Genomic DNA, 63,999 nt, shown 5'->3' with positions numbered 1-63,999 from the left:
TCACCCATTAAAATGCTAGAAATTCAAAGTAAGATTGAAGGGGAGGGTAGTGTTTCCCATAGATATGAGGTTTCTTTTATAAATACTGTCTCAGGAAATGCTGGAAATCTTGCTTTTGAGACTGCTGCTTTCTTCTTGGAGCTACATTCGAGTTGCTGGTGCTTACACTAGTGAGATTAACAACAGACCAAATGCCTGAAGGAACACAGATCCAACTGGAAGCACCGAGGGATTCCATCAGCAGCAATATATATACCTCACCATTACAATAAAGCCTATCTACCTACACTCCCCACAGTTCTTTCCAATAAATGTAGCTTCAAAAATGTATTTTATGGGGCAGTTGGGTAGCTCAGTGGATTGAGAGTCAGGCCTAGAGACAGGAGGTCCTAGGTTCAAACCTGGCCTCAGCCACTTCCCAGCTGTGTGACCCTGGGCAAGTCACTTGACCCCCATTGCCCACCCTTACCAATCTTCCACCTATGAGACAATACAAGTACAAGGGTTAAAAAAAAAATGTATTTTATATGGACCGTCTTTTCAGTATATAGTGGTCACTAATTTATCACACACTTCAAACCCATGAAATAGTGGAGAAAATAGACTAGAAAACTTTATCACCTGTCCTCCTGCCTCTAATAAGCTCTCTGAATAATTCATCTTCAAGAAAGGTAGGCAGAATGGTTACTAAAATAGTATAGATGAAATAAATTATCAAAAAAGATCACCATGTATACATAACTAACTAAACATTTAAAAAGTCATAAATAGTTCATTTTAAAAAGTTGAGAGAACTTGGCTTTGAAAATAGCAGGAGACATATTTGGTACCTTATTGAACTTACACACTTGGCTCTTAAACTATAGGTTGCCAATCCCTCTTCTAGACAGTGAGTCAGGGTTCCACTATTTAATCTAGAGAGAGAGTATATGCTCCTTAAAGAATGTTCAGGTTAAAAAATAATTTCATACTACTAAAATTCACTCATTTTACCTGAAATATCTCAAAATCCGAAGATAATCCTCTTGAATTCTCTCTTTAGGGTCTCCAACAAATCTAACTTTCTTATTTTTCAAATCTTCATAGCCATTAAAGTAGTCAAAAAGTGTACCATCAAAACCTATGTGATAAGAGAGTTTTCTTAGGACATTTAATAATAGGACACCATAATATTTAAGTGATTTACATCATTCAATTATATAAATTCAAAGTAGTAGATGATCGATAACTTGTTAATTACAAAGAAAGCACTAGTTAGTATAACACCATTCACTACTTGCCTTGGAAGGAATAGTGACTAGCATGTCAATTTTTTGTGTGATGATACAGTACCAGGAAAAGTCACTGGTACTACTGCAATAAATCCACTGTTTTAAAATCTGGTTAAGCTGTTAAATGTATTCAATGTATTACAAGATAATATTCTGCTAGTCTTGAGTTCAGCTCTAAGCCTTCAAAATTTAGTTTCCTACCTAACTCTGTGCATGACAGTTATTATGGAATCATTCAATATAAATTATGATAAGCTCTAACTTCAAAGGGCAAAGAAATGAAGTTAAGTGGGGGTTGAGGGAGGAGGAGGAGGGGAATATTCCCTTTCTTCAATGGATAAATATGCCCAAACAAAAAGTTAATTTTTAAAAAGTTTTGAACTGACATTAAGAAATTCAAATTTATTCATTTTCCTCAAACCTAGTCAAAAAGGTACAATTACAGTTAATTAGTAAGAAATGTACATAATTATAGCAAAGTACAGTTCTTTAAATCTTGCTGTGCATTAACTCTACTACTTATGATTATTATCATTATCAATCTTAATATGGAACTTGATTTCTTAAAATAGTATATTACAGAAAAATCACACTAATTTTTAAAGTTAATTATACTTAATGAGAACTCCAAGTTATTAGGTAATGAGTCCTTAGTAAGCATTCCAACTGCCCATATGATGGCAGCTTACTCAAAATGCAGATAGTTAGGAAAAATAAAATTATCCCTATCTATGTCTAAATCAATAAAAAGAGACCTATGAAAGTCCAGTATAAGCTTTGTCACTTATTAAATGAAATTGAGTATATCATTTAACTTGACTGAGTCTCAGCTTCTTCATCTATAAAAAGGGCTATTACACTATTTTTTTCTTCATTTTTTCAGAGGTGGTAGTAAGATAAATGTCTTGAGTGCCAGGAAAAAAGTAGACCTCTTTGGAGTAACTTTTTTTTTTTTCTCACTGATAGAATGGGAGCCCTTTCCTAGTTGGTTTCTCCTCTCTTACTGTTCATATCCAGACCTAGATAGCCCTCTTCTATGGGACTTCTGTCTTTATTAGATAGCATTCCCTATTGCAATTTAAAAGTATAAATTGTCAGCATTAAAAAAAAAAAAAAAAAAAAAGACAAATTTCTACTCTGTAATCCCTGATAATTACTTTCTTTCTCACAGGATTGTAAGTGAAGAAAGTGCTTTTTATCAAGGTGGCATAGTTTGGCTGGAGACTGTGGACTAATATCAAAGTATTTATGGACTTGTTTCCACAACTTCAAAACAGTCTGAATGAAATCTAAGCTTTTTTTTTCTTGCTCCAAATGCTCTATTAACAGGATAACTCAAAAACAGCAGCACCACTAGCCACTGTGTCTGCTGTCCACTTTACACCTTACTTCATGAAATTTATTTTATTTAAGTGATACTTAGGCACAAGACTAGGAGGTCCTTAGGGTCACCTAAACTGCAAAATAAAGAAAGAAATACACTCCAAAGTATTCACTATGCTAGATAATTGCACAAAAACTAACTAGCTTTACTGCTTGTATGTAATAAGCTCAAGTTTCTTAGTGATCTAATACACACAAAGGGAAGAAAGTCTTTTATTCTGTTGTAACTTTTTAAGTGAGTGTACATATATATATATATATATATATATATATATGCTCAAGTTTCTTAGTAATCTATTTTTAGATATAAAAATATATGGTATTATATACAATCTAATTTATATATTTTATGTGTATGACATTTATGTCTATATCATATATTTTTATATATAAAAAACAGATCACTAAAAAAACCTCTCTGAGAGAGAGATTCTCTCTCCCATACACACTAAGAGAAAGAGAGAAAATATACACTTAGAAAGTCACAACAGAATAAAACATTTAGTCCCCTTAGAGCACAGCAAACAAGAGAACCATCCAAATCATTAAAACCTGGTTTCAAGCCCTACCTCTGTGACACATTTCAGTTGCGTCACACTCTTCATAACCCCATTTGGAGTTTTCTTAGCAAACGTAGGTTTGCCAATTCTTTCTCCAACTAATTTTATAGATGAGAAAACTTAGGCAAACAGGGTTAAGTGACTTTCCCAGGAGTAAGATTTAAATTAATAACCAATGCTCCAAGAATTATATTTTATAGTTTATTAATAATCACTTGAAGTAAAAGGAATAAAAAGGAAATAGAAGTAAAAAACTAATTATCTAACAAAATTAAAACCACATGAGCAAGTTCTCCTGCCTCCCGCCTCACCTCACATCCACAGTGCACTATCACCGAAAGAGAGAGAGGCAGGGCTACACCAAATTTATATCCTCCCTACATAATGAGAAGGAACATGGGATGCTGGGAATTGGAGTTCTAGGCTACAGAAATTAATTACCCACAGGGTCACAAAGCTAGTAAGTATCTGAGGTCAGATTTGACTTTGGAGAGAGTAATCTTTCCATTTCCAGGCTTGGTGCTCTATCCACTGTACTATCTAGCTGCCCTCAAAAGACACACCTGGCCTAATAAAAACTGTCGACAACCCATTTAGAAATGCAGTGATAAATGAAGCTTTCCACATCAAAAGAAAGGAGAAACCTAGTTAGGTCCCTATAGCAAGCAGTTACCACTGAGATAATGATTAATGCTCAGCCAAAAGTCCAGAAAACAGGCTTTCTTATTGTGATCCCTAGGTATTTTGTCTCTACTTATCTATGTACATGCTATCTTACCTGATAGATTGGGAGCTCCTTGAGAGCAGAGACCTGTTTGAACTTTTGTCTTTAGGGCCTGGCACAGAGTAGGGACCTCAGAAATGCTGCTGCCTGATTGAAGGTTGTGATACAATCTTTTACTCTCATTCATTACCTAAAAACATTGAGTTGATGGTGAGATCTCTCCGCTCAGCATCTTTCTGCCAGTCAGTTGTGAATTCTACTTCTGCGTGTCTTCCATCTGTAATGACATCAATCCTTAATGTAGTGATCTCAAAATTTTCTTCATGAAGCTGCAACAAATATGAATAGAAATAGAAAGCTGTTTGTGACAATACAAAACAAACATAGCTTTTAAATGAAGACAATAACTTATACTGAGATGGCCTATTACACCCTACCAGCTCTTTATTCACTCTCTAGTCCAACTGGCCTTCCTGCTGTTCCTCAACCAAGACCCTCCATTGGCTGTCTCCATGTCTTTGCACAGGCTGTCCCCAATGTCTGGAAGGCGCTCTCTCCTCATCTTCACCTTTTAAAGTCTCCCTAGTTTCCTTCAAAGCTTAATTCAAATGCTACCTTCCAATAGGTTTTCCTCATTCTCTCAACTGTTATTGCTCCCCTCCTCAAATAACTTATTGTTGATTAATGTTGTATCTGACTCTTTATGACCCACTGACCATAGCATTCCAACATGGAATTTTCTTGGCAAAGATACCGGAACATGTTATCATTTCTTGCTCCAGTAAATTAAGACAAACAGGTTAAGTGACTTACCCAGAGTTGGAGACTAGATTTGATTCAGGTCTTCCTGACTCCAGGCCTAGTACTCTATTCACTGGCCATCAAGCTGCCTCCATAATTACTTTATATACATGTACATACGTACGTACACACACACACACGCGCGCGCGCGTGCGTGCGTGCGTAATATCTCATCTATGTACATGTTGTCTCCTTGAGAGGAGGAACTATTTATATTTTTGCCAATGTGTCCCTGGTACTTACTCAGTATGGCATCTGGTACGGAGAAGGCTCTTAATAAAAATGTTGGCTGACAGTTGTGTGAGCCCTGAAAATGTGATGCCCACCTAGTTTCTATAGAAATGAACTGTCTTAGATTACAAGTTGTAAAATACAACCCACACCCAAATCAAATAATCTATTACCTATTTTGATGTAAACAGTGAACCTAACACAGAATGGGTTTGTAAAAACTGCAACTCACATGTTTCTTTACACACAAAGCTTTCTCTAATCCCCCATCTAGTTATTACCTATCTCCCCAGCCTTGGGACCCACTAAGCATGTTGCCTTCCAACTCCTCAGCCCCATCACTATAATGCAAAGGCAATCCATGACATGTGTCCATTTGTTTTGTCCCACTCACAAGTATTTCCCTAGTCTTATAGGATTGAATTTCTGTAGAAATGCATCACCAGGTACCCAACCTACTTACTAGTAAAGAGTTTGGGTTAGTTCTCTGATGATAAATATTGCTAGGGTTGTCCTTAAAGTCTTTCCAGCTGGGTAAGAGCCTTTCACTCCAAAATGAGACACTAGAGTGGGACTTAAGTAGAGGAGGTTGTACAAAATAGAACATAAAATCCCAATTCTAGATGGTGAAAAAAATAAAAGCTCATCCTAGCTCTAAAGTGCTTTCATTATAGCCCTAAATTCTTCAATGATGACTGAAAGCCTATTAGGATTTACCTTCCTCTAATTTTCATACAAACATATCCAAATATCATTAACTAGTTCCCTAAAAACACTATAAATGAAAAAATGATGCAAATTAGTTCTCATAGTAATGCTGCAAATGAGCAATACATTCCTAGGTTGGGGAGGTGGAGACTATGAGGTCATTGGGCTCAATAAATATCTGTCCAATTGAACTGAAGCTGGGAAGGACTAAAATCCAATTTAGGAGGGGCTGAGCTGGTCTACATTTACTACATTTACTAAAACTAAAAAAACTACTAAAAACAAAGAATGGACAACATCAAACTGGGGTTCTGAGACTTAAAAAACAGTTAGGTAATCCCATTAAAGATATTGTTAGACATTATCGGTCAAGGCAACTTAATGGGGAGATGGTGTTTCCCGAACAAGATTTTTCCTATTTTGAAAAAGACAAAAGAAATATTAATACAGCTCTTCACCATAAAGAAGTCAAATCTTCACTCACTCTGGCAGTAATAGTTCCATGTTTTTCTCCTTTATTATTGATCAGACGAATCCCAGCAGCCTGGAACATCTCCTTCATTTGAGCTGGAGTAGCAGTGGTAGCAAAGTCCACATCTTGTGGTTTTGTTCCATTTAATAAATCTCGCACAGCTCCTCCTGCTATTCTTAATTCATATTTTTCTTTACTGAACAACTCTGAGAGAAAAAAATACAAAAACAAAACAAAACCTTTTCTTTTTCTTATCACTAATAGTTTCATAATAGCCCTTAATTACAGTAAAAAACCTACAATAAAATTATAGAAGAAATTAATTTAAAAATAAAATTTAAGTTCCCAAATACACATTAATAAGAAGGGAATATATTAGGGAAAAAGTAATTAGGAAGCAGCACTGATTAAATTTTCATCTAAAGAGATGAATTTTCATTTATTTTATTGCCAGGGTAAAAAAAATTAATACTGTTTTATAATATTGGAGGACAAATTTTTCATAAATAGGTTGCAATGGACCATTAAGTATAAAAAAAGGGTGATCTCCCCCTCCCCTTTTTCCTTTTTTGTTATTGATCACAATTTATTTTGAAATCATGAAATGTCAGCAACAGAACAGACTAAGTCAGCAGGCCAAGCCGGAAAAATCCTTGCTTATACCATATTTCCAAGGGCTATGGACAGCAGCACCAAGTTACACAACAAGTACTGTTCTTTCCACTTTCTAGCAAAACTTTCTAAGGCAAAAGGATGGGTAGGTATTGCTGGTTTGAATTATGCAAGAATAATAACAAATGATGTAATAATAGGTATGCGATAAATATTTGATTGCTGAATTTCAGGCTCAAAGATATAAAAAGAGATTGAACACCAGGACAGAAGGTAGTGGTTGAAAGGCATTTCTATTTAGAATTTTTTATAAAAATACACAAGAAATAAACCTTAAAAAAGTCTTCTTGCTTGCTACTTTTATACAGGAGCTGCAAAGTCCAAAGACAAACTCTCTTCTCTGTGTATCCTGTTTTTAGTTTTGTTTGCTAATACATGGAACGATTTTCAAATCTGATTTCACTCTCTTGGCTCCACATGAGGGTAAACTATGTAGGACCACCTAAAATTTCTTCTAAAGCTCTGAAGTTTAGAAATGATCAAGGAACAAACTGTTCCACACCTAGTCAGAGGTAGCTAAGATGAAGATACTGTGAAGTTTCTTCAATTACTTCAAATCTACTCGAACCTAAGCTATGTGCCAGTCTCCAACTACCAGATAACTGCAAAATATCTTTTGGTGTAACAATGCTAGCCTCATCATCATCAAATTTAATCCATTCACCTTGTTTTCTTTTCACTCATTATACATAATGAACTAGACTTTCCTTGCACTTTTCCTTTGCACTGCTGGCAAGTTATTAAGTAGAATAAAAATTATATCGAAGTTCTTGTTTTATAATACTAACACACTGATTTTTAAGCATCCCTCCATAAATATTACTTTTAATTTCAGAAGTAAAGGACAGCCATTCAAAAACATGTTCATTGATGATATTTTAAAGTCTAAGGGAAGTCTTTTAAACATCCATATTTACTTATTCATTAGCTACTGAAATAACTTTTTTTTTAAAGCTATAGCTTTCTCTACAGGTATTTTAAAAATCTCTTTCCTTTTGGATTAATTCATTATAAATTGTGAAACTTACTTTATGCTTTAGAATAAAAAAAACAGTTATGCTAACCTTACTTTTTCAGTCTAAACAGGATGAGTAAGATAAAGAATTAGTAAGTTTTAAAACCAATTTCTCATGTTGAACTGGTAAAATCACTAGGGAGGTAATCTTAAAGGTCACATATTGAGTCATTATAGAAGAGTAAAGTAGATTTAGATCTTCAGATATACACTTAAGAGATATAATTTGGTAATGCATGATTTATTTCAAATAAAAATAACAATCTGAATACAAAGAGACTCTAATTATTAGTGTGGAAGTCCTTTAGGGCAGGTACTATTTTCATATTGTCTTCAAGAATGTCCAGAATGCAGTACTGAGCCTTGAACATAGTAAATGCTTAACAGATGTCTGTTGAAATGGGATGGAAAATTGATTCTTAATCTGGAGTTCATCAACTTAAAAAAAAAAAACCCAACTCAAGTCTTTTCCAATGTATTTGGTTTCCTTTCTAATCATGAGTTTTATTTTATAATACACTATTCTGGGAAAGGATCCAAGGGCTTCACAAGACTACTAAAGGATAAAGAAGTCCTGTCATATGGGTTTTTTAAATAATTTTAAAATTATTATTTTAAAACTAAAATAATATACTAATTACAATATTCTAATAATAATCCTCCAATATACACCAAAATATTCATAGTAGCATTTCCTGTGGCAGCAAAAAAATCTGATAACAAAGTGACTGTCCTTTAATGGGAAAATGGTTGAAAAATAGTAGTTAAGCAGAACAACAAACAACAACAACAAAAAAACAACCACGAAATGACTACAAACTGCATAAATAGAATTCCTTGTGATTATGACAAGCTTGGCTCTGGAGAAGAATTTGTAAAATGCACCCCTACCCATTTCAGCAAAAAGAGGGAATTATTACAGGTGCAGGAATATTGTAACTAACTACATTCACATATGGTTGATATGCTGATTGGTTTTGTCAAGACTACCTTGAACAACCCCCTAAGAAGTTGAGGTGATTTGCCTAAGCAATGACTTGAAAATAAAGGTGATATTATAAAGAACAAAAAAATAATTAACATCAAAAAAGATTACCTAGTTTTAAATTTCTAGTCAACCCTTTAACAATATTTTCCCCTTACCCTTTCACATTTTAAATGTATTTTGTAGAGGAAAAAAATTAAATAACAATTCTTAATCTTAATGAAAACAATTATCCCATTCTTGTGAATGGGAGTAGTTAGTTCATCTAGGCTTGAGTTTTCTCTTGGTAAATGAAAGGGTTGAAGCAAATGGTTTCTAAGAGCCCTTCTGGATCCAAATCCAGGATACTAGACTATTCACAAGGCCCCAAGTATCACAGAATCCTAAATGGCAAGTAGAAGGCATTAATGCTCCAAAATGATAGTTAAAGTAACATGTTCCTTCTTATTATACCAGATAAAAGATTCAAAGACATCTAATCCTCTAATCCACTCAAAGCATTTGGAAAGTTGTTCCTAACTCTTAGAGCTTGGTGACAGAAGGCAGAACTAACAGAAATAAACTGAAGTGACAGAGTAAATAGATTGCTGGGTTTGGAACCAGATTTTTTATTTGAATCATGACTCTACCCCTAACTATATACAATTTTGGATAAGGCCCTTTCTCTCTATGGACCAGTTTCCTCATCTTTAAAATTAAAGGGCTCAATTCCATAACCTCCCATGCCACATCCACCTATAAATCTATGTATGATCCCATGGAGGTGTCCTGTGGCATATCTGGTCCAGAAAGAAAAAATTCATAATGTATTAAGTTATCCCAAAGTGGAACTTCTCCAGGAGACAGTGAATTCCCCATAGAAGCCTTTGAGCATCTATCTGAAATGCAAGAGAAAGTATAAATCGCTTTTGAAATTCCATCCAAGGCTTCTTCCAAACTGATTGATGCAGTCAAGGGCATAGCTGAGAAACTTCATCTGCCTAAAAGAATCCAAATTATTTTTTACAATGTTCCTGCCCAGAAAGACACAAATTGTGCCAACACACATACCACCTCCATTAGGTTTTCTTACAACCAATTTCTGCTCACACCACTGAATCATTTATAGCTTTGAATTATCCATGTTAAAGTTTTCCTTGATCATATCTAATTATTAAAAGTTGTCTGGGACACTAGAAATCTGCATTTAACTACATGTTCCTTAATTCGAAGGAACCAAACCTACAAGGAAAATATTGGTCTCTTTACCTGTCAGGTTCTTCAGTCCTTCTGTGAAAAGAGACTGAAATTCTGGTGACTCCACTTTCATTGTGAACAGATACTTTTTCAAAAGGGAGACTCTACTCCAACTGCAAGAGAGTAGTGTTCTATGCCGCAAGAACAGATTCCTCAGCATCTAGAGAAAAAAAGAATAACACGGACACTCAGCGAGGACTAATACTGAAATACTAAACACACAAGTTATGATTCATGGGGTTTTTACCCAGAGGTACAATTGCTGAATAACTTAACTATGAAGGAAATGGAAGAAAATCTCATTCTACTTTTCACCCCCACATATTAACATATTACAAACTCACCTTTTCTAAAGACTTTCTCCCCCCATTTTGGGACTCCAATTAAACAGAAAGAGCCATTATTTTGGGACCACAAAAGAACCAGGTGGATTCCTCAGAAAGTCATGTTTCTTAATACTTAATTCACTAAGTAGGAGTAGGAGGAGAAATGGGACTTGCCTGTTTCTTTATTACTTTCTTGTGGAGGCAGCAAATGAGGTGGATGCATCTGGCTCTGCCACTTAGACCTGTGGCAACTTGGTCAAATCACAACCTCATATACCTCAACTTCTGTAAAATGAGAGATGAATGAGATGACCACTAAGGTCTTTTCTAGCTGTACATATATAATGCTAAGTTCATTTCCTTATACCTAGAAAGGCAGGTGGCGTTAATGGATCCTGGGGCAGGCCCAATTTTTAAACTCTAGGCTCTGATATACACTCTGTGATCCTGTACAAGTCACCTAAACTCCTAATGCCTTCTATAGAAAATAAATTCCAAAGCAGGTGACAATGAATGTTAATAAGTTTCCTATAGGATTCCCAGTTATCCCTAAAATCAACACTGATAACAAAGGGAATTGGTGAAAGGAAATTCCCCAAAACGGGCTCTCTCTAATAGCAGCTAGCACTCGAACAGCTGTTGAAGGTTTGCAAAGCAAATAGCTTTACAAATATTACTTCACGGGGTCCTCCCAACTACCCTGGAAGGTAGGTTATTATTGTGCCCACTTTGCAGATTAGTAAACTGAGACAAGTAGAGGTTAGGCGAGTTGGCCGGGGTCACATAAACACAGCTCAGAGACCAGCACTCTCTTGAGAGAGAAGTCTCCACCTCCGTACTGCCCAGGAACCGCCTTAGCAGGAAGGAAGAGATGACAGACGACGGCAACACGCTCAGGTCAAACCTCAGCGTTCCCGGGATGGGGGCGCATGTGCAACGCCAGTCAGCAGAGCCACCGCTCTAGCTCGCGGACCCCTAGTGTTCAGATTCGGGGATCCCCCAAGGCCCCTTCGGAAATCACCTCCCTGCTTCCTTCTCGGTAACCGGATCCCTGGCTTGTCTAACTGCTGCTCTCCCCCGCTGTGGGAACGTCGCTAAAACCTGGCCTTTTGAGCCGGCGGCCTTCCTTGGCCTCCTGAGCTCCTACCGGGCAGCCCGCTTTCCGGAGCCGTCTTCGCACAGGATCCTGGGGCCCTAGGCATCCGGAGTGCGCCAAGGGACAGATCCACAGGGCTGGCTGGGGAACAAGAACAAGGCACGTGCAGCCACGCCACTTACCTGAACAGGAGTAACTTCCGCCGCCGCTAGCAAGCAGGCTCACTTCCGGGAGCGCTGACGTTACGTCCCGCACCTAACGGCGGCGTCGTCGTCCTTGGCAACAGCCTTGGCTGCCCCACGTGGATAGGCGGCCGCCAATCTAACGCGCCGCCTTTGCCAGTCCTCTACAACGACTTTTGGACGTTTTGCCTGCTTTCGGATACTTGACCCTGGGCTACGGCGAGGAGCGGTTGCACCGGGGCTGGAGAAGGAATTAGGAAAAGCTGAATTCAAGTCCAGTCTCACACCCTCACTAGCGGTGTGACTGGGCAGATCGCTTTTAAGCTCTCTTTGCCTCCTTTACGCCAATTGTAAAATGGGGAAAATAATCTCCCAGGGTTGTGAGGAGTAAATGAGAGTCCCTTTATAGACACCAGCTAGGTAGTACAGAGGGTAGAAGGCCAGTCCTGGAATATACAGGACCTGAGTTCAAATTTGCCCTCAGACACGACCAAACTGTGTGACCCTGAGGTAGTCACTTAACCCCAGTCGCCATTATAGTTTTTTCTTTCTTTTTTTTTTTTTTTTTCATTACAGTTCTTTTGCCTTAGAATTGCTACCAAGACAGAAGGGAAAGGGTTATATTTTAAAACAAGAACCTATTTATAAAGCATTTGTTTTGCCCTCTCTCAAAAGTCTCACCTCATAGACTCTATCTCCCCTCTATTAAACATTAGTATTATTACAGCTATAAAAATGCTATTATTAATGCTAAATGCAACATATTATTATGAGAATATAATTAATATGAATAACAACAATGTTAGCTCACTGTCAGAAGGTAACTGAAAAGGAAAGATTTGGACTTGTTTAGACACCCAGTTAATCAGGAAATCTTAAGCCCTGCCTGTATGCCTCAACCCCAGCATAGCTTCTCCTCCTTTTCCAGCTTCTTTTTTTGTATGGTTTTTTGCCCATTAGATTGTAAGCTCTTTGAGGGCAGGCACTGTCTGCTGGTGCTTGGCACAGTGCTAGGCACTTAGTGCTTAAATGCCTGTTGACTAAGGATATCTCCAAAGATTAAAAAACAACAAATTAATGGATAGATAAGGATAGGATATACAAATATATAGATAGATATAGATAGATATAATAAAACTTTAAAACAGTTGCTTAGTTTCTGTTTTTCATCATTCAAGAAAATTAGTTTTAAGTTGGTGTAAGTTTGTTTCACTAATCATCCCTTTTGCCCGCCTTCCCCTCACTCTCCAATAAAATAAATTAATAGAAAAATGACATTAATGGAAAGGTGTCCTAGCAAACAAAATTTAAACGCCTACTTAAATAATAGCCTACCTTAGACAGTTTGGATCTTAATTTTGGAATTATTTTGTTGAAATTTTAACACCATTACACATGACATTTTGTGACTTCCCACTACTTTGTGTCATATAAACAAAGCCAAACCCCGAACAAGTTCAAGAAATCAATGAATTTAGGACTGGGTTGGACCTTGGGGGGTCATCTAATTCAGTGGTGTAAAACTCAGATAGCAAGGGGGCCCATTAACTCTTCTGTAAAGGATCTCTGCAGTAGCATATTAAGTTAGAAAACCACATATTAACATCCCCTGTGCTCTATTGTATTTTTATTCATTTTGTTCAACATTTCTCAATTACATTTAACTTGATTTAGGCCAGTCTCGAGGCCACCAGCTGGGTGCTTTACAACTCTGAATTCTGGTGTGAAAATTCTTTAGTGAAAAATGGAGGCAGTAATAGCGGCTACCTCCTAGCATTATCATGAGGATAAAATGAGATAATCATTGTAAAATATTTCTCATGGCATCTGGCACATAGTAAACCCTGTAGATTCGTAATTTATGATGGAGAGCCAGGACTAGAGGAGGAAAGTTCTGGATTCAAATGTAACCTTAGATACTTCATAGCTATGTGACCCTGGGCAAGTCCTTAACCCCCATTGCCCAGCCCTTCCTGCTCTTCTGCCTGGGAACCGAAACACAGTCTAGAGGAGAAAGTAAGAGTTTGGGGGAAAAAATGCTGCTGCTGCTGCTGCTACTACCACTACCACTACTATACTAATCCTAGAGAGGAAGAAATAGGGCCAGAGAGCTTAAAGAATTTAACCAAAATCACAGCTGGTAAAAAGTAATACAAATGGCATTAGAACCTGGGTCCAGTTCTTTCTTCCGATGAGTTAATGAATGTGAAGTGCTTACTTAGCAAACCAAACCCTACGTGGTTCTATCAGCTGAGAGAACTTCAGTTCTCCCTCATTTTTTTTTTTTTTTTTTTTTTTTTTTTTGCCCTTCTCAATCCTGGTCCTTCTGGATACTTATTGTTGATGGCATCCTCGACTGAGTGAAGTCAGTCATGGATAATTGAGAGTTGAATGTGGTCTATAATTCCAAGCAACTTTAATTCTTCCCCTGGCTGGGCACATGATTATTCTTTAATAAAAATAACTGACCGACCAAATCTGGTTAATTCAAAGGCTGTCACGTTGCTTTGTCCTTTGCATCTCACATTAATGAAGCTTTACTGTAACTATATTTGCCAGTCTAAAGAATTATGTGTTTCTGTTGTTGCTCTTTTCTGACGCTTTCTGGCAGCCATTGCTAGGGTTATTAAAGTCCTATAAGAGGGTATCTCAAGAGTGAAATGAGCATTGAGAAGCCCAAGTGTGGGGTCTTTGAACTTACAGCACAACCTTCATATTAATAACTTGCTGTTAAAATTCTAATGGAGCATTTGATTATAAAATACAATGCACTCAGTATTTAGTGGTAGAGACTCCTTTTGACTAGGTTTTATCCTTAGTGATTTGTCTTTATTTTTAGCAAATATAAAGTTCCTTTTCATCCTGTGCCATTCTTGTCAGCCTGTCTATATATTTATTTGAGTATAAAGGCACATGGACAAGAAAAGCACAGATTGAAAAGACTTGGATAAGTTAGGATCTTCATCAACAGGGGCATGGTAGGATGTAATATTTTTAAATCCCTTCTCTCCATGCAAATTAGGCTAGTTACTTTTTTTTCTCCCATTAAAAAAGTATTGAGATATTCCTTGAGATTTGACTTAGGGGCCAAGAGGTTCTGACTACTGATTTTCCTTCTTCATCATCTGATAGTGGCCACCAGGAGGTGCTTCGATGCTTGCTCCATTGAGATGGTCCGCATAAGTGAGAGAGCATGAATTCATTCACAGAATCCTCAATGTCTATCCTTACTGAAAAGTCTTCTCTTGCCACATCTAAGCAAATCCCTTTTTGTTGTAAATGTAAATTGTAAAATTATTTTCCTTTTTTTTTTTTTTTTTTTTTTTTTTTTGTTCTTTGGTGCAAGCTTTTGAAGGAAACACTTGAATGGACAATTCTTCCCAAGAGCCAAAAGACATTTCTGGACTTGGGGATATGGACAGATGATATTGATATCTTGTATGTGACTCATTTTGTTCCAGTGACAAAACCTAAACTACCAAGGGACCAAGGAACTGGTGTGAGTTAGGACCAGCCTGGAAAAATTGCCATAATCTCTCAGAATTAGGACATAATGAGCTCATTGGAGTGAGGGATGGAGAGTGCTGCAGTAGGTGAGTGTATGTGGATGGCAGGGGGAGTGTTGACCTCTCATGCTGCTTCTGGTGATACCTAAAGAAGTGGTTAGGGTTTTTATTGCCATTGTGGGTAGCAGCAGGAACCCCAACAGGAACATAATATCAAGGTAGGCATATCTTTGGAATTTTATGAGAACTTAGCCACTGCAATGAAGAAATGTGAACTTCATTTTGTTTTCTTTTCTTTTGTTTGAATTTGGAATTTGAGAGACAAACTGCAATTTTACCATATGCAAATTTTAAAATTATTTTCTTTTTTTTTTTTTTGGTTCTTTGGTGCAAGCTTTTGAAGGAAACACTTGAATGGACAATTCTTCCCAAGAGCCAAAAGACATTTCTGGACTTGGGGATATGGACAGATGATACTGATATCACTGCCATTTAATTAGCGGAGAACACTCAGGGTGCAGCATCAATCACTCTGATCCGTGGATTGTGAATCTAATTCCCACGCTGAAGTTTCTAGAAGAGCAAAGAACTGGGGGCTCAGGGTATGTCCCCAACTCCAGCAGAAAAGTCTGCTACTTGAGCATGAGGATGGCTCCTAGGCTGGACGAAAGGAGTCTGTGTCCCTGCTGATTCTTGCTTTGCATCCCATCTTGGCCCCAAGAACAAGAGGTCAGAGGCGGATGCCAGCAGGAGTAGCATCTGAGGTATTTCTGCCAAGTACAGGAGGGTAGAGGCTGCCTAGGCTCCAGCCACTTTCAGCCAACTCAGAAAGTGTCAGACCTGTCAGAGCTGGCCTGGAGCAAGTCTCTGCAGTCCCAGAACAATAGTGTTGAGATTTACAGCAACAGTACTAAAGAAGAGGTCCAGCTGTATTAGAAGCAGTTGACCCTGGCTGAGGGGTAACCGGCACAAACTCAGGCTCTTGGGGACTGGTCAGGGGCAGCAGACCCAGATGCTGGCCCCCACAGCAGCAGCAACAGTCATCAGAGATGGAGTAGTGGCATGAGTGAGGACTGCCATGTGCAATGGCAAAAAGTGTGCCTACCACTTACTGGAATATAAAACTAATTGGTCACTTTGCATTGCTGCCAGTACAACTCCCAGGGACTACTGTCCATTTCCTCCCCAGAAAGAACTGGAAGGACCAAAGTGTTGTTAAAGGAGGGCTTCTCTTATGGCAACAAGGAAAAGAAGTTATGGAGAAGAATAGAATCTTAGAAACATTAGATATAGATAATCTCCTGGACTGAATGACAATAGAAAGTTTTTTTCTCAGCTCCACAATTGACTATGTATTAAGGCATAGTCTTTACAATCAAACGTAAAAAAGCAGAAATGTTAAATGCACCTTTTTCAGACTACAATACAATAAAAATTACATTTAAATGCACTTTTTTCAGCCCACAATGTAATAAAAATACATTTAATAAAGGACGACAAAAGCATAGTTTAAAAGCTAATTAGAAACTAAATGATCTTACAGAATGAGTGGGTCAAAGAAAAAATCATAAGACTAATCATTTCATTAAAGAGAATGACAACAATGAGATAACATTACAAAATTTCTGGGGTGCAGACAAAGCAGTAGTTAGGGGAAATGTTACATCTCTGTTTACAGCTTGCATCCATAAAATAAAGAGTAGAATTATGAATTGGGTGTACAACTAAAAAAACTAGAAAAATAACAAATTAATTCAATTCAACACATAGTTATTGAGTAGTCTCTTTGTCCATTGTCGAGCACCATCATGATTACCAGCCCACTGGTTTGCTTTTGTTAAGCTCTCCCAGATTTCCTAGGCTCCAGACAGGAGGCCACGTTTTTTATCCATGGCTTTACTTTCCTTCTTAGAAAAACTTGAATAGCCTAGTCACAACATGGTGCAGTTTAAACTCACCACATCCTTATTTTCTAGAAGAAGATCCCCATAGCACTGTTGAAAAAGGGAAGTAAACTTGGTGTAATCACAGAAAAGAAAGAAAAAAACATTAAAGATGTGGGTTTAACCTAAGGGCACAGGTAAAAAATATATATCAGAACATCTTTTCAGCTCTGTCATCTCTAAGATGGAAATCTATAAAAAGTATATGCATCAATAGTATTAGTTCTGACTTTTTTTTGCCTGGAACTAGGATTCCCCAACTCCTTAACCAAGACACATACCCCAGCTTTCTTTAAACTCTCAGTCTTATCTTCCCTCTTTTGAATTTAAGCTCTTTGATGTTTAGAATGATATATTTTATTTATTTGTTTGTTTATTTATTTATATCCTCATTGTTTAGTGTAGGAGCTGGAACATGATTAAGTGCTTAATAAATGCTCTATGATCATGACATATTGCCTCATGTCATGCCATGCCATATGATATTGTATCTTATGATGTGATATCTTGTATATTTATAATATTCTGTGCTTTGAACTATGTTACATTATAATATGTATCACATTATATCATATCACATCATAATGGAAAGAGTACTCCCTTTGACTTTGTAGTCATAGGATGTGGGTTCAAATCACACCTTTTTGGGCAAATCCTTTAACTTTAATAGACCTCAGTTTTTCCATCTGTAAAATGAAGGGGTTAGACTAGATGATGTCTGATGTCCCTGGGAGCTCCGTGTCTTCTGAAATACCTTTGAGTTCTAAATCTAGACTCCTAAGTGATGTTTATCATTTTTGGGGGGAGGGAGTTATCTTCCCTTGAACCTCTTCCCTATAAAAAATTATTTTTAAAATCCTTTCTTTTAAGAAAATGCACAGTTAAGCAAAACACATCCACATATTAGCCATGTCCAAAAATTATGCCTCTTTTTGTACCTCTAATTCATCACCTTTCTGTCAGTAGGAAAGAAGCATGCTTCATCATTGGACTACTCAAGTCCTATTAATCATTGCATTGATCAGAGTTCCTAAGTCTTTCAGTTGTTTTTCTTTTTTTTTAAGCGAAGCTATTTAATCGAAGCCAGTATTGAAGCCATTGTTTACATTGTTCTCCTGATTTTGCTCACTTCGATTCATTTGAATCTTCATAGGTTTCTCTGAATTGATTCTTTTCATTATAAATTGCAGCACAATAATATCCCATAACATTCATTTACTTTAATTTGTTCAGTCCAATTAATGAGGTTCTCCTCCAGTTTTTTCCTTTAACAAAAAAGTGACATTATAAAAATTTTTCAGTATGAGGACTTTTTCTTTTTGTTAGATATCTTTTGGCTATCTGCATAGGAACATTATTAGTGGATACAAGGGCATGTACAATTTATCAATTTTTGGTATATAATTTTAAATTGATGTTCTGAATTAGTCCAGCCATTCTAGACACTAGTGCATTGCATCAGGGCCCCACATACGCATATTAGTCATTTCCCCCCCTTTTTGTCTTAATCTTTCTCAATCTGTTGAGTATGAGATAGAACTTTAGTTATTTTAATTTGCATTTCCCTTTTTATTTATGATCTGGAGCATTTTTCATATGATTGTCAGTATTTTGCATTTCTTCCTTATCTATTAGGGTCTTTACTTGCTTTCTCTTAAAATCAGTGCCCCATCTCCTAACTGTTAGCATGAGCTATTGTAAAAAAGATGGGGCATCCGGGATGTAAATGTGTCCTAATGGTTTGTGGGTATACACACTGGGTTGAAGGAGAGACAGAACCAGCTAGGATAGGGAGACCAAGAATCAAGAATGGCAGTGAGCCCCAACTGTCACTCTGCTCACCCTAGGCCAGGGTCTTTGGAACCAGCAGGCAAGGTAAAGGGTTTTAACAGTTTTAATTATGTTTTACTAATAAAGGTGGGATAAGGGATTCTACACTTAAAAACCTAAGGGGCAAAATCACAGGGGCAAGGGGAGGACTTGTCTACTCTAATTCTAGTTGACCTAGGCCAGGCAGGGCTCAAAGGGGCAGTACTGGAGTCTCTGGGAAGGCTGCTTCGAACCTGGTTCCAGCCAGGTTTGACCAGCACAGCTGAAGGGCCTGAGGATGGCTTTGGGGCTCAAGGTTATCCAAGGATGATCACAGGATGCCAAGAGTCAAGGTGGTCCAAGGTACCCAAGGAGAGAAAGTATGCTTGAGATGCTGTCCACCAGATCCCAAACTCCACTTGGTGCAGCTCTGTAGGTCTTGTCCACTTGCTAGAAGCCACCACCACTCAGGATCCCAGGGAATCAGGATGCAGAGTATCCTTAACTCTGAGATCTCCCAGGGCTAGCAACAGTTTGTGCCAACCACTAATGGAGTCTCTCTTAGAGCACAAGCAACTTCCTGCTCCTTCATTCCATCTTGGAATCCTCCAGCCCTTCCTGCTAGGTCCAACCTTAATACTTAATTAATGACTAACTAATCTTCCTCACAACATTATCCCTCATGCATTGAATTAGATTCTCTTCTTACCTTCTTTCAAGACTCAGTTCAGATACTACCTCTTACAGAGAATTTTTCCTAGTCCTGCAAAAGTTGTTAGTGATTCTCTCCCTCTTAGTAGCCTTCCAGTAGAATATAGACTTTTTAAGGCCAGGGACTATTTCCTTTTCATCTTTATGTCCTACCACCCAGCTTTGCTCTAGGGCTTTGCACATGTTGGGTACTTTTTAAATACTTGTTAAATTGAACTGACTTCATCATAATGCTGTAAAATTTACCTTTAAGGGAATGTATTCCCAACTAGCATAATATAGAGAATCCACCTCATCATCTATTAGGGCTGTGATAATTTGAGGAAAATTCTAGAAATGTGTTAATATTCAAGAGAAAACCTTTACCCACCAACTTTATAGTTCTCAGGAATTTCGTCTTACAGGTTTTTTGCTCTGTGTCAGCACCTTACCATCAAGCCAAGACACAGACACCAACTTTGCTAGTGAATTTATGGAAATGACAAACTCTAGACCATACTTCCTTTTTAAAACCAAATTTGAATCATCCGTGATTAGTTCTTGATTGCAAGTTGGTTGTGAACTAACTGATCTACATTTATTTAAAAGGAGGATTGCTTTAGAACAAAACGGCTGGATTACAAACCTACCTTGTTTTTCATGAGCCACATAATTAGAGTCACTGAAGAGAAGAGGACCTCTATGCAGGAGGAAATTTCAAGTCAGCTTTCAGTGTTGAATAGGCAGAAAGGTAAGGGGTCAGAGGAATTGGTCCTGTGTTCTTTCTAACTTGAGTATTAAAGATGGTTTCATAGGAACCTTGAGATATGTAAAAATAGCTACAAAGGGGTCGACATAAGGAAGATGAATAAATTCAGTCAGCCTTCCTTCTGATTGGGGACGGTTCTTTAGACTTTTGAAGGTGATCATTCTCACAATCTTTACCCTTGGGTTTCTGCTCTTGTAACTGTTATCCAAGTTCCCATCTTTTAAAATTAATGATCCAATAGGAAGTTTCAGGAGAACTAAAATTGATTTGTCTATTTACTTACCTCTTTTAAATGTAAAATAAAATTGCATTTGTGTGTAAAATCCCTCAGCACCAATGAAAACTGCAACTCTACATTTGCTGAGATAGATCTTTATTTGTCCTCTGAGAGATCTTAAACTTTAGTCGGCTTTTATTAAATCTTTATGAGAACAGGACTGGTGAATGACTTTTCTCCAAACAAATACTTTTTCCTGTAGTTGTTTCAATGAAGGAACATTTTCTAAGATTCTAGGACTCGTTCTTTTGAATAAAGTATTTGATATTGTTTTTGAAAATGCAAACAAAATTAAATCAGAACATAGTCATGTTTTTAAACAGTTACCCTTATAAGTAAATGGAATAGACATACCTTAAAGGGCCCTTATCCTCTGAGAGCCCTTTGTTGTCCCAAATTCGACCATTAATTATAGAAAGTTTGTTTGAAAGAACAGGCCTATAGAGATTATGTGTGATTTGCCATTTCTATTGATACCTATCAGATGAAATTATAAGCCACGTATTATTCACCAAAGAATTAATTTTATCTGTTTTGAGTTTTTCCATTGCTACCAGCATCCTTCATGATGTTTACTTTTATTAAGTATATACTATGTAGAAAGATAATAGTTTGTATAAGAATAATCAGTGGCCCAAGTACTGAATTGATATTTATATTTCCCTGGCAGCTAAACTGGAAATCCCACAGAATATATTTCAGTTAAAAGGCAATAAGAAAACTTGCTGTTACATAATAGAAGCTTTGTAGAAAAGAAAACATGTAGATCTGTGATTTATTGACATGAGGTACTCCTACATTAAGAAATTCCCTCTCCCAATGTAGGGTGGCACTTTCTCTGCAATTTATAGTCTCAGTGAGTTACCTAGGGCACTAAACGAGTAAATGAGAGAGGAACCTTAAACTAGGGTCTTTTTGGCTAGGAGACCATTACTCCAACCATTATTTTTGGATGTCTCTCTATTATACCAGCTACTCTCAGCAAAGAATTTTTTTTTCTTAAATACCTTCTGTTCTCCTTACAAAGAGATAGACTGGTATAGATCTGAGTTCAAGTTCTGACTTTCACTGCCTACCTTTGGAACATTGGACAAAACCACTTGTTCTCTCTTGTAAGTTTTCTAACCCATGATATTATAGGATTTGATTAGAAATTTAAGAGCTTTTTCTAATTTGGAAATAATGATGATGATGATAAAAATCATGCTCAGCACAATAATAAATATGACTTTCTTTTTTTGAAATTTAATTGTCATAAAATTTGATTGACACTATGCTTTCATGTTTTAGGACTTTAGGCTATTTCTTCATTCTGTCATAATTCTGCTACAAATAAAGACTCCAGTCTTGGAGTAATAGATGCAGTCTCAGAGTTAATCAAGAAAACATAAAGAACTCCTAAAAATGGGAATCTTTGGTTGGATTTACTACAGGGATAGAAGAAGTGAGTGAGAAAAATTATATTAAATTCAGAACTTTAAAAAATGGCTAATACAGAAATCATTTTATTTGATAGTATATATCACATATAATTATCAACATAATTGTCGTATCAGCCTATCAGTTCTCATAAATTTTCCCTACTTGCTTTAGTAAGGGTAATTGTCATTCTGTAATTAGAAAACATAACCTTTCAGTTTTTATCATCAAGGCTATGATGATGCAACATATGAAAACTGCCTCAGAGAAAAAAAAATTCACACAGAGATAAAGTGCATCCACTGACACCACTACCTCTTTCTAGCAGTGTCTTAAACTGAACTTCTCTGTAAGTTGGGGAGAAAATGCTGAATTCATCTCTGAAGGTTTATCAGTGTGTAGCTCTTGGGACCATTGTTCTAAATACTTTATGGTCTTCACCTTAGTAATTTCTTTATTGTGAAAGGAAGGAAGGAAGGAAGGAAGGAAGGAAGAAGGGAGGGAAGGGAGGAGGGCGGGAGGAATGGAGGGAAGGAAAAAGAGAGAGAGGAAGGGAGAGAGAAAAGGAGGAAGAGAGGGAAGGAGGGAGGAAAGGAAAAAGTGTGTGTGTGGGGAAAGCAAAGATGACCAGGATAACTTAAAATAATGTAGCTGACTTTTAGAATACTGTTTATAATGTTTCTACAGCTCAACATTAAGCTTTCCCTTTGTGATTTGGCTGTTTATATCTGCTAAGATATGGTTCTGTTAAGATGGGTTTCTTTAGTGTGTAAAATTATTTTAAAATGTTTTATAGCCCTTGATATTTATAGCTTTCAAATATATCTTTTTCATCATATATGCACATATACACATGTTTGGGAAATGCGGATGCAATATTACTTGGGCTGAAAAAAAGACAGAGTCTACAATGCCATTTCCTGGACTAGAGAGTTCTTGCTGTGAAAGTTTAACTATCCTCCTTCTTCTTATTAGGTATAATACTAGGAGAAGAAAAGTGAATAAATAGAACCAGTGTACCACTGAAGACTCATTATGCCTTTTGTTTCTGCTGGGGTTTAAAGGCATTTCCAGGTTTGTTTGGTTCTTATAGTCATTTTTAAAAAATAATTAAACTTCTTCACTTTTTAATATTCATTAATTTACTTTAATCCATTTACCAAAAGCAAAAAAGAAAATAATATACCTAAATGCAAATACAAGAAATGGGATGGAACCAAGAAATTAAAAACACAGCATATTTCAAACTGTCCCCAATGAACTTAAAATTCATGAAGGAATGAAAAATGACTGCTCGTGGAGTCATGCTGAATAATATACATGTATTAAGGAATTACTGTCCTAAAAGTTCTACTAGTTCATCCTGGACAAGCTGTTTTCTAATAGTACTGGAAATTATTTTCAAATTTAGAATCAGGTTTTTTCTCCCGATAGGTTAATCTGTGTGATCTTCAAATTAGTGATATTTGGGAGGCAAAATGGGTTATTTTTTTAACGTGCTTCTGAGAAGAATTCTAGTGTGTGTATTTGTGTGTGTACATAGATATATATCTACATATATATTTACATTTATGTGTATAGATACAGAAATAGATATAGATAGAAGAGTAGTTTACAGGCTCTCTTCCTATCTTGCTCAAGCCTTTGACTTCCCGTGATGCAGTGTTTGTTTTTCTACAGTCTATTGATCCTTTCAGTATTGAGGGACAACAGTGCAGTCCCCAGGGAGAGAGAGGAGGAAGGGAGGGAAGAAACGGGATGGTTCTTGAAGTTGCTAGTCTTTCTTCCCGCTCAGACCTGACCTGTACAATTATCTGGGTAACCTCAACTGACAAAGAACATCCTTAAAAATCAGAAGTCACAGGGGCAGCTGGGTAGCTCAATGGACTGAGAGTCAGGCCTAGAGACTGGAGGTCCTAGGTTCAAATCCGACCTCAGACACTTCCCAGCTGTGTGATCCTGGGCAAGTCACTTGACTCCCATTGCGCCCACCCTTACCACTCTTCCACCAGGAAGCCAAAACAGAGAAGGTAAAGGTTTAAAAAAAAAAAAAAGAAAGAAAGAAAAATCCGCAGCCTTTAGTGGTCTGGGTGCAGTGGAAGCAAAGGAAGGCAGACCCATTTGATTTTCCTGACTAGTAGGGATGGGAGACGCTCAGATCCCGCGCTCTCCAGGGCAGGTTTCTCTGGGTAGTACTGAGCTGTCAAGGCCCCCCAACATGGCTTGACATTGGAATCGCTACACCCCGAAGATGAGGCATTGAGCGGTGGTGTTTTTTTTTTTTTTTTTTTTTTTACCTCAATGCCGTTTTAGGATTGTGGGGAGCTCCCCAAAAGATGGAATCATTTCTACTATTTCTAAGTTACAACCGTGTGTGTGTGTGTGTGTGTGTGTGTGTGTGTGTGTGTGTGTGTGTGTGTNAAGTTACAACTGTGTGTGTGTGTGTGTGTGTGTGTGTGTGTGTGTGTGTGTGTGTGTTTATTTGGGGGTTGGAGGGGGGCGGCGGCACTGGGGTATTAGACTGAGCCGCCTTCCTTTCTTCCCCATCTCTAAAGACACAAAGCCTCTGGGAGGAGAAGGACTGCAGAGGAGAAGGTAGTTTCCTGCCCCGCTCGCCCTCCACCTCCCCACAACCTCAGTCAGACAGACGCAGCATCTTCCCCGTCCTGGGCACTGTTCAACTCTTGATTAGTGAAGTGCTTTCCGTTTTTCTTTCTGTAGCAGCCTTTTGAATCCTCGAGGTACATCCAAGAAAGATTTGAGGCCATTAATCAGAAGCGCCTACGTGCAGGGGAATCCAGTGGAGCATAAATCCTGCAGGCGAACGTTCAATTTCAGAGAGAGGTAAAAGCTCTTTGAGGTTGATCTGGAATTGGGTGTGACCACAAACGACTCAGAAAGATACTGAAAACAGGGCTCAGCTTAAAAAAAAAAAAAAAAAAAATCCTGCCAGCAGCAGCATTAGTTTGGGGGCAGAAAATGTCCTTACTATTATTATTTTTTAAACCAATTTTCGAAGGTTGAATTTCATCAATTCTGAAGAATGCCAGGGGAAATTCCATTGCAGATTGCTCAGCTGTGCAACGGTGCCCATGATCCCCCCAGCCGAAATCATGCCTTATCTCTTTCTTTATGCTGGGTCACTAGTTTAGTCCTATTTGTGATAATGTCACTTCATCAGTTTCAAAATAGGAGCCAAATGCAATGCCAGGTAAACAGGGCGCACTGGGGGGACATTAATCTGAATCACTGAACCCTGTCGAGTCTTCCGAGAGGCAGAGTTTGGAGCAATTATGTCAGATTTGTAGGTTAAGGACTTGGTGTCCCATGAGCCTCTGCCCTAGATATAATTTATAGGGAACGGAGATAAGATTTATTGACATCCTCATTAGGAGAATTGTTTGATACTGCCCATTTATATTAAGTCCTCCCAGTGAGAAATGGTAAGCTTTCACATATCCCTACACTATTATTCCTGTCTTAGTTTAAGTATCCTTGCATTTCTTTATTATTATACATTGAAACAAAGGTAAAACTTAAGAAGTAATTCAGCTTTTTTTTTTTTTTTTTTTTTTTTTTTTTTTTTTTTTTTTGCACAGAGATGATATTATATACAGTGCAGATCTCTGCTCTATTTGGAGCCAAAATCCAATCCTGGCTTTGCTTACTATTTTAGTCACCTAAATCAAGTCTCTTCATTTTTCTATGCCTCAGTTTCCTCATCTGTAATAAGAGGAGGATGAACTAAGTGACCTCTGAGGACCTTTCCAGTTCTAAATTTATGATCCTGCTACACTATTGAGTTGTCATAGGTGGATGATGGATTTCAACAGATCCATTCTTACACTTTCATCATGGAGGAGGACAAAGAATGCTGGCCATTATATCACTGTGCTTAGCCCTTCACTGATACATATGACAGTCTCTCAATCCCCTCTCCTCCTCTACACTTCTGATCCCTTGTCTTCCTAGGAAATCCTCTTTAAAGAATACAATAACTCACCAAATTATTATGAGAATTCAGTGAAATATTGCATATAAAATGAATTTAATTACTTTTTAAATGCAACTATTAAATTCTTACATTAATTTGGTCTTCATTATTACATCTGAATTCCTTTTTATTGTATTTTTCTTTGATCAGGGGACACTTGTTTACTTTCAAAGTTATTTCCTCATTAGTAGGGAAAAGAACGTTAAGAAAAAAGAAGAGGAAATAAAAATGTGTTACGTGTAAAGTGAGATGGGATTTCAGGAGTTACAATTTTAATAAGATTACCTTATACAACTATTATATTGCAGAACACAATAAATCATGAGAAAAAATAGGATTCTAACAGCTCTATTTCAGTCGCTTGTAATTGTTTTGGGGGCATCATATATTTCCACAAAAGAAATCGATTGGTCAGTGATGTTAAAAGTAAATGATTTTATTAGGCAAATTTTAACTCACTTAAAGGAAGGCATAAGCCTAACTTGATGTACCCATAGACATGAATTAGTAAGGAGGAAGAGGGCAAGGAGTTATCCCTGTGATAGTGAATGAAGCGACAAAGATGAATGAATGAATGGTCAAAAAAAATTCAAGTATTTACTATGAGCCAAGAACTATGTTAAGCATTTGAGATACAAAAGCAAAACATTTGTTGCTTTCAAGAAGCCCACATTTTTATTGTAAGATAGAACACTTACAAAAAAAAAAAAAAGATTTGAAGGGGGAGGGGGATGAAAAAGCTGAAGAGTCTTGGAGGGTGTAGTGACAGAGTAAATAGTAAGGCCTGGAGAGCTGGATAGTGTATAGGCAGGGCTGATCAGGTTGAAGTAGGGCAAAAACTCTGGGTTCTCATCACATGAAGGTGATGAAGGAATGGAAGGTCTGGGAGGTGGGGAAGAGATCCTCAGCATATTGTCAGGAGAGCCTGGAAAGGAGAAAGAGAAGAGAACAGTGGTAGGAATGTTACAAGGATGGGCTCTCTTCAGCACTTGCTCAACTGAGTGGGTTTTGGGCTTTTAGGTCAGGTGGAAAGGAGAGGGCATCCTGTGCCTGTTGGTACCTGGATACAACTGGATCTCCAGAGGCACTCTCAGAAAGCCAAGTGAATGAGTTCACTGGTGAGGAGGTAGAGTCTAGGTGTTTTCAAAGGACTGGAGTAGAGGAATCTCACTCAGGCATATCTGATTCTTTTTCCAACCCTGTTGTCATAGGTAGGAAGGTATCAAAGACTGACCATGGAACTGGAAGTTTCAGCATGAGAAGCTCCGGATATGGGAGGTGGGGGGTGGGGGTGGGGGGGAATCTAGAAAAAGAAGCAGGATGAGGTTAGCAGGCAGTGGTAAGGGTATCACAGGGGCAAAATTAGATCAAGAAAACCTACAGGTTTTTCAGAATACTATAAATTTCTACTGGAGATATCTAACAGTTCTGTTCCATTGCTTTGGTATCATTTTCAAAAATTAACTATCATTAAAAAAAAGAGGTATATCTTTGCTTTGAATATATAGCAGAAAACAGTGACTTCTTTGAAATACTTTCAGGAATATAATTAGAAATAACTTTACCAAAGTAGACAAATAAAATTCCCCTATGGGCAGTATAATGTCATCATTTTATGTTTTTTTTTCATTTTCAAGGTTCTTAACAATGAAAATTATTTAAGTTAATATATATCCAAGCTAATTCTCTAGGAAAATATAGTCTTCTCAGACAACATCATTATAAGAATAGAAAAGGCCATCCTTCCTTCCTTTTCCCTCACCCCAATAATTTCTTATTGCACATTTCATTGTACAGTGGTTTGGTGATCCTGCTACTAAAAATAGGAGATAAAAATAGTCTCTGGGTTTGTGATTTCATTGGTAAGGAAGACACTATTGACTGTTTCCCATGTCTAGGACACTTTCCTCCTTGTCTCTGCCTCCTGGCTTCCCTGGCTTCCTTCAAGTCCCTTTTAAAATCTCACCTTCTACAGAAAGTCTTTCCTAATCCTCCTTAATGCTACTACCCTCTCTCTTTGAGTTATTTCTTATTTATCCCATCTATACTTTGCTTCTTTGAACATATTGTTTGCATCTTGACTCCTTCATTAGATTGGGAGATCCTTGAGAGCAGGGACTGCCTTGTCCCTTTTTTTCATATTCCCAATATTTAATACAATGCCTGGTCCATAAAAATCCCAGTTAACAAAATGACCATAGCAATTTATAGTCTCAGAAAGTTGTCTGGAGCACTAAGAGGGTAAGTGACTTGTCTAGGGTCACAAAGACATCACCCGATCCAGGCCTTCAGCACTTGTTACCTGGACCATTGAAATACCTTTTAATACTTGACAAAATGCTCCCTACTCTAACCCATTCTCCTAACAATTCCCAAAGCCATTTTCCTGAAGTATAGGACTATATGTTTGTGTCCCTCTCACCCTAAACTCCACCGTCTTCCTTTTAGCTCCAAGATCACATATATTCACATACATGTGAATATATGTGATTTTATATATATTTTATATTTTATTTTACAGGAATATATATATACATACATACATATATATATATATATATAATCCTGTCATTAGAAGCTCTTCAGTTTGGCTTCCTGTCTTTCCAGTCTCCTTACACTCTCATCCCTTCCAGGAATTCTATGATATATTTATATATTTATCTTTCTATCTATCCATCCATCCACCTGTCTATCTATCTATCTATCTATCTATCTATCTATCTACCTACCTACCTATCTATCCATCCCAAAAGATAGTTGGGTAATAGATTTTGTACACCTAATTATTTACACGTTGTCTTCCTCAATAGAATGTGAGCTCCTTAAGCCAAAAAATGTTTTTATCTACTTACTGTTCTTTCCCATGACAATCTCTGATCTTCTTCCCTTTGCACTGGCTGCCTTTATGCTTGGACTGCTTTTCCAGCTTACCTCTACTTAGAATCTTTGGCTTCTTTTAAGACTTAGCTTAAACTCTATCCTCTGCTGGAAGTCTTTCCTGGGACCACCACTTACCTGCAAGAGAATTCCCCTTCTGAGACATCTTCTATGTACTCATATATGTACTTCTCTCTCTCTCTCTCTCTCTCTCTCTCTCTCTCTCTCTCTCTCTCTCTCTCTCTCTCTCTCTCCCCTTCTCTCTATGTCTCTGTCACTGTCTCTCTCTTCTCTTTGATATATAGATGAATATATTTTGCCCAGTTCTTTACCAGTTGTACAGCTGAGCACATAGCCTGGCACATAGAAAGATCCTAATAAATTCTTGCTGATTGGCCCTGGAGTCAGACAATCTGGGCTCAGATCCCATCTCTGCTGTTTACTGCCTTTGTAACCTTGGTCAAGGTTCTTAACTTTCCTATGCCTTAGTTTCATTATTTGTAAAATGATGGATTGGATGGTATGAGCTAAAGTCCCTAATAACTTGATATTTATGCTCTGGTAATGAAAAGGGAATTTTTTAAAAAAGCTATGCAGTTTCAATTTAAGGACAGCAAAAGATATGAACCACTTCAGAGTATGCTTTTTCTCCTATCTATATCCAAGGCACATGGCTTTAGTGGACAGAGAGCTATTCTTGATTTCAGTAGGACCCAGGTTTAAGTCCTGTCTCTGACATATTAACTTTGTAGTCTTGGGCAAGTAACTAACTTCTCAGTGTTCTAGGCAAATCTCTGTAAATTTAAGTTGCAGAGAAGGGGTCACTGTTTTGTAGAAAGCATAGAAGAGAGAAGACTGTATAAGAAGACTGGAAAGGTAGAAAATGATCAGCTTGCAAAGGGTTTTCTATTGGTCAAGGAGAAGGGATGTGGTGTGCTCAGACTTTAAGAAAATCTTTGGTGGTTGTATTAAGAAGAGACTGGAGTGGGAAGAGATGAGGTTGGAAGACCCAGTTAATAGCAATGATCATAACTAACATTTGCATAGCACCTTTAAAGTTTGCAAAGCATTTTATATATGTTATCCCATTTGATTTTCACAACAAACCTGTGAGGGAAGTGCTATTATTATTCCCATTTTACAGATGAGGGAAATAAGAGTTGATATATGAGTTGCTCAAACTTGTACAGATGCTAAGTGTTTGAGGAAGGATTTGAACTCAGGCCTTCCTGATTCTGAGTTCAGTTTTTTATTTACCAAGGCCTTTTCTGCCTATTTCAATAATTCAGATGAGAGCTGATGAAAACCTGAACTAAGGATGTGGTTACGTGACTGGAGACAGGGAGACCTCTATAAAAGATTATTAAAGTTATAAATTTTATGATTTGACAACTGCTTAGATATGTGAAGTGAGTAAGAGTGAGAAGTCAAAGATGTCACCAAAGTGAGGAACCTAAGTGGCCCAAAGGATAGTGATAACCTCCACAATATGGGGCACCTTGGAAAGAGGGAAAGGTTGAGGACAGAAGATGATGATTTCTGTTGTGGACACGTTGATGCATATAGGATATCCACTTTGAAATGTTCAATGGGCAGTTCATGGTGTAGAATTAGAGCAGAAAGAATGCCCTTTCTGCTCTATTTGCCTAATGAGATTAGCTATGTTCAGAATGTTTTGGCCATGGAATACATAAGATTTTGAAATACCTTTACTTGGTGCAGAATTTTCAGTTGAGGAAGGAAAAAACTCTACAAAAATAAATGTTTTTTTTTTCTGAAAAACTCTGAACCATATATATGTATATACACACACACACACACATATATGTATACACACACATATATATATATACACACACACTTATTTAGATGGTAACTAATTTGAGAAGATCATGCTATTTATTTCAATGCTATTCTCTACCACAAAAGGGATGACAATGGAATGTCCATCTGATGTTTGAGAACCAGCCTAGCTAAGTGCAAAGAGGTTCATCACTAGGGATGGCTGAAGGGTATCTGTGCACAATGACTCTTGGTAATTATCTAGTAAGTGCTATAAGAGTGGCCTTTGGTACCAACGGAGTGAGTGTCTACATGGTCTAAGCCACACACAGGTTCTTGAAGTACTGAGAAGTAAGTTCTTATATGTTTGTTTGTATGTATGTATGTATATATATATGTATATAGAATTACATACATATTTTTGCCATAGTCATTCAGCAGTAATTAGGAAAGTTGATTCCAGTCATTTCATGAATAAGTGCCATTTTGATTTTAGCCAACTCATCTCTAAAAGCTGAATAATATATACTATATACTATTTTAATTAGTCTAATTTTAATAAGTAACTAAAAATACTGTATGTGTTACTATAGGTCCAGTCAGTGAAGAAAATGATCAGTGAGATTTTGCATTTATAGGTTAAACTGTCTTCAAATTAGATTTCAAAGCTGGTGAAAAGGGAACCATAAGTTTCTACTGTGTTGCCCCTAAGAGATCTCTAGCCATTTCTTACAAATGGAACAGTAAGATTATTTTTTTGATAGTCTCATCACAATTATGTTTTTTTAAACATTTTTCCTGACTATTCCCTGCTATAATTGTCTTTCTCGTCTCTGAATATTAAGTGTTTATCACCACTGCTATATGTACATAATGCATAGTAACAATAGCTACTATTTATTATAGCACTTTATGGTTTGCAAAAGACTTTATAGATGTCTCGTTTTCTTATTATATTTTCCTTTATAGTTTTATGTTTGCTTATGCTATTTATGGAACCCAGAGATAGGTTGGCTTATGTCATTCTCCATCTATTTCTTCTTTTTTTTTTTTTTTAAATCCTTACCTTCCGTCTTGGAGTCAATACTGTGTATTGGCTCCTAGGTGGAAGAGTGGTAAGGGTAGGCAATGGGGGTCAAGTGACTTGCCCAGGGTCACACAGCTGGGAAGTGTCTGAGGCCAGATTTGAACCTAGGACCTCCCATCTCTAGGCCTGGCTCTCAATCCACTGAGCTACCCAGCTGCCCCCTCCATCTATTTCATCTTTAAAGTCTCCTATTCATTTATAAGTTCTTCAAGATCAGTGCATGGGCTTTTAACTGTTTTTAGATCTGCTTTTCAAATCTTTCATAGTACAATATGTTTACATGTATATGCATGTGAAGGGAGAGTTTGGAAAGTCAGAGACAAGAAATGGGGCACCATGCAAGACTCTTTACACTCCAATTATGCTTTCAAAACTTGTTCATGTGACAGACATTTATTATTTATGTGCATCCTGTGGTCTCATTATAATATTTTCCTCTTTCCCACATATCTCTGTCTTTTTATTTATGGAAGAAGAGTTTGTTTCTGCTAGCATGTAGGCTGCATTAGAATCTGTTGTGGACCAGCTTCCTGTCCTGTTCTTTCATACCCAATTCTAGGTACACTTTCTGTGGAGGAGTTGTCTGCACTCCTCTTTGGGCCATTCATTTCTGGATATCAGCCTCTGCTAGGTTATTAATTCCCCTCTATTACCCTTTGCTAACTTGTGCTACATACCACAGCTTCATTACGGCTAAGTAGAAGGTATTTGTGCATTGCTGTGGCCAAACAGTTCATCATGATATAACCAAGTTGGTGATGAGCCTTTTCCAAAGTTAACTGGGCAGATCCTTGGGCAACAGACATCCAGGCCATTTCCACACCTGTGCTTGAAGTCCTTGTAACATATTTGCTCTGTCACATCTTCTATTTTCCTGAAATAGCCTTCAAGCACCAAAAGCCCCTAGAAGGACCCATACCAAAGGCGGGTATCAGAGGATGCCTTTAGTGGAGGACATCATGATCTATACTAAGCAATAGGTAATGAGAACAACAACAATAATAATATGGCATTTTAAGATTTGTCTGTGTTATGCATTGCATTGAATGGAACTGTATACCTGTATTTAGTTGTCAGGTTTTTAAAAGGAACTACTGGGTGATTTTCTCTGTGACTCTTATTTTCCATAGAGTATGATCATCATGATCACAATTCTCCTGTTTCTCATTGGGTCAGCTGTGGTATTGCAAGCAAATTTATGTCTGGAAGAAGAAAGTAAGTAATAGCTGCGAAGATTCAAATATACTTCTCTTTTTAGTTATAGTAAATTAAGTATGTCAAATTCAATTAAGTAGAACTTTAATTGGAGAATTGTGTGCATGTATATGAATAGATATATACATGTATGATATATATTAGTATAGGTATAAAAGGAAGGAGACTGTTCCTGCCAGGATATACAGTATGTACTTTAAATATACTATTGTAACAGATGATCAGTTACTACTGTAATTCTGTGTCCCACTGCTGGCAGGCCAGCTAGGTTACTTTTTAACTTTCGACAAGGATTCTGTGATTTCTTTAGGGTCTGGGGGTTTCTCACCTCCAATATTGGCTTGAGTCTCCACCTATTGTGTGACTGTGATACTTCATCTCATAGACACTTAATCTAGGAGCAGGAGTGGCCTCCTCAGATGGTTTTTAAATACAAAGAATTACAAAATCAAATCAGTTATATTATTTTATTTATTAAAATTATAAACATTTCATGGACCCCAAATAAAGAACCTGTCATTTAGAATAATGGGTTTTAGTCATTGTAATTTAATTTCCACTATTGAAATTGCCTTATATTTTTTCCCTCTCCTTTAATTCAACAGTTTTACTTCTCCCACCTGTAAACTTCACTCTTATAGTCACTGGTTTATCTCAAGTTCTTTTACGATGGAAACCAAATCCTAATCAGGATCCAAAGATCAATAGCTTAAAATATAAAGTGAGAATTAATACTCCAAATGAGGATGATGTAAGTATTAAGGATAATGACCATATATATTTCTCACACCCAATCTATATGATTCAGTTTTCTATGTGACAATTTAAAACTCAAACACACCGAGGAAGACAGGCAGGAGATTAATTAGCCTGACTCAAGTCTACCTAACAAAGAGATCCTAGTATGTGTCCCAGTACCATAGATTAGATTTTGGGAAAAATGACTAGAACATTGTATTTTGCCTCCCGAGTAGCACTAATAAAAGTAAAGGAAATTTAACTGCATTCTGAGTTCTTATTATTGAGAGAGAACATGTGTTAGTTACAATTCCTGTCTTAAGAAGAATCACAGCTTGGTGTTTTGGAAATTTTTGTTTTATCTAAACTAGAAAACAGAAGAGCCTATCACACAGACAATGTGGAACTCCACAGGAAATTCAAATGTTGATTTTTATCCAGCTGCAAATTTCACCTTGCAAAGCTGTTTTGTTGCATTGTGGTTAGGCATTGCTTTCAGAAACAGGAGACAATGTTTATTTAATTGAAGTAGTCTACTTATTATGGCTGTTTCCTTACCATGTTTTATATTTTCTGGGATTTATTTCCAGTATGAAACTAAAAAGACCCAAAGCACAAGTGTAAATGTACTTCACAGAGGATTTTCGGCAAGTGTGCAGACAATTCTTTATTGTGGTTCCAGTTTTTTCCAAAGTAGTTGGGTTTCAGCTGAGCTTCAAGCCCCTCCAGGTAAGATGTAATATGGAATAAGCTTTGATTGTTAATTGTGTGTTGCATGAATAGAGAACTAGAAAAAGAAACCTTGCCAAATGTAATGAATAACAAGAAGATATCGTGAAGTCAAATTGTGATTTTAATCAGCATTAAAATTGAATGGTAATTTTAATAACTTTGTTTAAAAAAATGGGACTTTAACAGATATGACAGGATAGGGAAGAAAAGACTCCAGAAAGTATTTAAGATCCTAAATAAAAATAGTAAAACAGGGTCATCCCATTAACCATATAGTGGTATGGAGGAAAGAATATTAGATTAGAAATTGGAAGAGTTGGGTTTCAGCCATTAACATTTTTTTTTCAATTAGTTTCTTAGGTCACTCTTCCACTGGACAAGGAACTAAAAAAGGGAAAGGACAAAGGGAAGAAAAGTTTTGTTTGGGAGATTGTAGGGAAAGAGAAATTTATAAAGCATTAAGGCGTCACTGAAGAAGGGCTGCTCCGGGTAGAGTTCCATGAGTGGTCAACAGCATGATGTACTTCATGCCTATGGAAGGAGTCAAAGAGGAGGAGAAAGGGCTGCCAAAAGGAAAGAAATCTCCAACCAACCTCTTCTTACTTCATAGGGCTAGTACTGGTTACTCATCTCTACATTAATGATTCCTAACCCCTGTGTGTGGTCTGTGGACCCATATGCAAATGATTTCAAGCAAGATGAAAGAGAGGATGAAGTAAATTTGAACTAATAGATATCATTAACACTTAGTGGGATGAAACTCACAACTGGAATTTGGCTACAAATCTTTGAAATTGTCATTGAAAACAGGGTAATTGTTAAGGACACCACTCTATTTGATAGTTATTCAAAATACCAATAATGCTAGAGCTAGCAGATATATATTTATATATGTATATGTGTACATGTATATTTTAAGGTTTGCTAAGTGCTGTACGAATATGATTTAATTTTGTCCTCACAACAACCCTGAGAAGAAGGTGCTATTATTATCCCATTACAGATGAGGAATCTGAGATAGACAGAAATTAAGTGACTTGCCCAGGGTCACACAGACATTAAGTAAATGAGGTAGGTTTTGAATTCCTGGCTACAGGTCCAGTGTGGTATTCACTGTGCCACCTAGCTGCCTCAAAAGAAATAGTATGGATAAAAAGAGGAGTGGACTAGTGTGACCTAGCAACTACCTGGATGGGAGAAGCATAGTAGAGAACATCTGGTTGATAATCAAAGAATGAGAAATGACTTGGGTAATATAGTATATTGCAGACCACCTAAACAGATGGAAGAAATAGATGAAGAGATTGAGAAACAGATGGAAAGCATGACATAGAGTCATGATATAGTAGTGAAAGGGGACTTCTCTCTGATCAGAATTATTTTCTTTTATCTTCTCCCCTCCCTCCCTCTCTCTTGCATTTTTCTTCTGCTTCTTTCCTCCCTCTTCTTTCTCTTTTTCTTTCTTCCCTTTATGGACTTCCTTTCTCCCTCTCCACTCTCTCTCCCTCACACTCTCCTTCTGTCATTGTCTCTCCTTTCCCTCTCTTCTTCTTCTCTCTTTCTCTATATTCTTGCCACTCCTCTCTCTCCCTCTTTTCTTTTCTCTCCTTTTCTCCCTCCCCTTTCTCTCATTCTCTCTTTCCCTCCATCCCTCCCTCCCCACCTCACCCCTTCCCCAAAGATCATTGCACTGGGAAGAGAGGCACATAAAGGGCTGAAAAATGGCCCTTGGCATTTAAGATTACAATTGTAATTGCAAACTTGGCTGAAGGCATAGTGGCATGGTTATCAGATATGCAGATGATGCAAAACTTGGTAGGATACCTAACATAGCCAGTGACCAAGTTAGGATCTAAAAAGATCCTAACAGACTAAAACAGGGAGTTGAATCTAATAGAATGAAATTTTAGTCTTCGAAGTCAAAAGAATTGACTTTATAAGTACAATGTGGGAGAGATCCTGGGTAAGTCACTTAACCTCTGTTTCATATTCCTTATCAGAAAAAATGGGAATAATAATAGTTTTAATTCAAAGGGTTAATTTAAAGATTGATTTTGTTCATTCCTTTTGGTTGTGTCATACTCTTCATAATCCCCTTTGGAGTTTTCTTGGCAAAGATTCTGGAATGGTTGGCTGTGTACTTCTCAAACTTATTTTGAGGTTTAACAAGGTTAAATGACTTGTCCAGGATCACACAGCTAGTAAGTGTCTATAAGGCTAGATTTAAACTCAGGAATACAATTCTTCCTGACTCCACATTAGGCACTGAACTGCCCTATAACTTCCTGACAATTAGATTTGGAACAAGCTAATGAGCTCCTTGTCATGAGTGGTCTTAAAGCAGCAGCTTATTGGATATGTTGTAGTGAAGTTTCTTTTTAAGGTTCTTTTTGTTGGACTAGATGGTACTTCATGTTGCTTCCAAATCTAAAATTCTCTGCTATCTGGATATATGGGAATGAATTAAGGGGACCAAAATTTTTAGAAGAGGTCTGTCAAGGGGGCAACTGGGTAGCTCAGTGGATTGAGAGCCAAGCCTAGAGATGAGAGGTCCTAGGTTCAAGTCTGGCCTCAGACACGTCCCATCTGTGGGACCCTGGGTAAGTCACTTAACCCCCATTGCCTAGCCCTTACCACTCTTCTGCCTTGGAGCCAATACACAGTATTGGCTCCAAGACAGAAGGTAAGGGTTTAAAAAAAAAAAAAAGAACAAGAAGAGGTCTTTCATCCATATGTACCTCAAATGTACCTCCTGTAGAAGGAATAATTATGTCTCCCATATAATACACATTTTCAAATGTGTGTTGAAGCTGATGTGACTGCTAGTGTACACGTATATTTAAATGCATGGTAACTTTTTGTTATATATTTTCTTAATGAATGGGCAGTATTAGTACACTGTCATTATCATATGAAGATCTACATTTTTCTCAGTTGTTATAGTTTTATTTTTTAAAATCAATTTTGTTTTCAGTCCTGAATTCTCTCCCTCTTACCTCCCTTTCCTTACATGCTGAAAATGCAAGAAATACAAAGCCGATTACAAATTTCCACATTAGCTAAGTCTAAAAAAATATCCGAAACTTTTTTTTTAACTGTGAAAAGGAACTCCCTTATATGAAAAGGTTAGGGATCACTATTCTAGGTGATTAGAGCCAATTGGGCACTGACCTAATAGTAGTGATTTATACACACACGCACACACACACACACACACACACACGCATGCACACACACATCTAACTTAGAAGGTTTAAGCAAATGGAAAAGTTCCTGACATTGAGTTTTATCGAATATTACAAGTATACATAATATTGGATAAATTTATATATTATATATGTAATTTCTAATACTATAAAAGGGTCCTAAGACCACAGTTAACCTAATACGTAAGACTAAAAAGTTTGCCTCATATCATCTCCAAGTGGTCCTTCTCTCTCCTCTTATTCCCTCTTTGGTTGCTAAATGAAGACTTTACTATGGGTTCCTCACTAAACCTTCAGTTCTCCTTTCTCTATATTTTCCCTCATGAAGGCATTGTGGTTATAGACAGAGTTGGTCTTGAAGCCATGAAGCCATGGGATTGAGTCCTGCCTCTGGTACATCCTCTTCTTCTCTCTTCTTGTCACTTGTAGAGGCTATTAAAGAAGGGATTTTTGCTCAATTGTTGATTAGACTAGATGGCTTCTAAGGTCCCTTTCAATTCTGTGATTCTTTGGGATAATAATATTTTAAAACTTACTTCTTAGGGTTGTTGTAAAACAAGTTTAGTCAGCCTTAAAGGGCTCCAAAAACATGTTATCTACTTTTATATTTGCTTTGCCTTTCCATCGATATTACAAGTTCTCCATGGATGAGGACTATAATCTATCACCCCTGTATGTCCTTAATGTCTAGCTGGCACTCAATAGATAGTTGTTCCTTGATTGTTGTTAGTGGTTTTGGGTTTCTAAAAATTGATAAAGAGGATTTAGCTGGTGGAGTTGCAATTGACAGTAAGTGAATTGAGACTAAAGGTATAAGAACTACTGTTTCATTTGTTAGTTCACAGAGAAAATTTAGGGTATATAAGCCTCTAATTAGCGCTACTTTCAGTTCAACATTTGGAAAAGGAAAAAAATAGAGAAAAATTAAAAGTAAAGAAATAAACTTCTAGTTTCTGGGACACGGAAATACACCTGGAAAGAGTTGGCCTGGTTTTTTAAACAAAAAAGAGAAATGATGATGAAAAGTGTGAAAATGCCTTGAAAAACACAGATAGCATCATCATCATCATCATCATTATCATCATCTCATTTCCTCCACTGTGATTCAGATATTTTCTGAGTTTTGGTTTATTAATATGTTTCTAAACTTAGCTATTTTGACTGTGTAATGGACCTCCAAGGAACCATGAGTAAACATGTTAGAATTACATCAGTGACCTAAAACTAAATACAAAAAGTCTTCTCATTCTTTGAGAAACATCATTGTCATATTTCTTGTGGCTAACAGACCAGCTTTTCCACTTGTTCAACCAATATTCATGGTCCCCCTTCAAAAAGCTTAGACTTGTCCTGGTCAGTTTGGCATTGGGGAGGAACAGATTGTATAGAGAAGCTGTTCTAGTCGCAGGTTCAGAGACCCTCTCAGTTCCTTCCCAACCATGTTTAAGCCCACTTTGAAAGAAAACCATTAATAGTGAAAAAGATGCTACTTCTAACTTGAAATAGACAGAATAAACTTCCAAAGCAAACCATTAAAAGCAATTTCTAAGACTTTTAGGTTTTGAGAACTTTCCTTTGGTAAGTTCAAAATGGACTTGAGCAAAGCCTGTGCAGTCTTGCGGTGAATGGAGAGATTTCCTCATGTAGACAATACAATTATGCACAACTGGATTGGTTTTAGGATGATTGGTGTGGTTGGTTAAGTCATCATAAATCAGTCATCGAGTCTAACTTCTCCCTGACTGTATTACCTTATATCCCTAAAAAATACCTTTACATTCACTCAACCAGCTTGTTTCTGTCCCAGCCTTTCGGATTGTCTGCCAAACAAGCTGTTAGCCTGGCCCATCTGATGAATTTTTCAATTGCCCATATTTTTCTTCAGCACAGGGACTCTGCAGCTGCATTCTCAGGGATTCCTGTTGACAGTCACATACCTTCTTCCTCACTTATGACAACTTCATTGCTGGCCTGAAGGCTTGCTGGCATTTCTGACACTGGGACATAAAAAATCTCAGCAGAACAGCTTCCAGAGTGCGGAGCTCTCCAGGGTGTTACTTTTTAACTGGGTTTCATCGAGCTCTTTCCCTTTTAAGCCCATTGTTCTGGGAGCCAAATGTGTTCCTGGAGCTCCCAGAGCTATAGAACCATCGCAGCTGTGGGTTTGATGAGGACTTCTTTCCCATTCCCAGCGATCTCTAACAATTCAGCTCATTGCTGCCTTAGAGAGATTTTTTAGCTCTGCTTCAGGCTCTTGCTATTTCCCAATACAAATTCCTTATCCTATCCAAATTGGCTTCACTGTCTCCCCCCCAAAGGCCTCATGTTCTCCACTTTTGTTCAGATATTTCCCCCTGCCTAGAATGGCTACATCATTCCTTTTGTTCATCTAAATCCTATCTATTCTTTAAGAGTCTCTCCCTCTTTCCCCTATCTCCTTCTACCCCAGTTGAAGACTTTGTATTTTGTCCTCGATTTCTGATAACCCTGGAGGCCACAGGGAGCCACTAGAGATTCTTCAGCAGTGGGAATGATTTCATCAGTGCTTTAGGAAGATTATTTTGTCAGCGGTTCAAAGGATGGATTGGAGATGAGGGAGGACGGGAAGTAAGATGACCTACTTGGAGGCTTTCCTGATTGTCTAGGAGAGAGGGGGGCAGGGGTCTTCTTGCCTTCAAGACCAACTTTTCTCAGTCTTAGGAATAATCATTATTAATGTTGTGTTGACTTCACAGGAGCTCCTGGAACATCAGCTGTGAATCTGACTTGTATCACCAACATCTTGCAAGATAATGTGTCACTCTTTTGTACGTGGTTTGTTGGCAAGAATGCCCCAGAGGACACCCAGTACTTCCTTTTCTACAGGTTTGTCTCTATTGTTGGTCACTCATTCAGTCATGTGTAACTCTTTGTAACCCTGTGCACCATAGCATGCCATTACTATCCATTGTTTTTTTTTTGTTTTGTTTTGTTTTTTTTTTTTTGTCAAAAGATACCGGAATGGTTTGTTCTTTTCCATTGGATTGAGGCAAACAGAAATTAAGAGACTTGTTCAGGGTCACATGGTGTCTTAGGATGGATCAGAAATGTCTTCCTGACCCAGCACTATATCCACTGAGCCACCTTGCCACCTTGTTTGCTTAACTCTATTTACATATATGCAAATGTCTAATTTCCTCCAGACTTATAATACTTATTTGCATTACAATTTAGGTTTGACAGACATACTAAAGAATGCCAAGAATATAGGAAAGATTTGTGGAAGAGAAATATAGCTTGCTGGTTTCCAGAGACTGCCATTGATAGAAAAGGACGTGGACAGCTGGCAGTACATGTTAATGGTTCAAGCAAACAAATTGCCATCAAACCATTGGATCAGTTGTTTGAGCTTCATGCTATTGGTAAGGAAGACTCATAGCATCCTAGATTGGAAGGAACCTTAGAGGTCAGTGAGGCCAACCAACCCCCTCATTTTACAGATGATGAAACTGCCTAAGGCACTTAAATGACTTGTCCAAGGTTGCATAGTTAGTGTCTAAGGTAGGATTTAAATTCAGATATTTCTGACCCAAAGACCAGTCCTTTGCACTGTAATAAGTAAAATTTTTGAGAGATCGAGTTCTAGTATATTGATTAGGCCAGCAATAGTCAATATATTAATTGGTCCAAGATCTCTCTAGGTGATCAAAGACAATTCATTCAGAATCTTGGGTCATTTAAATACAATTTTGAATGCTCATTATTCAGTCCTCTCCTAGACAACCCAGGACATCTCTAATTGTTGAATACCTAATGAGAAGATGGGCTAATGTTTTCTAGTCCCTCTCTGAACTCTTCATGATGATGGGGAAATTCACATTGCCTCAGTAGAGGATTCCAATATCTTAGCTGATTTAAAAGGAGAAATCAAGTTAGGTCTGGTTAAGATTGACTTCCATCCCAGTGGGAGAATCAAGAACTTGGCTGTATATTCCCCCAGACATACTTGGTTAGGGCTAGATTTGTTTACTAGAAAACATGAATTTTAGAATCTCAATCTTAATTGCCCTAATTGTCCCAAGGGTCAAGGAACATAAGGTACATTTCTGAGTTTGTCAGAACAAAAGAATGAGGAAAGGGATCAGAAAATACAGTGTCACATAGCAGTAGCAGAAATCAAAATGGTACAGTGTTAAAGAAAAAAATCTTCTCAGTACACTATGCTCTTCTTTAATCTCCAAAACTGAAGTTGTAGCAGGCTACCTTTATGATAATGACTTGCATTTTATAATTATATTATTCTGTATAGGCAGTATAACTACTGTATTCCTGATTTTAAAACTCTTTCACATTTGCATATATTTTCATTTTATTGTTATAGCCATCTTATTGCATAGATTGGCCAGATGTATTTTATCATCCCCATTTTATAGATGATGACACCTATCAATTCAGTGATTTAAGTTTGCATAACTATAAATTGCAGAGCCTCTTGAAATCCAGACCTTCTAACTATTTTCAGTAATCTTTCAACTATACTAAGACCTTTCTAAAATTGGGAGATTAACAAAATTAGCATCCTATTATAGGCTTAGTGGGTCACATCAATCTTTAATGGGGCATAGCTGTTAAATTTCAACATTTTATTTGTTTTATATGTCCATATATCTGTAAATAAGTAGACATGACATAATATAATGAAGTCTGCTGTATTGCAAGAATGTGTATGCATTTATGATCACTGACATATTTTCTAGGATATTCCAGTGTGACCTAAGTGACAAGATCAAATCTAATGAAATGGGTATCAGGTAGAGCATGACAATTCATAGAATCACTGAATCTTAGAGCTGGAAGGAAACAGAGAATCCATCTCGTCCAACTCGCACATTTGACAGCTGAGGAGACAAAGTTCAGGGAGTGACTTGCCCAAGATCACACAGTTAGTATCATGTATAGGTAGGACTCAAACTCAAGTCTTTGAACTTCAAGCCTGGTGCTCTTGCTATTCCATGACCTAAATGATTTTCTTATCATTGGTCTATTAATAAATATTAATAAAGAAGACCATACATTCTTAGCCAAGAATCCTCTTAGCTACGTGACTGATGATCTAGTGGAAAGGATCTAAAACTGAGAGTTAAAAGAATTGGATTTGAATCTTAATTCTACTATGGGCAGTGTGTACAGTGGCTTAAACCAAGAAGACTTGAGTTCAGATTTTGCCTCTGGCACATACTAGCAGAGTGATGTTGGACAAATCCCTTAACCTCTCAGCACTAGAAGCCAAGTGTCAGACTCCAGAAGCAGCCAGCAAAAGGCTTAAATCAGATTAAAGTGTAATTGGGGAATGTCTAACAAAGTGAATAAAAATGCAAAACAACTTATGTAATGTCAACGTATGGTTTTCTATGTCATTATGCTGCCCTCAGTGTTTCTATCTGAGTTGGAAACCACAGCTCTAAGCAATTCTCTAAAACTCTAAATTTCAGAGAAAGTGCCAAACTGCAGTGATTGAGTTTCCTTATCAGGAAAATCACAGGTTTAGTCTCTATCTATACCTTATACTCATTATCCATGTGATCTGAAAGGAGACATTTAATGCCTCTAAAACATGGAAACTGATCTAGTCAAATGACAGTGAGAGGAAAAGCCTTAAACTGGAAAAAGAGAGATCTAAATTCTAGTCTGAACTCTCTTACTCCACTGGGTCACCTCGGGCAAATAATTTCACCTTTCCATTTTTCAATTTCCCTATTTGTCAAAATATTGTAGCTGTACTAGAGCTCTGAAGTCTCTCCAGTTCTATTATTAATGATCTGACCTGTGATCACAGGACTAATATCTGCCTGCTTTACCTTCCTCAGAAAACCTCTCTAAGAAGGCCAAGTAAGAGAATGGATTTTAAAAATCCCTTCAAAAGGGAAAAAACTTCATATGTATGAATGATTTTGTTGAATCACAGTATTTTTTGAGCTGGAAGGGATCACAGAGCTTATCAAAACCCAAAATAGTAAAGATGTGATCACTGAGGCCCAGAAGGGGAATTGTACAATCCACGGCTACATAGTTAGTCATTGGACCCTCAGTCCTCTCATTCCCATTTCTCTGTACTTTCCACTTCTGATTGATTTCATCTTGATCATCTATCTTGACTGAGTCACATGGAGAATAAAACCTTATGATGCATCTGAGAATGTACTATAAGGTCTCATGGGGAGTGGAGTAGAGAAGTTATAGCTTTAGATTTTATTAAGAATAGGAAACAAGAAATCTTTATGGTTAAGAAAGAATTTTCCTAAGCTTGGACCCTATATAGGAGAAACTTTGCTCTTCACCTTGGAGATGACCTTGGGTAGGTATCTTTGCTTTTCAAAAAGTGATTCCTCCCATTAGACAGTTAATTAAGTTTAAAAATCCACTTGAATGCCAGGATCTCTGCTAGCACCTGCAGTTGATTGTAGACATTTAGCATTCTATCCTAGAAATGCCTTACAATTTTGAAATGTCAGCTATGAGCATCTATTCTCATAAAATTTGGTTCTTGTTTTCAAATCTAGATCAAGTGAATCCTCCAGTGAATGTCTCTGCAAAAATGGAAGGAAATCGTCTGTTTATACAATGGGAGAAGCCAGTTTCTAACTTTCCTAGAAAATGTTTTGATTATGAAGTGAATATCTACAATATTAGAAAGGATTATTTATGGGTAATTCTAATAGCTGCTGTTGCATATACTTTGGAGTACTTTGCTGACTATTTACTACTATGTCCCTTATTGAACCATGATGTTTTAGAAGTCAAGGATGGAGGTTCCATTTCACAAACCAGCTGGCTTCCCCTCAACACGTTCCACAGGCACATTTCTCTCCTCTCTCTCCAAGCTCTTTGAAGCAGTTGTCTCTATTCTTTACATTCTTTACTATGCCTCTAATTCTTTACAATCCACTAACTCCTCTGTCCCTTATAGTCTGGTTTTTGGACCTATTGATCGACAGAACTCTTCTCTTTAATTTAACCAATGATTTCTCACTAGATACAAAGATCTTTTCTTAAATTTCATGCTCTTTGACATTTCTGTTAACATTGAACATTGTTAGTTACTTTCTCCTTAATACTTTTACCTCCTTTGACTTTTGTACCACAAGACATTCATCATTCTCTTTATATCTCTACAATTCTTTTTTGTCTCATATTCATTCTTACCCCTAAATGTATGAATTCCCCAAAGATCTGTCTCTAATCAACTTTATAGTCTCTAAAAAATCATTATTTCTCTTGACAATGTTATCCACTCTTATGCCTTGAACTTGTACCACTATGTAGAGAACTCACATATCTCCAGGCCTCAAGTCCATTTTGACCTCCAGATTCACATTTCCAGCTGCCTGATAGATATCTTCATTTTAAAATCCTTTTGGCACCTAAAACTCTGAAACTGTATTTATCATATTTGTACCCAATCATGCCTATTCTTTCTCTCGCTGTTCTATTTTGGATAACAATGCCACCATTCTCCCAAAGAATGAATTAATCAATCAATAAACACTTATTAAGCAACCATTATATGCCAGGCACAGAGTATACAAAGAGAAAAGTGAGGCATTTGCTCTTGAGGGCAATACAGGCTAGCTAGAGGAGACATGTACATATCTATACAAAAGAAAATAAAAAGTAGATATAAGGTGATTGTGTAGGGAGAGAAGGCAGTAGCAACTGAAGAGCTAAGGAAAATCTTCAGGTAGAAAGTGCTATTTAGGCTGAACTTTGAAATAAAATAGAGAAATAGTGAGAATTTTTCTGAAGTCTGAGAAATCTGAGAAAAGGAAAGATGACAAGAAAGTTCCAAAGAGAAAGACTATTTTTTTTTTTAGCAAACAGCTAAAAATTTAGTGCTTCATTCAAGTTAAGCAACCATTTGCATCTGGAGATATTAAAAAAAATTGGGATAGTAAGTGGCTCAGTGGATAGAGAGCCAGGCCTAGAGATGAGAGGTTCTGGTTTTGTTGTGTGATCCTTCCTGTGTGTTTAACTCCCATTGTCTATTCCTTTTTGCTTTCTGCTTTGGAACCAATACTAAGTACTGATTCTAAGATGGAAGGTAAGAGGTTTTTAAAAATGGATAGTCTATGTACATAACTGTCTTTTTTCCCATTTCTCATATTTAATAGCAACAGTTTAATTAATTCCTGTTGGGATTGCTTAAATTTCATGTCATTTCTTATTTTTCTTCTTTCTTCTAATTTGTTATTGATTTTCATCTTTGTTCTAACAAGTTGGTAGCTAGACTATATACAGCTGATTTAGAAATGACTCTCACATCAGTAACGTACTTTTTTTTTTTGTCAGAATATTTCTTCCTTCCTTTCTCTCTTTTTCCTCCTCCTCTTCTTCCTCTTCCACCTCCTCCTTCTTTTTCTTTGATGTTTACATATTCAGTACTTCTCAATTTTCTTTTAAAAGAAAATCTTCATGATATATAGGCACGTGCTTACGTATAGCTTGCAATCCTTTAGCCCACATTATTTTTTCATTTATGAAAAATGCTTTTCAACATATTCTTCACTCTCTTTCCACATGCCTACTTTTGTATTGAAGCAAATAAGCATTAAAATACATACAAATTTAATTTGGAAATTTTCAAAATTTTAGTAGAATTTCAAAATCTCATCCTCAGTGGCAGATATTTGTCATAGGCTTTACTATTTTCCTGGACATTTTTATTTTTATTTTGCAGATATTTATTGTGAACATTTTTACATGTCTTGGAGACCTGAACTGCAATTATCTCTAGAGAATTAAAAAGGGATATCTCACAGAGGGCAATAGTGCAGTGCATGGTGGGTGTGAGAAAAATTCACAAATTAAATTAGTGTGTATTTTAATGTTCATATGCTTCAGTACAAAGGTAGGCATGTGGTTGCCAAATACAACCAAAAACAAACTTTGAAGAGTAGCAGGCAAAAATGATGTTATCAGATAAATACATGTTATAGGAAAATAGGCTGTTTCATGGAGGAAGGATGAAGAATTCCTGGTGGACGTCTTATAGGTGCTCCACTGGTAGTAGAACTATGTACAGCTGGATGTCAGGAGAATGTCAGGACAAAATGAGGAAGACGTCCAGCATGTTGGTGGAGCTGTCTTGGAGAGCTTATGAGAGGACATGGCAGGAGTATATTAGATGAGCTGTATTCTGTAGCATTGGAGGGGAAATTTCCACTGACTATCACAAATCCATCTGAATATAATGAGCATTATAACATAAGATGGAAAATGATATTTCCTGTTGTCCTTAGATGCACACTAAAACCAACACAGACCCATTTATCTGACTCTTTAAAGAAAGCATGTGGGTCATTTTTCCCTTACGCTACAATATTACAACGTGTCTTTTGACTTCATTTATACTGAGGAAAGAAAAGCTTATCCAATTCAGTTCCTCCAGTTATTCAACTGGTCACTAGAAAAGAATCTTACATTCTAAGTACTAACAGCTAATAGTGTTTATCATCTATGAACTATGTAATTCTTAGCACCCATTGTCCCTTTTTCTATCACTGAGCTAGTATTACAAAACAAGAGGAAGAAAATAATAAAGGAGTGAAATCCTTTTATATTTTTCATGGTTTTCTGTGTTGCCGTGGCCAAAATGTTCACCACCAAGTGGCCATCCTATGTGGAGATTAAAATTAATATGCAAAATACTAAATATTCTATTTGTAAATATTTTATTAATAATAAACTAAAAGAGACCTTAACTAGAAGGTACTAACCAGCTTGCTCCCAGGAACCAAAGAGGAAGAGGGAGGAGTTACAGCCAACTATATAATAATAATGTGACCACCCAAACGTGGAGGCACAGGAGAGATTAAAGGGAATTCTGGGAAATACTAAGGATTTATGGGGGGTGCAGCCCAAGGTTCAAAATCTCCATTTATATACCTACTAATGATGAGTTTCTCCATACTTACCTAGGTTGGTTCCTGTAAAGCCATCTCTGGTTTTTTTGCCGGAATGATATTCAAAGCCCTTTTCAGAATGACAGTTTCTATTCATTTGTCCCCCATTGGCATAGCCTTTGAGAACTCAGGGGGTTCATCTATTCTCTTTGAAAAAGTATTAGAATAGTAGAAATTACACATATATTTGGAATTAACACATTGTTTTACTTCCAGGTGAAACTTTCCAGGCAACACTTTCCCAATTTTTCATTTGTGTGTCTCATGAAGAAGTCTTTCTTGGTCATCTCTAAGCAGATGCCTCTCAGACTTACTTGTCAAGCCCTAACTTCTAAGTGGGCATCTTAAATAGGATGTCCCATAGACATTTAGCAGAACTGAACGTATTATCTTTTCCCCAAACTATTTCTTCTTCCTTCACTTCATACCTGGACTGTCTCAATAACCTACTATTTGGTCTCTCCTTACTCCAATCCATTCTCTACTCAGCTACCAAAGTGATCTTAAATCACAGGCACTCTGTCACCATGGCTTACACACACACACACATCCCTCTACCCCACATGTATTATGTGATCTAGTCATTAGACAGATTCCTTGATGTTACTGACTTTAAAATCTCTATCATCTGACACTGGGCATCTTCACTGCTTATTTCTTATGCCTGGAGTTCTCTCCTCATCTCCATCTTCTGCCTCCCATCAAATGTCAGCTAAAATCCTCCCTTCTATAGAAAGCTTTTCCTGATCCCTCTTAATCCTATCTTCTGTTTGTTGATTATTTCCAATGTCTAGAGCTTGTTTGTGTAGAGTTAGTTTGCATGTTGTCTCCCCCGTTAGAATGTGATCTCCTTGAGAGAAGAGACTTTTTGTCTTACTTTGTATTCCTAGCAATTGACCTAGTAGTGCCTGATTCATAGTAGGTGCTTAATAAATGTTATTGATGGCTTGACAATCTAGAGTTTTCAATAATTGATTTTTTCTTTTTATTTGTTTGTTTAGACACAGAAAATTCAGGAAAATTCATTCTCCTTGATAGTTGATCCTACTTGTAAATATTCTTTACAAATAAGAGCTACAGTGCATTCCAACTGTAGAAAAAGTGGACTTTGGAGTGAATGGAGTCAATCTATTTATGTTGGTAAGCATCAGTGATTTTCTGTTCTTATTCATAGATAAAATAATTATAAATCTTTATAAGTCTAAGAAAATTTTCTTTTAAAAATATTCATTTATTACATTAAAAAACAGTTAACTCTCTTCTTCCCTCCATTAGAAGAGGCATCATTTGACAAAAAGATATATGTATATATAAAACTATAACTCTCTTATTTCTGATTATCTGTCCTTTTCTCTGAAGGTAGACATAGACAAGTCATTCTCCAAATGATATTTCTGCTGCTATATGTTCTGCTCTTTCAGAGTTAGTACAAAATCACTTTTAACTTCACCCATTAAAATTTCTTCTGGACTGATTATCTATATTCCTTCTTCCTTAGACATTTGGTATTTTCAAATGGATATCCTATAGCATTTCAAATTCATTTTGTCCAAAACACAACTCTTTCCTTTCTCTCTAAATTTACCTTTCCTAACTTCCCTATTTTTGTACCACCATTCATTTAGTCACTGAAGTTCATAACTTCTCCTACTCCCCTCATGCTCCAAATCCAGCTAATTGCCAAATCTTGTCATTTTTACCTCCACCACATTTCTCAAATCTTCCTTACTCCTTTCTCCTTCAAAGGTCACCACTCTAATTCAGGCCTTCATCAGCTCTTTCCTGGACTACAATATTCTCCTAATTGATCTTCCTCCCTCAAGCTTCTCCCTTCTCTAATCCATCCTCTACCAGTATCCCAAATTTAGATTTTCCTAAACACAAGAGTTTACATGACATTACCCTACTCAATAACTTCTAATTGCCTCAAATATCAAATATAAATTCTCTGACAATTTAGAGTCTGTCACATCCCCAACCTACCTTTCTAGCCTTATTATACATCATCCCCCTTTATACTTTCTAAACTACTATCAAAATGAACCTCTTGTGTCTTATGTGAGGCTCATTTGATTCTCTCTGTGCCTTCACACTGATTGTTCCACATGTCTGAAATCTAGTCTCTACTCATCTGGGTTCTTTAGAATACTTTGTTTCCTTCAAAACATAGTTCAACTCCATGACATCTTTCCTGATCCTTTCATTTTTGAGTGTTATCCACCCACAAATTACCAAATGTTTATTTTAATTTGTACCTTTTGTCTCTCCCAAAGGAATGTAGGTTCCCTGAGGACAGGGACTATTTCATCTTTCTCTTTATATCCTTAGGGACTAGTTTAGCCATAGTCATATCCAACTCTTTGGGAGCCCATGGACCATAATTAATTAGGTGCTTTAAAAATCTTCATTGATTGGTTGGTTGGATTGAATATCATCTGAGAGTCAAGTTCTGGAATCAAAGTTTGTCTTGGTTGACATATGAATTTCAGAAAGGCTCAAACTTTCTGACAGGGTCATAATCTCAGCCCCTATTTACTCCAAGAGATAAGTGGAATGAACTTGAGCCCTGAAGCTCAGGAACATTTCCATTCTTCCTTTGAAGCAAATGGTACCCTGGTAACCTGAAAATGTGGCCAGGCCTTCTTGAAATGGACTAGTTGTCCCTTTTGAGCTGGTTGACTTAGTGTCAGGGTTTTTGCTGAGCTGGATGATAGGACAAAAATTCAACAATCATTCTCTTTGGAAGTGGGAAGTTAAAAAAAAGAGGAACCTATCACTTCTGTCATTATTTCCTTCTCCAGTTCATTTTACAGATGAGTAAACTGAAGTAAACAGGGTTAATTGACTTGTGTAGGGTCATAGACCTAGTAAATGCCTGAGGCCAGATTTGAACTCTGGAAGAAGAATCTTCCAGACTTCAGGCACTGTACCTACCTGCCCTTCAGTGTAATACTCTAATCCTTATCTATGTTCTAACCTGATTTTCTCAGAATAAGACATTCTATTTTGTTTAGGGGATGGGGAGTTGGGATGGAGAAAGGTTTGGTGTATGATGCTTCATCCTGGGAGGGCAAGCTGGTGCCATCTTGGAGACTTGGCATGAAGGCACTTGAGGGAAGAAGGAGTAAAGAAGGTAACCAAAAATCCAGGAAGTCTAACAAAGTCCACTTCGCCTGCAATATTTTGCTTACAATCAGTATGCCCTTTTTGCTTACCCTGCTTGTCCTAGAGCATCCTCACATAGAGGTAAGAACTTTCCCTGGCTTTGGGGATTTTCTGCAACTTATATTCATAGAGAGAGAATAGCCTGGTAATAGGAGCTTAATGAATGTTTATTGATTGATTGATAAATTGTAAAGAGTTGTCTAGGACTGTGAGAGTGACTTGCCTCAGGTCACATGGCCAGTTTGTGCCAGAGGCCAGATAAAACTAATAAAAAGGGAAATGAGTTGGGCAACAGGAGGGAGAGAAGCTAGTATTTACACACTGCCTTTCTGTGCTCTTGTTTGTTCATTTTAAGATACTTTATGCAGTTCCCAAAGGACTTATGACATTTGTTCTGATGTTCTTGATTATTTGTTTATTTTTTTCCCAACATTTTACGGCCTGGACCGCAGGGATATTCCTAGAGTAGCCAAAGACCCCCAAACATGCAACAGGGAAGTTAGAAACTAAACAGAATCCCCTTTTAACTAAAGTGGAAGGTTCTTTTTTTTTTTTTAAGTGGAAGGTTCTTAAGTGGAAAGTTAAGAGCTTTTAAGTCAAGATTTGGGGGAAATAGCAGTGCACTAAGAGTTAGGATACATGGATTCTAGACCAACTCTTTCCCTGACTAGCTGTGTGACTTTGGGCAAGTTAATTCCCATGTCTGGGCCTCACTTCCTTCCTGTGTAAAATAGAGTTTGGAAGAGATGCTCTCTCAGGTCCCTTCCAAATTTAACATTCTCTAATTTTGTGCACTGCATCACACTGTCCCAGCTGTGCAGAGAGTGAAATTGTTATTTGTAATGAGATTTTATTTTGAGCCTCCCTTAATTTATTATTCACTTCCTGCCTTGGATATTTCTTATCATTATTGTTTCCTAAACAGCAGCTTCCTCCTTTGAATCGAGGCTCATTATCATTTCCCTCCAGGTGTACTTCAATGCTGTTATCTATAGTAAATCCCATCTCATTTATTTCCACAGTGTTCTGAGTAGATGAGCTGATTAATATTCCTACTCGCCTTATAAATCCATCCTTTCTGGAATTTACTCTCCTGCTCAGTTTAGGATCATTAGTGAATTTAATCAATGCAGACCTTCCATTTTCATCAAGATGATTAATATACATAATAGGAAGTCCAGGCCCCTTTGGGATGTTGTACATGACTCTTCCTTACCCCTGGAGGGGACAGCAATAATTATACTCTGCTTGGGGCAGATCATGCACTTTTTAAAAACTTTTTCTTTCTTCTCTTCTAAATCCCTCCCTCCTCCTCTCCCCTCCTGGTCTTCTAATTGGCATCCTATAGCTGACCATCTGGGTAGGAGTTGGCTCAAGTATCAAATGAATAGAGCTTGAGATCTTCCTAACAGAGTCTCATGTAGGCATTAGCCAGACAAACAGCATTCACTTATCTAGTCTTTAGTGATTTTTCCATAAGTGAATTAAGTTATCAGTCAATCAGTTTTATACCCTTTGCTTCACTTGATCCTCACAACTACCCTGTCTATGCTCTAACTGTTATCCTGGGGGGAAGAATGCCTTAGTAAGAAGTCATCCAACCAGCCCCATCACAGGTGAATTCTCCTTGGAGAATCCTGGTTCCATAAGACTTTGGCATTGATTGTTTCTGTCATTCTGGATAGACTAGGTATGTAGAGGCAGGATGCAGCTGCTACTGTCCTGGAAGGGAAGCACAAGACAACCCTTGAGTGTTCCATCAAACTAACCAGAGCCATTGCTTTGTAAACAACTTCCTCCCAGATGGGGAAATGGGGCTACCCAACACATCATGCCAAGAGGAAACTCGGCTCCTTTGGCTCATTCATGTTTAAACCACTTTATGAAAATGAGATGAAAACTCCTGCTCTGCTGCCACAGGGAGAGACTGGAAGGGTGTCCTCATATCCATCACCCTTTGTTACCAGGTATCCAGTTTTATAGTCAACAATCAGTGCTTCCATTTCCTCCACTCCAGGGTGTAGCCCAGAGCTTTAAGGCTCTTGATGGCTCATGAAATAGGTTATTTAAATCTTACTACATTCATTTTTCTGATGAGAAGATTGAGGCTCAGCATGACAGAGGTCCCCTTCTAATAGATGTGTGCCCTCAACTTCTAAGACACAACCATTTGCTTTTCCTTATAGATGGCAAAATTCTTTGAGGGTGGGTTTGATTTTGGGAAATAACCAAGGAGCATTTGGAGCCAAGTCTAATGAATAAAGCAAATGATCTAAAGATCAAAGATCTCTGCCTTGGTCTCAATTCTAGGGTCTGAATCTCTGAATTTCATGTTTTGTTTTGTTTTTCTATAAGTTGAGAAATTTGGGCTTAGATGACCTAAAAGACCCTTTTCAACTTTAAGATTGTAGGAACCTATGATTTATCAAATTTGCTAATCTCTGATTGGGACAGATAGGTGGCTCAGTGGACAAAGTCCTAATCTCAGACACTTTCTAATCCTGGACAAGTCGCTCAAACTGTTTGCCTCAGTTTCCTCATATGTAAAATGAGATGGAGGAGGAAATGGTAAACCCCTCCAGACTCCTGGTCAAGAAAACCCCAAATGGAGTCACAAAGAGTCAGACATGACTGATAAAGCTACTGAAACAACTATACAAAACTCTGCCTTTGGACTCAGAGGACCTAGGTAAGTCCCTTAACCTCTCAGATTCAGTTTTCTTATGTAAAATAAGAATATTAGACTAGTTAGCCTCTGAGGCCCCTTCCAGCTCTAATCCATTGAACTTAATATTGTTTTCTTTAAAAAGTAACAATTACTATGGAATAATTGTGATGGAGTGGAAAGACTAATATATTTTGAGTTAGAAGACCTGCTCTTGAACTTTTAATTCTTGAGTGACTTTAAGGAAGTTATTTCACCTCTATAGGCCTCAGGATTGTTGCTGTTGTTTTCCTCTTTAAAAAGAGGAAGCCAAACTAAATAATTTTTGAGATATTTTATACCTCAGCATCCATGATCCTGTGAATTGAGAGGACAAGACCCAAATTCAGTACAGTGGTCCAGCTATTCTCAAAGTATAATCAGTGGTACCCAAAGGGGCCATGAAAATCTTTAACTGGATCTTTGGTGTCAAAACTATTTTTATGATAATATAAAGACCTTTTAATTTTTAACATCAATGGATATAACCCACATAAACAAATGCTCTTTGAAGGAGCACAGTCAATAATTTTAAGGAGTGTAAACCTGAAAGTTTGAGAATCTCTGTTCTAGTCTGTAGCTTTGTACTCCATTCCTAATAAACAGTTGACATACACATGCCTGCTATAGGAAATGGGGATTGTTGTCAGTCAAAAACAACACTGACCAGGCACTGCACAAAAGTGCCCAAGGCACAGAGAAGGATAAAAACAGTCCTGGTCCTCAAGGAGCTCATATTTTAATGGGGAAGAAAAGCATGAACATAACTAGATCTCTGCAAGGTGTAGAGAGGCAATCTAATATCAGTAGGCAGGCTAGGACTCAGAAAACCCAAAACCTAATTAAAGATGAGGAAAAAAATGAAGTGACTTGTTCAGGGTCCCAAAGATCGCATGCGTCAGGGGTGGGACTTGAATCAGGATCTTATTGAGTCTAAGTTCTCAATTTATTAAAAAGAACCCATTAAATATATTGATTTTTAGGTGGAGTAATATTCAACCATTAGGTTGGATTAGTTCACCGATTAGCCCTTTATTCTCTAAAATCAACTCGCAGAGAGCATGGCCCCAAAAGTGTCCTTTTTGATTGAGGGAAGGATGAGAATGAAGGAGGGAAAGATAAAAATTACAGAGAGATGCTGAGTAATCTAGAAGACAGCATGAAGCTGCAAAGCACCAAAGGAGAGTAAGAATTGGGGTACAAAAGACAACTTGGACTCACCTCACAATATTTTGCTAGGCCCAGCCCTTCTATACTATATTTCCTGTTTGCCAAACATTTTACTCCCCAGTAGAAGTAGCAGTTTTATTTTTATCACTATTCAGTGTCACCTGTCCTTTCTCAACTGTGCTCTGTCTTATCTTTAGAGCTAACTTCCTATTTTCACATTTCTCTCTAATTTTAGAACTTCCTTAACTCCCTCCATGCTATGTTTCTTTACTATCGCTTGTTTACCAAAATCCTCTTCAAAACAATTTTTTTGGATGCTCACGTTTGAGTCTAATTGTAAGATTTTGGTTTCCTGAATCTCAATATTTTTCTCCCCACCTCCACCCCAATACTCTTTTTTTTATGTTTTCTTTATTGATTATTTATTTTTTAAATTTATTTTTTAATTTGAAATTTTTTTGTTTAATTAATTGATTTAGAATCTTTTTCTATGCTTACATGATTCATGTTTTTTCCTTCCCCTCCTCCTACCCCCCTCCTGTAGCCAACGAGCAGTTCTACTGGGTTTTACATTCCACCCCAATACTCTTAATGAGACCCAAATACTCTATATAAGAAAAGGAATTTGAAAACAAGGGGAAAAAAAGTTCCCATGGTGATGAATTGGTAAAAGAAAGTTTGTCTCTGAGCCAATCCCTTGGCAAACTTTCTACTAGAGAAAGAATGTCTGAGCTTGCTTCTAATGGGCTCCCTCAGACAATTTGGTCCTTCCTGATTTCAATCTACTATTAATCTTGTCTGTCAGTCACCAGTCACAACAGTATTCCCACAAACTCAAAATTGACTGTAGACTTTAATGTACTGAGGGAAATTTTAAGAGCCTAAGGGAATATATTAATGGTTGACTCAGTTTTAAAACCTTATTTTTAAACACGTAATTTCATTCAAGAGGTGAGCCTTGTATACACCATTTGGCACTCAGAGATGCTTTTTGTATTAAGAGAGGAAAACAAGTTTTTCTTTTTTTAAAAAATCTGTCACTATTTAAAAACAAAGGTCTTAGAATCACTCAACTGTGGTTTCACGACTGTGATTCATTGCTGACTGCCAGGGAATCTCCTGTAAAATTATTACTAATAACAAGCCTTTATTCACCAAGAAGCTTGGGTCTTCCATCCTGTCATGGTGTAAATTCCCCAAAGGCATGCCAGAGAAGACGAAAGTATGACACTCCCCAGTGTCAGAGGAATCACTGAAAATGAGCATTTGCTCTCACAAACAAGGACTGAAGTTTGAGGGGTGGGTCTCATGGATCTCAAGCTAGGAGTTGGAGGGTATATTCTAACAGACTTATTATGATTATTTTTTAATACTCTCCTCATTTCTTCTTATGTCCTTTTGACTCGTGGGACTGTGTCTAGGAGGAATCTTCACCAATGACATCAAAACTAACATTTTTAACATTGGAATAGGTCTTAGAGATCATCTGGTCTGACCCTCTAATTTCACACATAACAAAATTGAGGCCCAAATAGATAAGGCTAACCCCAAACCATATGGGAGCAGAACCGGGGCTAGAAATCTGATCTCTGTCCAGCCTGGGTGCTGAATTCAGTGAAGGACTGATGGATTGTTGTTTGAAGGCTTCCTGGACCAGGGCTAAAATCAGTTCTTCTTCTAGGGACCATTCCAAAGGATAACCTCTTTCCTGGCTTCTTTAAGGAATCAGGGATCCACATGCTTTCATTGGGTCCAATAGTAGTATTCTCATGTTGTCTTTTCATTCTAGCATATAAGTGTTCTCTTTTTTGTTTTTGTTGTTATTTGAACCTTTACTCTGGCTCCTGACCAACAAAATCTCCTGGATTTTTGTTTGGGACCCCGGATTTGTCTCAGAATCCTGACTTGGTCTGGAATTTTTCCTTTAACTCTTGTTCTAGAGATACAAAATTATCATCCTTGTGTCTTTTGTCTTATAAAGAGCCAGTACCCTGGATCTGATTCTCTTAGGGCCTTGCATTATGTGGCCCTTCTCTGTCTAGATTTTTTGATATTTAGCCCATTAATAAAGCATAGTAAAGACAGCAAAATGTAATAAAATAAGTGTGCTGGCAATTGGCAGATCTAAGTCTTAGTTCCAGCTCTGCCAAGAACTAGCTATATGACTTTATTTTGGCTTCAGATTGTATTTCTATAATAAAAGGGAATTGAATGAGATGATTTCTAAGATTAATTAAGGGAGGGCTTATTAAGCTTGTATTGTATGTAGAGAATTGGTGCTAGGGAAGATATAAAGTTTAAAATGACATGAACTGATTCCTCTTGGAATTCGCAAATATTTCGTGCTTTTGGCAGGCAGCTAGGTGGCTCAGTAGATAGTGGATTTGAACTCATCACTTAGTTTTCTCCTCTATAAAATGAGCTGGAGAAGGAAATAACAAACCACTCCAGTATCTTTGCCAAGAGAACTTCAAATGGGGTCATGAAGTGTTGACCACAGCTGAAAGAATCAAACAACAAATGCTTTTAGCATTTTATATGTAGATGATTACCTATGTGATGTAATTTAATTAGACCATCTTCCTTCAAATATCTCCCCCAAGACAGTTATAGTGCTCAAAATTCTCAGAATTAGAGAATCCTTTCTTTTGTTCTAAAAGATTATACAGATGGTGAACTGGACTCACTCCTGTGGGCCATAGTTTGTCAACTCCTAAAATAGTTAAATGTATCCAACTAATTAGCCTTAGGAAGAAGAACCTTTTGATGGTGGTATTGATGGGATATTTGACAGAACATTGGTTGTGGGTAGATGTGATCACCAATAAAATTGCTCTCTTCAGCTACATCCCCAACATTGGACAGTAAGTAATGGGTTTCAAATAGTCAGTTTCTTTTGCTAGGGAAAGCCGAGATGTAGTCACACAGGAAATCCAATTAATTGGCTCTTACGAACTGAGAATCACCCGCGGGAAGCAACTCTAGAAACTAGAGCCCAGGTCTTTTCCTCAACTTCTACCTTTTTGGGTTTATTGTATGACCACACCAGATTGATTTGGTTCTTATGTCAGCTTCCTGAAATAGGAACAGAAGAGTATTTCTAAAAATTTGGCTAGTGTGTGCATCCCATTGATAATTTGTGAATTTAGGATCATTTATCTAATAATGTTAATTTGCTTACAATATTCTCCAGGAAGAAGCACAAAGAACAGGGCTTATTTGTATGGACCATTTGATATCGATATTCTCCCTCATCTTGGTAGCTTCGTGGTATATTGGAGAGAATGTTGGGCTTGGAGTCAGGAAGAAACAAGTCCAAATTCAGTCTCGGATACTAGCTCTGTAGGTTTTTTATAAATGATTGTTGAGTTCCTGGACTGACAAAGTTCTTAGCCTCAACTTCTTATTTTTTTGAAAGGGATGATAATAGTATAATAATAAATCACTTCCCAGGAGCATTGTAAGGATCAAACGAGATGATGTCTTATTATTTTCATTATGACATTGATATTTAGATCAGAAACCTAATCCATGATCTAGATGGAAGCATTGTAAGGCCATATTTCCATGGGCAGGCTAAGACAGGCAAGGCCTCCTAGCATGGCCAGCTGAATTAACTTGGCTCTTATAAAGATGATATTAGAAAATAAGTATTATTTTATTAATTTAAAGATAAGAAGTAGAGAAGCTGGTTTGAGGAAGATTTGAAACATCATCCTTATTATACCCTTTAGGCTCAGGGACTCTTTAAAGCTATCATTGTTCTCCCAACAATGAAGCCATAACATAGTATATAAACTGAAGGGCTCTAATTTTCCCCTGATTCCATGTTTTCTAATTGTGTTTAATTGACATTAGGAAATATTTTTTTTCCTTTAATTGGAAATTAATTAAATTATTTCCATTAAGGAAATAAAGTCAGATCCTAGAAACATTCCTAAAGTTTTTTTCTTGTTTGTCCGTGGTAATAATCATGGATGTTTAAACAGCACTTTAAGGATTGAGAAGTACTTTGCATACATAATTTCATTTGATCCGTAAAGCAACCTCCATGAGGTCGATAATGTAGGCATAATGATTTTTGTTTTATGGATGAAGAAATAGACTCAAGAGGCTGTGATTTATCCTTGGTCACACTGTTAGTAAAGGTCAGAGGTAAGATTCAAATCAAGTATTTCCTGTCAATGTTCTTTTACTTACTCATGTCTCTATAATCCAGTGACCTGCTTCCTTGCTCTTTACACACAAGACATTATTTCCCAACTTGGAACATTTTCCCTAGCTGTGCCCCCCCCTTCCTGGAATATTCTCCCTTTTCATCTCTGTCTACTGGCCCCCTTGGCTTCCTTCAAGTCTCAGCCTAAGTTCTACCTTTGACAAAATGCCTTTCTCACTTCCTCTAAAAGCTAGTATTATGGATATTCCCAAGTATGGACTGGAGACAGAGAAGAGATTTTTAGACAAGAAATACTTAAAATGGGGTTCATGCAAACTTGTTTTAAAAATATTTTGATAACTTTATTTCACTGTCATTGGTTTCCTTTGTAGTTTCTATGTATTTTATTTTATTAATTTAAAACCATTCTGAGAGGGAGCCCAAAGGACTTGTTACCAGATGGGCAAAGGGGTCCATGGCAAACAAAAAAGTTAAGAGCCCCTATTTTAAATCCAACAACTCATTTTCTTTCTACGACCTAGTTCTATATCATCAGGACTTCCATGTGCTATCTTTAAGGGCTAGCACAAATCATTTCCACTTTCTTTGATTATCTCTTCTTCAACCTAAACAGGCTAATCTGTACACATGAACAGATGATTGTAGAGACAACTAAGATAGGGTTTAATATTCATCAGACCTAATACCAGGCAGATCAAGCATTGCACCAAGTCTTCTCTGATCTTCCTTTATCAATTGTATTTGGAAATGACATGGTACAAGGGAGAAGGAGCAATACATTTGGAATCAAAGGATGTGGTTTCAAATTATGGTTCTGCCATCCACTCCCTGGGTAAACTTGATTTTGGATAATTGACATATAATCTCTTCATTGGACTATAGTTGAAATCTTTTTAGATTAGTAAGACCTGATAGAGCTCATGTTCATTTGGTTTAAGCTTTTTAAGAAAATAGTATCACTTCATCACCCCACTGAGGCATCAATTTAGTCTTCTCCATTGGAAAATTGGAGAATCAGACTTGTTAGCTTCAGATCCATATTTATGATCTAATCAACTGGGCTTCAGGAAAATCTCTTTAGTTCTCTGATCTCAATTTCCCCATCTATACTATAAGGTAGTTGGATAAGATGTCCTATCTAAAGGCCCTTTCAGCTCTAAATCTATGAAGGATTCTATGCTTCTTCCTTGATGATGGCAAAAGGAGAATTTTGGTTTATCAAGGTTGAACTGAATAACTAGAGAGTGGTTTAACTGAAAAGATTTTTGTAATCATGGTTAGAGGAAAACAGCATTGTTATCATGATTTGGCATGGCTTTGGGGCATGTGGGATTGCTTAATTTAAGATGCAAACACAACTGAGTGGTTTTGATAACATTTGTAGCTCTAATTTTTGCTGCTGGGCCAAAATTTTTAACATTTCATATCCTGTGAAGAAAAAAATTTTACATTAATTTTGGAGGTTTAAATTTTTTGCTTCTCTAATAAATATGAATGATAGATTTTTTATATAACTTTATCTATCCTTTTTTTTTAAGTAGGGAAAGGCAGGTAGCAAACCGTTCAATAGTCAATTAGCCTTTTTTAAGCAAACATTTATTAAGTACCTGCTATTTGCCTGGCCCTTTACAAAGTAGTAGAAATACAAAAAGGCAATCATTAATAGAAACATCAGGCACTCTTCACCTTCTCCCTCTAAAGTCCTATTTTGATGTCCCCCATTAGATTATACACTCCTCCATTAGATTGTAAGCTCCTTGAGGGCAAGGGTTGTCTTTTGCTTCTTTTTGTATCCCCAGAGTTTAACACAGTGCCTGGAACATAGTAGGAACTTAATAAAATGTTTATTTATTGATTAAGATTTGAATGGAATTGACCTTCTATTCTAGGGAGTCAAATCCATGCAACACAAGATCGGGCAGTTCCTATCAGGTATAGTCCCAGAAACAATTAGGTCAAGTCAACAAATATTTATTAAGCATCTGCTATATGCCAGGCATTGTGCCAAGTGCTAAGGAAGCCAAACGCATGACCTCTACCCATGGTAGACACCATGCTAACAGAAACATTATATCACTTGCTAAATTTTTGGAAGACTCATCAGTAGTTTGACTACAAGGTGCTGAATTTTTAAGGCAATTGGCAAAAAAAATCTACTAAATTGTTGAGAGATTGTAATCTATGTTGGTAGTGGTTGGAACAACAATGGAGAAATCAATTCAAATTTTTTTTAATTTGCTGACTTTATACCAGGTACTGGCAATGTAAAGCACTTATATTCTGTAGGTAGAGACAGCACACACATATATGATGCCATAAAATATGCAAGAAAAAATCTGAAGTGATTTTGTAGATCAAATCACTAGTAGCTGGTGGGACCTGGGGAAGCTCCATGGAAAGGGGACTTGAGCTGAGATTTGGGGGAGATTCTGAGGGATTCTAAGAAGTGGGACTGGGCTTGACATTAGTGGGAGCAGGCTAGAAAGGAGGCTATCAAGGTCAGCAATATGAATTCTCTACAAGCTTCAGTTTTTCTATTGGCTGAAAACAACAAACATTTATTATCGACCTTTATGCTGAAAGCACAGTGTTCGATCCTGGTGGAGATACATTTAGATGAGACAAGGTCTCTCCACACATGGACTTTAAAATCACATAGGGAAACCTTGTACATAGGAAGATAAATTCATCTGTGTATCTGTCTTTAACATCTATCTCTAATGTCTCTGTCACCTATCCCTCTATCATCTATTTTTCTGTTGAGATATTTGTCTCTAATATTAATAGCTAACATTTATATTGTACTTTAAAGTGTGCAAAGTATTTTATAAATATCTCATTTTGTCCTCACAACTACCCTGGGAGATAAAAAAAAATATTGTCCCTATTTTTCAAGTGAGGAAACCAAGAAAGGCAGAGATTAAGCGACTTGCCCAGCTAGTAAGGGTTTGAGGGCAGATTTGAACTTCAGTATCCCTGATTTCAGAGATAGAACTCTATCCAGTGGATCACCTAGTATTATACATCTCCATCTATAATAATTATAGTTTAGTGTGTTTGAGGAGTCAAGGGAAAGTGTCAGGTGTGGTTCAAGGGGAGACAGGTTGTTATTGATTAGGAGAAATCAGGGGAGACCCTATAGAGTAGATTGTCTTTGAATTGGACCCTAAATGTCAGATAGGAATTCAGTAGAAGACGAGTGAATCCTATGAGCCTGAAGTTGTGATGCACTCCTTCACTGTAGTCAGGTGCACACTGCCATGATCTAGAATTGAATTTGAACTGTGTCAGAAACATGGTATTCTGCTAAAATGCTGTGGGAGGCAGACAGGGAATGGAAACATTAGTGGACTGTGGGAGGAGATTTAGCAGTTTAAGTCTCAACTGAGCTGGATGATCAGGGTCAAGTCCCCTGTCTTCCCTGGGTCTCAATTTCCTCACCTGCAGAATGAAGGAGAGAATTAGACTAAATAATCTCAAACACCTTTCTAGCTCTAATAATCTATAAATTAAAAAAAAAACTCATTGCTTTCTGTTCTTTTGGGAATGTTCTGTGTTCAATATTTCCTTTCTCGAGTGGTTATTTCAACAGATATGCCAATCTTGGTATTTTGAGACTGAGTGAAAAGGAAGCCCTCAAAAACTGTTTGATGAATGGATTTTCCAGTTTGAGAAATTGTTTAAATTTAGTGTTCTTAGTACTACTTATTCAGTGAGCTCCCCTCTGCCCCCAGCCCTCCAACCTCCATAGGATAGTTGTACTAGTGCTGCTAATCACTGACTTGTTTTTTGGAACCCTTCCAGCAAAGACTATTCATTCATTATATTTTTTTCAAAGATGATTTTGAATTTTTTTTTGGTTTAGCCCACCCCGTGCAATAATGGTGTTTTCTGTTTCTCATGCAGGAGAGATGGAATCGACTCACCTGACTGAATGGCTTTTGGCTGTTGTGCTCATGTCTACTGCCTGCTTCCTTCTGTTGAGTTTTTTCTTCATATGTCGAATGTAGGTATCTCATAGGCTTGCCTAAGGGAAATCCAGTAGAGCCAAAAAGTACTGGCTTTTTGCCTACCCTTCACTCATCATTCCATTCTCTAGTGAAATAGTTGCACACATAGAATGGCAAAGCATTGAAACCGGTCATCTGTGGGCCTCTTCTGGTTCTGTTTATTGAGGCTATTACTGTTGCATAAACAAGAAGGGGGAAAAAATCAATAGTCCATCTCTAGAGATACAAGCATCAGGATGCTGCTGGGAGCCATTGAGAGCCTGCCCTAGAATTTGCTAATAGTGTGGTAATTTTTGTGAAGGTCTTTAAATTATTCAAGCAGCTTTTGATTTCTTTGCTGGCTTCCCTTATCCCTTGTTACCTTTTCTGAAGGGCCAGCATGTGCCTTTTTACGTGGCAGGTGTTCTTTTTGGTACAGTCTGTTCCCCCCACTGTGAGCTGAAATAACAACCAGACCCTCCTGCTATGGCCAGGTGATTACTTTGGACTTGGGAAGGCCTTTGCTGGCTTCCTGGCCCTCCTGGCCCCAAAGTGGCTGATTGCACTGGAGCCAGGCGATGCTTCCTGAGATGACATGCATGTATGAAGAGATTCTAGGTATCAGAGAAGATTGTGCTCCCCCCTTTTCCCCAAATAACTTCAAATTGCTTTGTTTTCTGGGACTGAAATTGAGGTTCAATAATATGTGCCATTTAACATAGTTAAGAATTGTCTCCCTTTTAAGACCTCATGTGGTTTTTGAAAATGTCAGCTGTTTGTGAAAGTCCTGGTCAGTAAGTGTTCTGAGTAGATGGGCCATTTCTAGAGCAAAGCTCTGGCCAGAGAACAAGTGGCCTTGTTTAAAATCTGTCCTTTTCTTTCTTTTCAGCTTCCAGGTATGGACCAAATTGTTTCCTCCCATTCCAGTGCCAAATAGCAAGGTCAAGGATCTCTTCTTAAGCAACGACCATGAGGTAATTTCTGAAGGGTCTTGATTTCTACTGCTTAGGAATACTTCTGTAGTATGCTAAAATAGTATGTTAGGTTTATATGTAATCAAAGCATTTTGTTGTTGGGACTCCTTCTCTCTCTCTCTCTCTCTCTCTCTCTCTCTCTCTCTCTCTCTCTCTCTCTCTCTCTCTCTCTCTCT

General features: G+C 37.3%; 2 protein-coding genes across 3 annotated transcripts in view; one reads left to right on the top strand and one right to left on the bottom strand.

The window, feature by feature from the left end:
* TRNT1 (tRNA nucleotidyl transferase 1) overlaps positions 1-10,218 on the bottom strand; it is a 19,342-nt gene extending 9,124 nt beyond the window's left edge. For both annotated transcript variants that reach the window (XM_044656825.1, XM_044656826.1), the window contains exons 1-4: positions 10,071-10,218; positions 6,163-6,356; positions 4,129-4,267; positions 994-1,120 (exon numbers count right to left, since the gene is read on the bottom strand). In XM_044656825.1, the coding sequence (XP_044512760.1) occupies positions 994-1,120; positions 4,129-4,267; positions 6,163-6,356; positions 10,071-10,218 (608 nt within the window). The remainder of the gene's footprint in view (positions 1-993; positions 1,121-4,128; positions 4,268-6,162; positions 6,357-10,070) is intronic.
* A 22,730-nt stretch (positions 10,219-32,948) lies between these two features.
* On the top strand, positions 32,949-48,798 carry IL5RA (interleukin 5 receptor subunit alpha). The gene is made up of 7 exons (XM_044656824.1): positions 32,949-33,030; positions 33,636-33,781; positions 34,359-34,497; positions 40,442-40,571; positions 40,920-41,107; positions 44,246-44,391; positions 48,646-48,798. Exons 1-7 carry the CDS (start codon positions 32,949-32,951, stop codon positions 48,796-48,798), a joined length of 984 nt encoding a protein of 327 aa, XP_044512759.1.
* The last annotated feature ends 15,201 nt before the right edge of the window (positions 48,799-63,999 follow it).

The sequence above is a fragment of the Gracilinanus agilis genome, chromosome 1 (genome assembly GCF_016433145.1).
Source record: "Gracilinanus agilis isolate LMUSP501 chromosome 1, AgileGrace, whole genome shotgun sequence".
NCBI lineage: Eukaryota > Metazoa > Chordata > Mammalia > Didelphimorphia > Didelphidae > Gracilinanus > Gracilinanus agilis.
Note: the sequence above shows the minus strand (reverse complement) of the source record. Positions and strands in the feature narration are given on the sequence as shown.

What these genes read in the sequence shown, in the direction of transcription:
- IL5RA (XM_044656824.1), top strand. Translation starts at nt 32,949, where the DNA reads ATGATCATCATGATCACAATTCTCCTGTTTCTCATTGGGTCAGCTGTG. An exon ending in TTTATGTCTGGAAGAAGAAA is followed by an intron (nt 33,031 to 33,635) that starts GTAAGTAATAGC and finishes TTAATTCAACAG; the next exon opens with TTTTACTTCTCCCACCTGTA. An exon ending in CAGTACTTCCTTTTCTACAG is followed by an intron (nt 40,572 to 40,919) that starts GTTTGTCTCTAT and finishes ATTACAATTTAG; the next exon opens with GTTTGACAGACATACTAAAG.